Genomic DNA, 70,771 nt, shown 5'->3' on the forward strand with positions numbered 1-70,771 from the left:
ACATCAAGCACGGAGGGAATGGCTACAGAAGGCGAGCTTTTTTATTTGCAATGACAACCTTTTCTCTGTTCTCCAGCCGACGGTTCACGTCTCTCGCATAGAAGTGCATGCGTGTCACTATGACAAAATGCAGCACTTGGCACGTAAAATTGGCCATATGCTCTGCACATCCAAGCCGAGCAACGTTTTGCAATTCCAGCTCGTCTACACCTCTCAAAAAACGTCCCCAAAAACGGGACCTTCTTTCAAAGAAATCGAGATTGCCTTGTTTACAATGTTGGTAAACTCTAGCATCTTTTTGGTGGGATGCTTTAAGCACCCTTGCTTGAAGCTTTTGTATACTGTAAATAAGCGTCACTGCCAACAACTGGCACAGGCGAGCTGATATCTTCCGTGCTGATATCTGCTGGCTGCTCCAAATCAGGCGGCGGCGACGATGGCGTAGACGCGAAGGGCCACGCTGGTCGGGCAAACAGCGTGGCGAGCGCCACCGCGCGGCAGGAAACGGAAAGGCGACAATCCGCGCACCGCAGCTTTCAAACTGAAAGGGATCTAAAAACGTTGCGTTCATAAGCGGCGGACGTAAAACGTCCTTAGTTACCCCAGGTGTGACGTAGAACGTCATCGAACGGAGAGGGTGGAAGCTGCGTGAGAACCCTCTTATGCTTCCTATGGCGTCAAGGCTGCCAGAACCGAGGCCCTCGCTAAGCAATTAAGCAAAGAAGGGAAGGGGAATGAGGGGCTCGTTATAAATATGACAGAAGTCAACAGCCACAGAAACCAAGGGGCACAGGGGATTTTTAATTAATTTATTTATTTTGTGGTGTTGATGAATTTAGAATATTACTGAATATGTTATCGCTTAAAGGTAATTGATTAGAAAAGCAGAAGAAAAAACAATCACATGCCGCCGGTGGGATCCGAACCCACGACCTCCGAATTACGCGTCCGGTGCTCCACCTTTGAGCTACGGCGACGGCTGTCAAATCTTCCGCTTTCGGGGTTATTTATGTTTACAAGTAACCTAACCTTGACAGTGTTCATCAGCGCCACCCACGTTCATAAGCGGCGGACGTAGAACGTCCTTAGTTACCGCAGGTGTGACGTAGAACGTCATCGAGCGGAGAGGGTGGAAGCTGCGTGAGAACCCTCTTATGCTTCCTATGGCGTCAAGGCTGCCAGAACCGAGGCCCTCGCTAAGCAATTAAGCAAAGAAGGGAAGGGGTATTCACCGACACTTAATAGTTTATGCTTGAATTTCTTCTTGATCCTGTTTCGGTTTCACCAAGATAACAATGGCTGTGGCATATAGTGGAAATTAGGTCGCGTGAGGTGCTATAAACGGCAATATAACTGCTGATACGCGTTCGTTGTAATTAGAGGTCTTGAAGTCGGTTGATATAAGTGCTACAGTGAGTCAAAACAACGTTTCAGCGTTTGTATTGTAGTGTAGCAGCCGCGCTCCCTCACTGTGGTGAACTGTGGTAGTGAAAGAAGACGACGATCCTGAGGTGTGACGCTCGCTCGCAGCCCGAACGCTTGGCCTGCACCTTGGCTGAACGTCGCAAAGCGACCTAGGTTCTACTCGGCCACAACCCCCTCCTACATTTGGTGGAGGCTGCTGTAAGTTCCCCCTCTCGTCCTCATCCTGGAGCTCCGTAGCCGCACCTTACCGTTGCCGCCCGTTATGCCTGAAGTCACCAGCCAGACAGCCCCCATCCAGTCGGCTACCATCCTCTGTTCTGGCGGGCTCCGGCAGCGAGATCCCAGCGTCTTCAGCGGTGCCGACGATCACGATGTCGACGACTGGTTGTCGTCGTACGAGCGCGTCAGCGCCTACAAGTGGGACGATGCCACCCAGCTCGGTAACGTGCTTTTCTACCTCAGCGATGTTGCAAAATTGTGGTTTCGCAATCATGAGGCCGACCTGCCTACCTGGTCGTCCTTGTAAGACGAGTTTCTCGGAGGTGTTCGGCCGCCCAGCTGTGCGCAAACTGCGCGCCGAACAACGCCTCCGCGCTCGCTCTCAGCACGCCACCGAAACCTTCACCAGTTATATCGAAGATGTTCTAGACCTATGCAAGCGCATCAATCCATCCATGCCGGAGGCCGATAAAGTTAATAACATCCTGAAGGGCATCTCCGACGACGCGTTCCAAATGTTGCTCGCCAGGAATCCGCAAACAGTGGTCGATGTCATACAGCTTTGCCAGAGCTACGACGTCCTCAGGAAGCAGAGGAATTCTACTCGCCGTTCCGGAGTCCTCGACGAGTCCCTTCCTGCGCCGCCGGTCTGCAGTCTGGTCTCTGACCCGGCCTCACTGCTTCCCGAGATCAAGGCCTTTATACGGGAAGAGGTGGCCCGCCAACTTTCCCTCCTGCCTGTCTCTGGCGACCCTGCGCCACCCCTAGATCCCACACTTCGACGCACCATTCAAGAGCAGGTCGCCGACGCTTTGCCCTCTGGCCCTCGGCCTCCGCCTGTGACGGCTCCTCTCACATACGCTGAGGTTGCCGCCAGACCCCGAAGCCCCGACGCCTACGTTAACCACCCGTCTGTCGCGCCGCTACCACCTCCACCGACACCTATCCGTCGTCGTCTGCCGCCTCGCCGCGCCGTCATGAACCCATGGCGCACCTACGACAACCGCCCCATATGTTACGCCTGTGGCTTGCCGGGCCACGTCGCTCGGCTTTGTCGCCAACACCTGCCAAGTTTCCGGGACGTGGCAGGCTCCTTCCACTACGACCCTGCGCCTCCCTCGCAACCAGTTTCCTCCGGCACCCCTGCGGACTCCTTCCACCTTGACCGCTCTTCATATTCTTCACGCCGGTCGCCTTCTCCCCGTCGCCGATCTATTTCTCCCATGCGCCGGCGCTCACCTTCCCGTCCGGAGGAAAACTAACGGCCGCAGTTCCGGAGGCAAGAACTGCGATTCTATCGAACTGTCAAAGTCCTTCGTCTTCACCTGCAAATGTCGTAGAAGTGTTTGTTGATGGCGTCGCCGTATTAGCCCCTGTAGACACAGGCGCTGCTGTATCCGATATTAGCGCAGCCCTTTGCCGTAGACTCCGTAAAGTGACGACGCCTGTTTCGAACTTTTGCCTCCGCACTGCAAGCTCGCACCGCATTCAACCTCTAGCGTCCTGCACAGCTCGCCTTGTTATCCGGGATGTTGTATATTTCGCCGAGTTTTTCGTGCTGTCCCGCTGTTCTCACGATGTCATTCTGGGCTGCGACTTTCTAACCCTTCATCATGCGATCATCGACTGTGCCCGTGCCAGCATTGAACTGTCTCCGCTCTGTGCCACCCAGCCGTGCGATGCCTCTCCCCGACGCGGTAAAATGCTGGTCGCTGAGGATACCGAAATCCCTGCCTTCTCTGCAGCCCTGGTTCCCTTCTCTTGCGCCTGCGATCCTGATTCGACTGTTCTCTTCACTCCGACTGATGCTGCTGTCCGTCGCCACTGTTTCCTCCTTCCGTTCGCTCTTCTAACTATATGCGATGGCCACAGTGCAATCTACGTAACGAACCCTTTTTCGTGTCCATCAACGCTTATCCGCGGCGAGTGCCTGGGACATGTCGAATCAGTTGATCACGCTCTTCCATACTCCGTCTCTGAAGAACTTGCCCCTCTCCAGATAGATGCCATTAGTTCCCCTCCTGCTGCGCCAAACCAAGACACCGTTTCTGTTTTCTCCCGATCTATCGATGCCAGCCTTTCGCCACACCAACGTGCTCAGCTCGTCGCATTACTTCAACGTTTCCGTCCATCCTTCGACTTCCCGCACAGCTCTCTTGGCCGCACATCCGTCGTCACACACAGCATTGACACCGGAACGCATGCCCCTTTGCGCCAGTGTCCTTATCGCGTGTCGGCCGCTGAACGCACCGTCATTACCAAAGAAGTGGACGACATGCTTCAGCGCGGCGTCATCCGGCCTTCTCAAAGCCCCTGGGACTCTCCCGTTGTTCTCGTGCGGAAGAAGGACGGATCCAACCGCTTTTGCGTTGATTACCGTCGCCTCAACAATATTACGCCAAAGGATGTGTATCCACTTCCACGTATTGACGATGCCCTCGACTGCCTACAAGGCGCAGAATTCTTTTCATCATTGGACCTCCGCTCCGGTTACTGGCAGGTGCCCATGACTGCTGCTGATCGGTCCAAGACGGCCTTTGTTACGCCCGACGGCCTCTACGAATTTAACGTCATGCCGTTCGGCTTGTGCAATGCGCCGGCCACATTCGAGCGCATGATGGACACAGTTCTCAGCGGACTCAAGTGGCACACGTGTCTCTGCTACCTCGACGATATCGTCGTCTTTTCTCGAGACTTTTCGTCCCACCTGGCCCGCCTTGAGCGTGTCCTGCAATGTTTGACCGACGCCGGCTTGCAACTGAATTTAAAGAAGTGCTGCTTCGCAGCCCGGCGGCTTACCATCTTGGGCCACGTCGTCTCCAAGGAAGGCGTCCTTCCCGATCCTGCAAAACTGCGCGCAGTCGCCGAGTTCTCGCGACCCACCTCCCTGAAAGAGCTGCGTAGCTTCATCGGGCTGTGCTCTTATTTTCGCCGCTTCGTACGCAATTTCGCTTCCATCCTGTCTCCCCTGGCTGATCTGCTTGCCGGCGACAACAGCCTGTCGTCTTGGACACCAGACTGTGACGCGGCATTCACAACGCTACGGCGCCTGCTTGTGTCCCCGCCGATCCTCCGCCATTTCGACCCCAGCCTGCACACTGAAATTCACACTGACGCCAGCAGCGTGGGCCTCGGCGCCGTGCTGGCTCAGCGCAAGCCCGGCAGCGCCGACCATGTTGTTGCGTATGCCAGCCGCACTTTGACAAAGGCCGAGCGCAATTATTCCGTGACAGAGAAGGAGTGCTTGGCAATAATTTGGGCTATTGGAAAGTTCCGACCTTACCTATATGGTCGCCCGTTCTCTGTCGTTACCGACCACCATGCCCTCTGCTGGCTGTCGTCCCTAAAGACCCCTCAGGCCGTCTTGCTCGTTGGGCGTTGCGTTTACAAGAATACGACATTGAAGTAATCTATCGATCTGGCCGTAAGCATTCTGATGCCGACGCACTAACGCGGTCCCCGCTACCTTGTGACATAGACTCCACATCTTCCGCCACCGCTGATGCCTCCTCCCTTGATGTTGTCGACACGCCATTTGAACAACACCGGGACCCCTGGATCGCTTCCCTCCTCGCTCTCCTGTCTACACCATCTCAGTGACCTGCGACCCGCACTCTCCGTCGTCAAGCCCGCCACTTCGCAATACGGGAGGGCCTCCCTTCCCGCCGCAACTACCTTCCCGACGGTCGCAAATGGCTCCTTGTCATTCCTCGCCACCTGCGTTCCGACATATGCGCCTCTTTTCACGCCGACCCCCAGTGTGCACACGCCGGTGTGGTGAAGACCTACACGCGCCTTCGACTCCGCTTCTACTGGCGGGGAATGATCCGACAGTACGTTCGCTCCTGCCCGGAATGCCAATGTCACAAAACCCCTTCTCGCCGTTCCATTGCACCGATGCAGCCCTTGCCTTGCCCCATGCGCCCATTCGACCGCGTTGGCATCGATCTCTACGGACCCCTTCCCATGACTCCGGCTGGACACCGCTGGGTCATAGTGGCAGTCGACCACCTTACCCGCTACGTCGAAACGTCATCCTTGCCATCCGCGTCTGCGCCCGCCGTTGCATCTTTCATCCTGCATCATCTCGTTCTACGCCATGGTTCTCCTAAGGAGCTTCTGAGTGACCGCGGCCGTGTCTTCCTCTCAGACACCGTCGAAGCCCTACTTCGCCAATGCCGCATTGTTCACCGCTCTACTACGGCCTACCACCCTCAAACTAACGGAATTACTGAACGTTTCAATCGCACATTGACCGACATGATCGCCAAGTATGTTGCCTCGGACCACTCAAACTGGGACCGCATTCTCCCATTTGTGACATATGCGTACAACACTGCCACACAGAGCACAACTGGCTTCTCTCAGTTCTTTCTTCTTTACGGCCGCGAGCCTTCCTGTACCATGGATACCGTGCTTCCGTATCGCCCTGATATCTCCGAGTCTCTTACCCTTTCTCAAGCAGTCACCTATGCTGAAGAATGCCGCCAGCTTGCCCGCTCTTTTACAACGCAAGATCAGAATCGCCAGAAGCACCTTCGCGCCCCTACCAGTCCGCTTCCGTCCTATACCCCAGACTCGCTCGTGTGGCTTTGGGTTCCCTCAACCAGTCCCGGTCTCTCCACAAAACTCATTTCAAAGTACCACGGTCCGTACCGTGTCATCTGCCACACCTCTCCAGTCAACTACATTACTGAACCGCTTTCGCCACCGCAAGATGCGCGCCGTCGTGGCCGTGAAACAGTGCACGTCGACCGTCTCAAGCCGTACTACGATCCGCCTACCATCTGTGCGCCCTAAGTCGGCAGGATGCCTCCTTTTTCGCCGGGGGGTAATTGTAGTGTAGCAGCCACGCTCGCTCACTGTGGTGAACTATGGTAGTGAAAGAAGACGACGATCCTGAGGTGTGACGCTCGCTAGCAGCCCGAACGCTTGGCCTGCACCTTGGCTGAACGTCGCAAAGCGACCTAGGTTCTACTCGGCCACAACCCCCTCCTACAGTATTAGTTATCACGTGCCTCACGTGACCTAATGTTGAACTCACGTCAAAGCCATCATTCAGTTGATGAAACCGACACAGCATGGGAGAAAAAATTATTTTCTAAATTATTTAGTGGCAGTAGGCGAATACCACACGGTGATCCATGTATTCTAATATCTATGGCGTCATTTGAAAGGAGACTTCCAGGTAAAGTATGCGAAGTCCTTTAGGCCTAGCATTTGAAACGGTGACGTAATCACCAATTAAAATTGCGACGGTTCTTTTTCCTTGCACCAGAGACGGTTTATCTAACTTGAAGACTGAAGTTTGATCTCTGCACCAGGGGTGCCCCGTCAGAGACGGTCTTGTGAGGAGTTCAGACGCAGGGATAAAGGGTGTTGTGTTTATTGGCGCATAAGCAGCTAAGGCTATCATGCGCCAAGAACAAGGTATGGAAAAAATATGCTTGAGCAGGGTTTGAAAACAAAGTGGATAAAAACGGTGGTGTAAAGGGCCTAAAAGTTATATTGACTAACTAGCTGATGAAAGACAAGAATTTTAAAAATGTCTGATAGCAGAAACTTTTAAAGGTTGGGTTACCTCCGCAGACATCCTTGGCTCGGCAAGGATTTCGAGGCTCCCAACAACTCAGAAAAAGACCTCAGCCTCCTTCTCGTGATTGAGAAAGTGGCTGAGGTGTATAATTGTATGTAGTGAAGCACAGGGTGAGTAGATTAGAGTTGATGAAGAATACTGGCTTCCCTTAAAAAGCTAATAACACAGGGTATACTGACAAGTGCATCTTCGCCTAAAATCAATGCTGGATGAAAAGGAGTGTGTTCTTTGTAAAAGGTAGTAAAATGTTTTTTTCTTAGTGATTCAAGTTCTGTATATGAGAATAATATGTGGTTTACTGTTAGTTCATCTCCGCACTTTCCGCAAACAGGTTTGTCTACTTTTGTACGTAGGAAGTTGTGTGTGAGATGTGTGTGTCCAATGCGGAGACGGCATAAAATAACTTCGATGAAACGTTCCTGGTGGGAGCATGACTTCCATTCTTCTATAACTGGTTTTACTAAGTGGAGCTTATTATTACCTTCAATATTCCATTCAGACTGCCATTTATATCTGAGCTTATACTGCACTAACTTCATGCCATCTTTGTAGGGAATATTAACTTTATTTATTTGTTTGTTCCGAGCTTTCGCAACACATTCATCCGCTTTCTCATTGCCAGTGATTCCAATGTGGCTGCGAACCCAGCAAAATTTTATGTCTTGTCCCTGTATTGTGGCGCTTGTTATGTTGTGTATGATATTACCAATTAGTGGTGTCACTGCATTTCTATGGTGAAGTGAGGTTAGTATGCTCAGAGAATCAGTGTAAATGATACTGTTCTGAATGTTCTCATTTATTATTTTTTCTACAGCCAGTAAGACTGCGTAACACTCGGCGGTAAAAATGGATGCACACTCAGGTAGCCGTACTATTTTTTCCCAATTATTCTGAACTAAAGCACTTTCCACGTAGTGCGCCGATTTTGATCCATCGGTATAAAATGCTTCGTATTCTCCGTATTTTTCGTTGAGTGCTAAATATTCTTGTAATATCTGTTTATGTGGTGTATGTTTTTTCCGAAATTGTGTTAATGTGAAGTCGCACACAGATGTTAGGCAGTACCAAGGCGGGAGTGGATCAGGTTTGCGGGCAATATTAGGTGATATGTTCATTATGTCTATTTCTTGGCATTTCTCTTCAAAGCGGAGAAGGATTGGTCTGATTGCTAGAGGTTTGTTGGTAAATAGTGTTCGAGATGGACACTTTGTAATGAGTGGGTAACAGATGTGTTTAGGCTGGGAACGGATCTTTAAAATGTATGAGCATGTGAGCATTGTTCGTCTGTCTGCAAGTGGTGGTTCAATGGTTTCTAAGGAAAGGCTTTTTATGGGTGATGTCCTGTAAGCACCAGTTGAAAGACGCAAACCCATATTGTGCACAGGGTCCAGTCGCTTCAAGTACGACGGCCTTGCTGATACATACACTATGTAGCCATAATCTAAAACGGAACGTACTACAGAGCGATAAATCTGTAGAAGGCATACCCGATCAGAACCCTAGTGTTTGCGTGAAAGGACTTTAAGTATGTTCAGTGATAGCGACGCTTTCTTCTTTAGTGCGTTTATGTGAGGCAGGAAAGTAAGCTTTTTATCGAAGGTGATGCCTAGAAATTTGTGTTCGTTTCTGAAAGGCAGCTCAGTTTGGTTGAGGTGTAATGTGGGATCTGTGTGCAAGCCTCGTTTGAGTGAAAAAAGTAAGGCTACTGTTTTCTGTGGTGAGAACTGGAAACCTTTCTTTTCTGCCCATGTTGCCAGTTTGTTGATTGTAAGTTGTACTTGTCTTTCACATGTAGATATATTGGAAGATGTGCACGCTATCTGAAGATCGTCAACATAGACTGAATATGCTATGGACCTTGGTATTATTTTGTTAAGAGAATTCATTTTTACAATAAAAAATGTTGTGCTTAAAATACACCCTTGAGGCACTCCATTTTCCTGAATAAAATCCCTCGAAAGGGTTGAGCCTAGACGGACCTTAAATGAACGGTTAGATAAAAAGTCTTTAATGGAGTTCAGTATTCTGCCACGGATGCCAAGCTCAGCTAAGTCCTGGAGAATCCCGAACCTCCAGGTAGTATCATATGCCTTTTCTAAATCAAAAAAGACGCTAAGACAGTGTTGCTTGTGTATAAAAGCTTCTCTGACAGTATTTTCAAGGCGGACTAGGTGGTCTGTAGTGCAGCATCCCTTCTTAAATCCACACTGATGGATATCAAGAAGTTCACAAGATTGAAGAACAAAGGTTAGTCTTATATTTAGGACACTTTCGAAGGATTTGGCAAGGCAACTGGTCAGGGCTATGGGTCTATAACTGCTAGGAGAAGTTGGGGGTTTACTAGGCTTAAGAAGCGGTACAATAATAGCTTTCTTCCAGGCTTCCGGTATTTTCCCAGATATGAAAATTGTGTTAAAGAATCTTAAAAGTGCGTCCACGGCTGGCTCGGAAAGATATGCAAGCATTTCATAATGTATTTCGTCGGGCCCTGGAGCAGTTTTTTTTCCGGCAGACAGTACTCTGTTGATTTCTTGGAGGGTAATTAGACTATTGTATTTTTTATTTGCGCCTCCACTTGTTGGGAGCCTCTGTTTTTCAACTGTTTTTGTATTTTAAAAAAGACTGTGTATAGTGAGATGAACTTGAAACTGCAGCGAAATGTTCCCCTAATATGTCTGCCTGTTCCTCCATGCTTGTTTGTGTGCCGGGTGTTGTTAAAAAAGGAATTGTGAATGGTGAAAAGGTGCCATTTAATTTTCGAACCTGCTCCCACATTTTTTTAGATGGGATCTGACTAGAGATGTAAAATTTCAAGAAATTTTAAAAGTCATAAAAAAACCATTTCTTTCAGGGTTTTTTTCATGAAAAATTGGAAATTTTGCGAAACGTGACAAAAGCAGATTTATTTGCAACAGCACAACGATCAGTGATAATGCTCCGAAGTTCAGTCGAATATGCAGTTATAGATGTCATACTGTGAAACGAACTTCTTGTTCTATTGCACCGAGAAGATAATGATTTGCACTTCAGGCGAATATGGAGAAATAAATCTCATATTTGTAGAACGAACTTCTTGTCCTATTGCACCGAGAAAGGGAACATGAAAACTGATCTATAAGTCACTCGATATCGGACTTAGAGTCACTGTCGCTGGATGCGGCACTACGCGCAGCAGCATGGATTGAAGCTGTGTCCACAGCTAGGTTTGACAAACGTTGGGTTTGACTGCACATACACAAGCTTTCGCATGTGTTTCGTTCAAAGCCTGTTGCGAATCCTTGTATGGACGTTTCCGAAACGTGACCAGTTTCTTCGCAGCTGGCGGATGATGGTGGTATCTGCAGCAGTCGGCAAGCCAGACGAGTTAGCGGCTGGTTGGTGCAAAGGCCTTGCCACCAGGTAGATGGGGTCACGTGCTTCGCTGAAGACCCCTGTCCTAGACCAAATTTCTGCGGATGTCCTGTACTGTGCTACGTTGGAACCGCTTACATGCACAGCAGCCTATGTTATTTATGCCGTGTGTGTAGCGCTGTAGAATTTGCTGCCATTTTGTTCTACTTCAGCCGTGAGTTCAAGTATTAGTGTGTTTAAATGTCAAGCCTGGATCTTATATGTGACCTGGCCTTCAACCCGCGTACTCTTAGCAAAAACGTTTTAAAAGCACTACCTGGCACCGGCGATGACGAATGCTCTCCAAACGTTCATCGATGCACGCTGTAATGTTTATTTAAGCAAAAACAAAAGCTTAAACTAAAAGCAAGCAATTATAAAACCTTGAAATCGCATTGTGAAATTTTCGATGTTTCCATTTTTTGTCGTCTGAAAAAAACGAAAAGAACCGGTTTTTTTCTAAAATTGCTGTGTTTTTTTCAGGCCTTCACATCTTTAGATCTGACTGTTGATAGACGAAACATAATTCTGCCATGAAGCTTTCTCGGCACTGCGACGGACGTACCGAGCTTTAGCTTTTGCCTTTTTAAAATTCAAGATTCTCATAGGTCGGATACCTACGGAATTTACCCCAAGCTCTATTTTGTTGTTTTTTAGCCTCCTTACAGTCTTTTGTGCACCATACTTTATGGTTTTGTCGCGCTACTCCTGATGACTGAGGAATAGCTGTAAGTGCGGCAGTTATGATAAAATTAGTGAACTTTTCATTTATTTGGTCGATGGTGAGATTTTCTAAAAGTATATTTTCCAAATTTGCTTTTGCTCTAAAAAGTGACCAGTCGGCGAGGTGAAGCTTCCAGCGCCGTGGCCTTGTGGGGATTATTTCCGGTGGGGATGTTAAAGTGATTAGTATAGGGAGGTGATCGCTGCCATATGGGTTGTCAATGACGTCCCAGTTAAAATCGTTAAAAACAGAAGGTGAACTAAAAGACAAATCTAAACAGGTCATTTTCCCTGAGGCAGGGGAGCAGTATGTGGCTTTTTCTGTATTCAAAAGGCATACACTATTTGTGAGGATAAAATCTTCGATTATTTGACCCCTAGAGTCACAGCGCTCACTTCCCCAAAAAGGGGAGTGAGCGTTAAAATCCCCGACTACTAGATATGGTTCTGGAAGTTCATCAATGAGGCCTTGTAGATCGTGGACTGTTAGTGTGAGATGTGGAGGAATATATACAGAGCAGATTGTAATTGTTTTGTAGCTGACGATGCTGAATGCAACTGCCTCAAGTTTTGTTTTCAGTCTGATCTCTTGAGCAGGGACGCCGCTTTGTATGACAATCGCGACGCCTCCCGAGAGTCTATTTGCCTGCTCACGATCGCGTCTAAAAGTTTTATAATGCTTCAGGATGTTCATATGTTGTGGACCTAGATTGGTTTCCAGGAGACATAAGGCTACGGGTGACATTGACCCTAAAATATTTTTTATGTCATCGTAATTTCTCAATATTCCTCGGCAGTTCCACTGAACTAGAAAAGCCATGTTTATGTTTGGGGGTTTACTTATGTTCTGGGGCCGTTATGGTGGCCCTGCCTTTTTTCCGCTCAAGAGAGCTGTTCCGCCGCTGCAAAGCGGGCGGATCGGGAGTTACCTCCATCACCTCACTGGAGGTGCTGGAAGACCGCGGGGAAGCCGCGGATGTGTTGGTGTCAGGCCTCCCCCGACGGGGGGAAGTCCTGCGGGATGCTGACCCATGGGCCGGCACTCCCTGGCTTGGAGTTGGCAGAGCAGCTTTCGCTGTCCCTGCCTGGGGCGTGGGTGGCCCTGCTACAGGCGCAGTAGAACTGGCCGCGGCAGGTGCCGGAGTGCTGTGTGGTGCTACGCCCCTGCGCACCACATCAGCGAAGTTTGGTTTCGATGTGAAGGAGAATGTGTTGTTAAGTGCAAAACGCCTTCTGGCTTCTTTGAATGAAATGTTTTCTTTGGTCTTAATGGCGATGATTTCTTTCTCCTTTTTCCAGGACGGACACGCCCTGGAGTACGCAGCGTGGTCGCTTTCGCAGTTTGCGCAGCGTAGTGCTGCGTCGCATTCCTCAGACTGGTGGTCCTTTGATGCGCATTTCGCGCAGGTTTTGCGGCCGCGGCAGCTCTGTGAGCCATGGCCAAACTTCTGGCAATTAAAACAGCGACGGGCATTGGGTATGTAGTGCCTTACGTTGACTTTCAGGTATCCTACTTCGATTGTTTCGGGCAAGCTGCTGGTGTTAAATGTGAGGACCATGTGTTTGGTGTCTATTTCCTTGTTATCCTTGCGGATTTTGATCCTGTGGACGTCAATTACATTTTGTTCGGATAGTCCTTGAAGCATTTCAGTTTCTGTTAGGTGGATAAAGTCAGCCTCTGAGATAACGCCTTTCACTGAGTTGAGGGATCGGTGGGGAGTCACGGAGACAGAGATGTCCCCTATGGAATCGATGTTTGCAAGTTTCGAGCACTGGATGCTCTCGCGTAGTTCGAGGAGTAGGTCGCCGCTTGATATTTTGGATACCTTGTAGCCAGGCCCTCAGGTATCTGTTAGGCATTTGGTAACAAGAAATGGGGATATGATTCGGGCTTCCTTTTGTTCACAGTTACTGTGTATAACATGAAACTTAGTGAAAGTTGGTTTCTTTTTCATGAAAAAGTCTGATGCTTCGTTCCGCCCTCTTTTGAGAGAGCGATCGGGTTTGGAAAGGGGGGAGCCATAAAAAATTGATGTTTTTCGGTCATGGTGCCAGCCACCCACCATGAAGTCCAACAAGGGGACGCGACAGGAACTTGAAAGCAAGTCCTGCCCACGCCAGCTGTACGCCTTAATTATAACCTAATATGACTCAACTCAGGGTAGTTGGTCACACACGGTTAACCCTCGCCGCCAGGAAAAAGAGGAAAAAACGAAGAAGACAGGAGGATACAGGAAAGTTGTAAGAAAGGAAATAGGAAAGTGTAAGATAGAGGGGAGGGCAGGAAAAGGCGACTGCCGGTTTCCTCCGGTCGGGTCAGGCCGGAGGTGCCGTCTACAGGAAGCTGGGGCCAAAGTGGTGTGTTGCCTCCGCCGAGGGGCCTTAAGGGTCCAAACGCTCGGCATCGGCTCAACCACCAGGATCCCCTTTTCCCCGGACACGGCGATGCCACGCACGGCTAAGCGCGGATGCTCGGGTCCGTGGTGGCGCATTGCTCACCATCATCCCCCTGCGGCGATGTCCCTGCGGATGCTCGGGTTAACCCCGTGGTGTCGCCACTCACCAACGTCTGCAGGCTGCAGACGCCCCCCTGCGGAGATGAGCAAAATCTACCCGGACGTTCAGCCGGAGTGCAAATGGTGTCAGAAAATGGCAACCTATGACCCGAGACATGAGAGACAGGCGTCGTTTCCATTCAGTGACGTGACTCGGTCGCGGCATACGGCATACGCGAAGATCGCCTCGACCCTCCTGGTGAAGCTTTTTTCCTCAAAATCCGCTGATATCGTCGCCTCGCTTCGGGTGAGAAGAGAGAGAGAAACTTTATTTCAACAGGAATTCGGGGCACGCCCCAGGGTCCCCGCACGACACCACTGCACTTGTGTTTATGTTCCGAAGGTCCATAACACTGGCAGCACGGCCGGTGGCGATGGTCCGCACGGCCGGGTCCTCCGAGCGCAGCAGGGTCTCCCAGTCCTCCCAGGTCTCGAGGTTCTCTAGGTCCCGCGGGGGAGGGTCCGCCGGGCAGAGGGAAAGGATGTGGAGGGAAGAAGCAAAGGGTTCTGGGCATAAGGCGTAAGCAGGAGTGGGGAAGGAGGGATGATAGTGGGTTAGGGTAAGGGGTGAGGGGAGAGTGTTAGTTAGTTAGTTATATTGATTTTAATGGCGCAAAAGCAACTGAGGCTATGATGCGCCAAACACAAGGTTAGAGTTTTTGTTAAAGGTGAAGCTTTCTATACTTAGAGTTTGTTTAAAATGCTTGCTTCCTTGAGAAACCTAAAAATACATGAGATGTCAACCAGTGCTCGATCACCTAAAAGTAACATGGGGTGTAATGGGATGGTTTCCCTGTAAAATGTTGTAAAATATTTCTTTCTTAGCTCTTCTAGCTTTATACATGAAATTAAAATGTGGTTCACTGTGAGTTCAGCACCACACATGTCACAGAGAGGTTTGTTTTGTTTGGTTAGCAGAAAGTTGTGCGTGAGGTGGGTGTGTCCAATGCGGAGCCGACATAAAATAACTTCGGTAAAACGTTCTTGATGCCTACACGATTGCCATTCCCCTAAAATGGGCTTAACAGAATGTAATTTGTTGTTTGCGTGCTCTTCCCATTCTGCCTGCCACTTATTTCTGAGTTTACTGTAGATAAACTTTAAACAATCCCTGTGTGGTATGTTCACTTGCTTTATTTGGCCATTCCGGGCTTGTGCAGCACATACATCTGCTTTCTCATTACCTACAATTCCAACATGGCTAGGAACCCAGCAGAATTTAATGTTGTGCTTTTGTTTTGTGATTTTAACTATGTTATGTATGATGTTTCCTATTATGGGTTCAGTAGCATTCCTGGAGTGCAGTGCTTTGAGCATACTGAGGGAATCGGTGTAAATGATGCTATTTTTGATGTTCTCTCTTACTATTTTTTCTACAGCTATGAAGATGGCATAACACTCAGCAGTAAAAACTGATGCGCATTCTGGTAGTCGCATTATCTGTTTATTTTTTTCTTGGATTACTGCACTTCCAACATGACTTTCTGTTTTTGAGCCATCGATATAAAATTCAATGTAGGTGTCATACGTTTCTTGTAGTGCAAAGAATTCCTGTAATATGTACTCGTTTGGCGTTTGCTTTTTGTCTAAATGTGTCATTGTGAAGTCACATACTGAAGGCAGGCTGTACCATGGTGGCAAATATTCATTCCTTTGTGCAATATTCGGTAGGGCATCTAGTACTGTTAGCTCTTCACATTTATCTTCAAAGCGCAGTAGTAATGGCCTGATAGAATGTGGTTTGTTGATGAATAATCTTTTAGATGGGCACTTGGTGACAACTGGATGGCAGAGATGTTTCGGAAGAGAACGGATTTTTAAGACGTATGTGCATGTTAGTGCGATTCTTCGGTCCTCAAGAGCGGGCTCATTAGTTTCAACGTATAGGCTGGCTACTGGTGATGTTCTGTATGCTCCAGATGATAGGCGGAGACCAAGATTATGAATGGTCTTTTCAAGTAGGATGCTCTTGCCGAGCCATATACTATGCACCCGTAGTCCAGCTTGGAGCGCACCAGAGAGCGATATATTTGTAAAAGGCTTGCTCTATCGGACCCCCACCGCTTCCGTGAGAGCACCTTTAAGACATTGAGGGCTTGAGAAGCTTTCTTTTTAAGGTTGTTAATGTGTGGTAGAAATGTGAGTTTCTTGTCGAAAGTTAGGCCTAAAAATTTGTGTTCTTGTTTAATTGGTAGCGCAGTGTGATTCAGGTATAGACTGGGATCGACCTGTAGGCCTCGTCGCAATCAGAAAAGAACAGCTACTGTTTTTTGAGGGGAAAATTTAAATCCATTTTTGTCTGCCCAAGAACCTAGTTTATTTAGTGTGATTTGTATTTGTCTCTCACAGGTTGATATGCTGGAGGACGTGCATGCTATTTGTAGGTCATCTACATAAACTGAATACATTATGGACTTGGGTATTTCTTTAGCTAAGGAATTCATTTTTATTATGAAGAGTGTCGTGCTTAGAATGCACCCCTGGGGTACGCCGTTCTCTTGGGTGAAAGTCATGGAGAGAGTTGCTCCTAGGCGGACTCGGAATGTGCGGTTAGCCAGGAAGTCGTTCAAGCAGTTCAACATCCTGCCGCGGATACCTAGCTCTGCTAGGTCACGGAGGATGCCGAACTTCCACGTAGTATCGTAGGCCTTCTCCAGGTCGAAGAAGACCCCAATACAGTGCTGCTTGTGGATGAACGCCTCCCGGATGGTGTTTTCTAGGCGGACAAGGTGATCTGTGGTGGAGCATGTTTTCTTAAACCCACATTGGTGTTTATCTAGTAGTTGCCGAGATTCAAGTACGAAGGTCAGTCTAATGTTTATTACACTTTCGAAAGATTTAGCAATGCAGCTGGTGAGGGCTATTGGTCTGTAACTGCTAGGACTTGTTGGTGGTTTTCCGGGTTTGAGAAAGGGTATTATGACTGCTTTTTTCCACTCGTCAGGTATATTTCCAGTTATCCAGATTTTATTAAAGAATTTTAACAGTGCCTCTACAGCAGCCTCGGAGAGATGTGCAAGCATAGCGTAATGCACGTTGTCTGGTCCTGGTGCTGTCTTTTTTCCAGAAGATAATACCTTATTTATTTCTTGTAGTGTGAGAGGCTGGTTGTAAACCTCATGAACACCTGCTCCAGATGGAAATTTTTGTTTTTCAGCTATTGCTTTGTGTTTTTGAAATGTGCTTGTGTAGTTGGATGAGCTTGAGATCTCAGCAAAATGCTCGCCCAGTATGTTGGCCTGTTCTTCTAAAGATGTTTGTGTCCCGGGTGCTGTCAAGAGAGGAAGTGTGAAAGGGGTATGGTCACCAGTAAATTTACGCACTTTTTCCCACATTTTCTTTGATGTTGTTGAGCTGTTTATTGAGGAGACATATTTCTGCCAAGAGGTTTTTTCTGCATTTATTCGGACATACCGCGCTCTGGCTTTTGCCTTCTTAAAGGTAAGTAAGTTCTCTGCAGTGGGATATCGACGCAGAGCGCTCCAGGCTTTGTTTTGTTGTTTTTTTGCTAATGTGCATTCTTTTGTCCACCATACTTTGTGTTTCTTTTGTGCAAGTCCTGTTGTTTGTGGTATAGCGAGTGTTGCGGCCGATATTATGCATTCAGTAAACTTCTGATTAATTTCATCTGTGCTAAGGTCGTCACAAAATTCCTTTTCCAGAGTGGCACTTTTTGTAAAGAGTGACCAGTCGGCAAGCTGAATTTTCCAGCGCCGTGGCCTTGTGGGGATGATTGGAGTGGATGATGAGAGCCTGATGACGGTAGGTAAGTGATCGCTGCCCATGGGGTCATTTAAAACATCCCATTTAAAATCGTTAAAAAGTAATGGTGATGCGAAGGCTAAATCGAGAGAGCTCATTTTTTCTGAGCTTGGGCAGCAATATGTGGCTTTTCCCGTATTTAAAAGACAGACATTATTCGAAAGTATAAAATCTTCGATTGTTTGGCCTCTAGAGTCGCAGCGTTCGCTTCCCCAAAACGGAGAGTGAGCGTTAAAATCGCCAACTACCAGAAATGGCTCCGGCAGTTCATCGATCAGGCCTTCTAGATCTTGGCATGTTAATGTGATGTGTGGGGGAAGATATACAGAACATATTGTTATGGTTTTGTAGCTGATGACGCTAACCGCAACCGCCTCAAGTTTTGTTTTCAGTTTGATTTCTTGAGCCGGGACGCCGCTTTGGATGATGATTGCGACGCCTCCCGAGAGTCTACTTGCATGTTCGCGATCACGCCTAAAAGTTGTATAATGCTTTAAGATATTTGAATGTTGTGGACCAAGATTGGTCTCCTGGAGACATAGAGCTAGAGGCATCACGGACCCTAGAATATGTGTTATATCACTGTAGTTCCTTAACATTCCTCTACAGTTCCATTGAATCGCAAATATCATGTTTGTTTTTTTGGGTGTGAATGGAACTGAAGGAATTTACTGTTCTGGGCCCGTTACCGGGGTTTTATCTTTTCTTCGCTCGTGAGAGCCGGTCCGCCGCCGTAAAGCGGGCGGAGTGGTAGTTGTATCCATCACCTCACCAGAGGTGCTGGAGGACCGCGAAGCCGCGGATGTGTTGGTGTCAGGCCTCCCCCGACGGGGGGAAGTCCTGCGGGATGCTGGCCCATGGGCCGGCACTCCCTGGCTTGGAGTTGGCAGAGCAGCCTTGGCTGTCTCTGCCTGGGGCGTTGATGGCACTACCACAGGCGCGGTGGGAGTGGCCGCGGCAGATGCCGGAGTGCTGCGTGGTGCACCGCCCCTGCGCGCCACGTCAGCATAGTTTGGTTTGGCTGTGAAAGAGAATGTATTTGTCAGTGCAAAACGCCTTCTGGCTTCTTTGAATGAAATGTTTTCCTTGGTCTTAATGGTGATGATTTCCTTTTCCTTCTTCCAGGACGGACACGCCCTGGAGTACGCAGCATGTTCTCCTTCACAATTAGCGCAGCGTAGAGCTGCGTCGCATTCCTCAGAATGGTGTTCCTTCGACGCGCATTTCGCGCAAGTTTTGTGGCCGCGGCAACTCTGCGATCCGTGGCCAAACCGTTGACAATTAAAGCACCTTCGGGGGTTAGGGATGTAGTGTCTTACATTTACTTTGAGGTATCCAACGTCGATGGTTTCGGGCAATGTGCATGTGTTAAAAGTCAGGACTAGGTGTTTGGTATCTATTTCTTTGTTGTCCTTGCGGATCTTGATTCGATATACATCAATGACATTTTGCTCGGAAAGCCCTTCCAGCATTTCTTTCTCGGTAAGGTGTAGAAAATCATTTTCTGAGATGACGCCACGGACAGTGTTGAGGGATCGGTGTGCAGTGATGGAGACAGGTGTGTCCCCAATAGACACTATGTTACAGAGTTTGGTGGTTTGGACATTTTCTCGGAGTTCCAGCAATAAATCGCCACTGGTCATTTTGGATACTTTGTAGCCGGGGCCCAAAGCTTCTGTTAAGCACTTCGATACCATGAAGGGGGATAGAATTCTGGCCTGTTTATCTTGAACTTCACTGTGGATGACATGGAATTTGGCAAATGTTGGTTTCTTTTTGGAAAAAAAGTTCTCTGCTTCGTTCCGCACTCTTTTAAGAGAGCGATCAGGTTTGGAAAGGGGGGGAGCCATAAAAAATTGATGTTTTTCGGTCATGGTGCCAGCCACCCACCATGGAGTCCAACAAGGGGACGCGACAGGAACTTGAAAGAAAGTCCTGCCCACGCCAGCTGTACACCTTAACTATAACCTAATATGACTCAACACAGGGTAGTTGGTCACACACGGTTAACCCTCGCCGCCAGGAAAAAGAGGAAAAAACCAAGAAGGGAGGAGGATACAGGAGAGTTGTAAGAAAGGAGATAGGAAAGTGAAAGATGGAGAGGAGAACAGGAAAAGGCGACTGCCGATTTCCCCCGGTCGGGTCAGGCCGGAGGTGCCGTCTACAGGAAGCTGGGGCCAAAGTGGTGTGTTGCCTCCGCCGAGGGGCCTTAAGGGTCCAAACGCTCGGCATCAGCTCAACCACCAGGATCCCCTTTTCCCCGGACACGGCGATGCCACGCACGGCTAAGCGCGGATGCTCGGGTCCGTGGTGACGCATTGTTCACCATCATCCCCCTGCGGGGATGTCCCTGCGGATGCTCGGGTTAACCCCGTGGTGTCGCCACTCACCAACGTCTGCATGCTGCAGACGCCTCCCTGCGGGGGGAGGGGAGAGTGTGTGTCTGTAATCTGCGCCAGAGTGTTACGTGTTTGTTATCTACGGAGGGGTGGGGCGGGGGGTAGAGCTGGCGTGAGGCTCTGTATGCCTGGGTCAGCTCACTGAAGGAGTTCATGCGCTCCTTCGTGAATCCCCGATCCGAGGCCAGCTGAGCCCGGTTTAAACAACCTCGGGCTAAAAGGTTGGCGGCCTCGTTTCCGGGATTCCCGGAGTGCGCAGGCACCCATATCAGCTCCACTTGGCGGGGCGAGGGTGCATCGGGCGAGTCCAGTATGTCAAAAGCAGGGACATGAACTCGGCCTCGAGCAAAATTTAGAATCACAGTTTTAGAGTAACTTAAAATATACCGGGTTTCCGTGCGAGTGATAGCAAGTGCAATTGCGGCTTCCTCTGCAGCCTCTGGGGACGTGTCTGGAGGGAGAGGTAGTGTGAGGAGGGTGGATGAAGAGGAGTCCACCGCAGCTGCTGTCACTTCATCACCCGTGCAGGCAGCGTCCACCCATACGGCGTCCGGCTCGGGGCCGTGCGCTCGATGGAGTGCCTTCGCACGGGTTCTGCGGTGCTGCTCATGGAGGAACCGGTGCATATTCCTCGGGAGTGGCCTGATGAGAAGCTCCCGGTGAAGGGGTCGTGGGATGTCGAGGAGGGTTGGGTCGTTGGCTGGTATTCTGATTCCCAGGGTGTCCAGGATATACCGACCTGTGGAAGGGAAACTTAAAGATTTATATAAAGATATTTACAGCATATATAAGTTTAGGCACTAGAGACATCAAGCAGCAAAAAGATACAAAACAACAAAAAGGCGGAACTGGCTAACACTAGGGGAGGCCCCTACTCGGCATAGCCGAAGATGCATAGCATCTCACCTTAGCGCAGAACCCCAATTCCGGCTCCGGTGCCCGGTTTTAAAGTCCTAAAGGCCCGGCCCACATTTGGTAGCTTCCAATCATGTTACACTGCTCACATGATTGGTTTACCGAGAGCATGGCCAGCCCTCCAGCTTCCGTAGGGCAAAACGCCCTTTCCATTGCAAAATAAAAGTAAAAACAAACACAAATACACATTCGTGCCAGCACGTGCGCGAATCCGTACCGCGGGGCGGGGGGACACCCGTGCTTCCCGGCGCGTTGGCGAGCGGCCGCGTTCCAAGAAAGGAGACGCTTCGCTTTGAGCGCCCCCAGCCGCGTTCCGATGACCCCGCGTACACTACCGATCCCTTACACGCCCTTCCCAAGATTCTACAAAGGGCTCAAATGCCACTTTTAGAATTACAACAAAGAAGGGATCGATACGGGTCACAAAACCATCTTGTGGGTGACACACCGCGCTACACCAGCACTGGCACCAACAAAACTAAAAGCAAAATGCACACGGGAACCAACACAACATTACGCAAAATGCTTAAGGGCACCAAGAAAACATAAGCAAAATGCACTCACACAGTGGCATGCCTGCCGTGCGCCGTAACACGGCGTCCAAGTTGGTGGGTTGCACCCAGTTCACCACCTCCAAGTACACACCCTCGTCCTGCTCGCGAACGAGCGCACACATGCACACAGACACTTGCAACCGGAGCGTTCATTGGCACTCATATAGGGTCCGTAAGCGGCCACGTGAGCCTCCTTGGTCGCACTGAGCGTCCCCGCGTGCGTTCGAGCCACTACGTGTTAATCAACCCGATTAACGCCTGACGGTCACTGACTCATTAGGCTGGTGCCACAACCGGGCGATAACTAAAAAGTTGCCGCCCTCCAGGATCGAAAACGTTGTGGTACTCGATGGGTCCAAACCTCTGATCACGCGACGCCCTTGAGGGCACGCTCTCTTCGGCGCGCCAATACGAGACGCGTGCTGCGTAAGGAGCATAGCCCCTGTCCAGTCTAATCATATCAGTGCGGCCGCTTCTGTCACACGGGATTTGGTGTACTGCAGCACGGAACGTACTGCTCCACGCGCTGACTTTCAATTTGAAAGCCTCGCCCTTGCCTCCTGGTACTTTGCCTCGCTTCGAGCCATTTGCCTCGTTCCTGCAAGGGCAAACATTGAAATTGCCGCTCCCTGGTTTATAGGAGCTTGCCGGCTTCACGGCATCATCTGACTCTGAAGCTGTATGAGGTGACTCGTAGTCACTTGATCCGAATTTGCCTTGAGTCAAGTCGTCACGCATTTCCTTCTCCTCGAAGGACCTGGTCGGACGCCCATCCGGTGCGTTCGACAATTGCGCGGCGCTCCGCCCGGTCGGCGCAACAGGCCCACCTCCGTTCTCTGGCTCGAATGGAACGCTCCTGCCATCACTAACGCTACGAGGCATTTCCTGCCACCTGCCTGACACCGTCTGCCGTTGCGGCAACATTAGACTTCCTCCTGACACTAGCTCCGTGTCGGAGGTCACACTCTCATTCAAAGAGCCTGCAGGGATTATATCACTGCCCTGATTGCTATCGGACAGCTTGGTCACGAATGCCCCCGGAACATCGGAATTTTGTTGTTCCTTTCCGCTGCTAGCCACTCGCGGTGGCGGAGGAGCTGTGACATTTTCGCGCCCTTCAGGAATCTTATTTTCACTTCCTGCACTTTTCGCCGCCTTTCCTAGCGAAGAGGCGTTCTTGCATATCGGCTGCTTGTTAACAGCCACCTGGCTGCTGCTTCCTTCACCTGTGCTTGACGAGCACAAGCCTTTGCCTTCCAGCGCAGGCTGTCTGGACTCGGAGCAGTTCCTTCCCCCTGGCTAGTTCACTAGCCCTCCTAGACTCGTTGAGCTCAGCGAGCTCCAGCGCTAGCTGCTGGCGCTTTGCTTCTAATACCTCCAAGACGCACTTAACATCCTGAGGTTTTTCCTCGCACAGCGGCGCCTTTCCTCCATTCACTTTTGCAAGCTCAGCCTGAAAATAAGCTAAACGTGCCTTCGCCAATTCTACTCGGTACCTCACGTCGAGTGAGGGCCGGCATGGATAACCCTCCATACCGCCGTGTGCACCCCTAAACTGTTCTACCGGCTCGAACACATGAACAGGGACGTGAACAATGCGACCAAGGAAACTCACGGTTTCGATGCGCCGATCCGCATTGCCAGCTCCTTGGCGTCGCAGTCCACCGCCACTTTCACCGGACGCTGCGATGAGCTGTCGCACGCCGCTGGTCCTGTGCCCGTTGTCGTCACTTGCTGCGACCCGCGGGTGACCGTCGAGTTCTCGACGCGCTGCCTTCCTTGGCCGGATGCAGTCCCGCGTCACTGGACTAATGGCGTGGTCCTTGCGTCGTTGCCGCCGTCTCTCCGCAGGTCCTTTCTCGAACGCTGCTGTTGCCTGATCGTCGCCTTTCCCCTGCCTTCAGCCTTCTTCCTGCGCCGTCTTCCGATGGCCGCAGGATCCTGTCGACTGCCCAGTAAATTTCAGAGGTTCTTTTTCCTTGCACCAGAAGTGCCCCGCCAGAGACGGTTTATCTAACTTGAAGACTGAAGCTTGATCTCTGCACCAGGGGTGCCCTGTCAGAGAGGGTCTTGTGAGGAGTTGAGACGCAGGGATAAAGGGAAACTTAAAGATTTATATACAGATATTTACAGCATATATAAGTTTAGGCACTAGAGACATTAAGCCGCAAAAAGATACAAAACAACAAAAAGGCGGAACTGGCTAACACTAGGGGAGGCCCCTACTCGGCGTAGCCGAAGATGCATAGCATCTCATCTTAGCGCAGAACCCCAATTCCGGCTCCGGTGCCCGGTTTTAAAGTCCTAAAGGCCCGGCCCCCATTTGGTAGCTTCCAATCATGTTACACTGCTCACATGATTGGTTTACCAAGAGCATGGCCAGCCCTCCAGCTTCCGTAGGGCAAAACGCCCTTTCCATTGCAAAATAAAAGTAAATACAAACACAAATACACATTCGTGCCAGCACGTGGGCGAATACGTACCGCGGGGCGGGGGGACACCCGTACTTCCCGGCGCGTTCGCGAGCGGCCGCGTTCCAAGGAAGGAGACGCTTCGCTTTGAGCGCCCCCAGCCGCGTTCCGATGACCCCGCGTACACTACCGATCCCTTACAATTACTGAATATGTTATCGTTTAAAGGTAATTGATTGTTGGATGAGCTTGAGATCTCAGCAAAATGCTCGCCCAATATGTTGTCCTGTTCTTCTAAAGATGTTTGTGTCCCGGGTGCTGTCAAGAGAGTAAGTGTGAAAGGGGTATGGTCACCAGTAAATTTACGAACTTTTTCCCACATTTTCTTTGATGTTGTTGAGCTGTTTATAGAGGAGACATTTCTGCCAAGAAGTTTTCTCAGCATTTCTTCGCACGTACCGCGCTCTGGCTTTTGCCTTCTTAAAGGTAAGTTCTCTGCAGTGGGACACGAACGCAGAGCGCTCCAAGCTTTGTTTTGCTGTTTTTTGCTAATGTGCATTCTTGCGTCCACTACACTGTGTCTTTTGTGCAAATCCTGTTGTTTGTGGTATAGCGAGTGTTGCGGCTAATATGCATTCAGTAAACTTCTCATTAATTTCATCTGTGCTGAGGTGGTCACAAAATTCCTTTTCCAGAGTGGCACTTTTTGTAAAAAGTGACCAGTCGGCGAGCTGAATTTTCCAGCGCCGTGGCCTTGTGGGTATGATTGGAGTGGACGATGAGAGCCTGATGATGGTAGGTAATTGATCGCTGCCCATGGGGTCATTTAAAACATCCCATTTAAAATCGTTAAAAGTAATGGTGATGCGAAAGCTAAATCGAGAGAGCTCATTTTTGCTGAGCTTGGACAGGAATATGTGGCTTTTCCCGTATTTAAAAGACAGACATTATTCGAAAGTATAAAATCTTCGACTGTTGGCCTCTAGAGTCACAGCGTTCGCTTCCCCAAAACGGAGAGTGAGCGTTAAAATTGCCAACTACCAGAAATGGCTCCGGTAGTTCAGCGATCAGGCCTTCTAGATCTTGGCATGTTAATGTGATGTGTGGGGGAAGATATACAGAACATATTGTTATGGTTTTGTAGCTGATGACTAACCACAACCGCCTCAAGTTTTGTTTTCAGTTCATTTCTTGAGCCGGGACGCCGCTTTGAATGTTGATTGCGACGCCTCCCGAGAGTCTATTTGCATGCTCGCGGTCACGCCTAAAAGTTTTATAATGTTTTAAGATATTTGAATGTTGTGGACCAAGATTGGTATCTTGAAGACAAAGCTAGAGGCATCACTGACCCTAGAATATGTGTTATCACTGTAGTTCCTCAACATTCCTCTACAGTTCCATTGAACCACAAAATTCATGTTTGTGTTTTTGGGTGGAAATGGAACGTAAGGAATTTACTGTTTTCGGCCCGTTACCAGGGTTCTATCTTTTCTTCGCTCGAGAGAGCCGGTCCGCCGCTCTCTCGAGCGGGTGGAGTGGGAGTTGTATTGCAGAAGAAACTCTTACCTGTGAAAAGGCTCAAGCAAAGTTGTTTTTTGGTCAAGGCTTCCTTTGAAGCTCATCTGTGATGCTGACAAAGTCCTGGGCCTTTTCTCAGCAATCATCCTCACACTTTTGGACATTATTGTACCATGTAAGGCCATGAGTAACTACTCATTTAGTGCCTGCTGAAGGATTCCACTCAGTAAAGGCTGCTCTAAGCTTCTATTTTCCTCCTAATACGTTCAGTACCTTCACTGAGAAATGCTTGTAACACATCTGCTGTACTACACTTCCACAGCAACTTTCCAATTCACACTGAATGCATGCTTCACACTTTCTGTCCATGGCTGAAAGCTGTGACATTGAGATTGGAAGAGAGCACAGTGGGCCAGGCAACAAATGCAAGTTATTTATTTACAATACCAGCAGGGCCCGAAGGCATTACTGCAAGATGGAAAGAATACATATTGTTTGTGTAGGCCTACATAACGAAAGGAAGGCAAAAGTAAATGTAACAGCATAACTGAAAAAAACAAAAGTAGGAATTGAACAAGGAAACTAATGGGCAGCAACAACAACAGAAATGGCACTGCGCAAGCTGCTATATATCCGACAACAGAGCCCGAAGCAGCGAGTCACGCTAGGATTCAGTAATTTTCTGTGATAACAATATTAGAGTTACTGATGGTGAGAGCAAGACTGGATAGTCCATGATGACGTTGAGTAGTCTGGTCGTGGTCGGACCATGGCTGTCCAGGCATGGGCAAGATCATTCTTGTTTCCGTTGCTCTGGAATCCACAACGCATCCTGGACCACGAAAGGGAGACCTGTGGCAGCAGTGGAAGCGATGAAAACCTGTGAAAAAAGCAGCATTCGTATTGGCATTGTTGCAGCATTGCAGTCACTTTGCCCACTCTTGCTGCAGAGAACTTTATGTGCTATATACCGTATTTCCACTTGTAACGTTCACTTCTTTTTAAAAAATAAGCCCAGAAATTTGAGGGGTGTGTTCATTTTGGTATATGGTTGCTGTTCTAATATATGCAGGACTTCAACTATAAGTCACCAAAAACAGGCCAGCCAGCATCAAGTTGTGTGCTGGGGTCCAGCGGTGCATTTCGTCTCGTCACAGTGCTCTAGGACAGCGCAGTGCTCTAGCACAGCGCAGGAGCCAAGCAGTGCGTCCCAGGCCATTGGAGTGTCTGAGCCCTGTGAAGTGCTTGAGCTCAGCACTCATTGACAACGATGGACTTTCACAGTTCGAAGAATGGGTGCTAGATGATCCATGCTCACAGGAATCACCGGCTGATACATCTCCTGCTGCACATGAAGACTTGCCAGCAGCTCAGGCTCCACTGTCACAAACAGCGCTTGCACAGGCCAAACGGCATAAGAGAAAGGCCTACCGGGCCAATGAGGCAATAGTAGCAAACCTGGGCAAGCTTACTGAGGCCCTTAATGGAAGCGAAAATTTTGACTATTGTGAACATTTCGGATTATTATTAGGCAAAATGACGAAAACAGTACCAGAGGCCACTCGACCTGGGCTGCAGATAAAGCTGCTCCAAGCATTCCAGGAATACACTGCTAAATAAAGCTGTGGTGCCTTTGTTTTTCTTCCCAACACGGGTCATTTTTGTTGAATCATTTTCTTGGCTGTGCGCCTCACACACAGAATATGACACTCAAAACTACAGATAACTTCACCCCTGGGAAAAGTCAGTTATCTTTACTGCATGTAGCACAAAAAAACAGAGGCATCCTGAGTCCAGAACATTATGAATGAAGAGGCGTGAGCTTATTCGACGATCCCCGCATGGTCTTCCAGGCACTCCATGTTGACACAGAGCAGCTGGCCATATGAGCAATGTGATAAAGGTGCACACATAGATTCAAGGCCGTGAAGATCACTGCTGTCCTTAGCTGGTCGCCTAACCCATGCCTTTTTGCATACAACATTACCTCCTTTTCCATAACAGACTCTACATATGCACAAAGGTTACTTTCCGCAAGAGGAACCATGTTGGTTAGTAGTCACCTTCCCTATCTGTTTTGTATGGAGAATGTGTTTCTCCTCTTTAACCATGCAGACAATCAAACTTCAGCATTTTTGAGCTTTTCTACCCTCCTCACAAAGTTGGTGCAACGTTGATGTCTTCGTCCAGCTTTATTTCATGCCAGTTTAGTACAGTAGAGCCCACAAAATATTGCTACGACGAAGAGGAAGTGGAAGTCGAAGTGGCCTCCCGCGTGAAAGGGTCGCACGAAGAAGAAGAGGTTGTTGGTGCTTCCTGCTGGCGTTGGTGCTTCCTGATGCTCGCCGCTAGGAACTATTCACCTACTGCTTGTAAATAAATGTAAATAGTATTTCCCCGTAACATCTTGGTGGAGGTGCGGCAAGACGGAACTACGCAGCGGACGCTACCTTCCACCCCCGACGTACCTTTCACGCCGCCGCTACCTTCCACGGCTTACAATGACGGAAGCCGCTCCTCCAGATTCGGCAGCATCAGTGTCCTCGGTGGTCCTCACTCACCCTCGGGATCCTGGACCCTTCTCTGGGGACGACGACGCTGACGTTGAGACCTGGCTTCGCAAGTATGAACGGTGCAGCGCTAACAACCGGTGGGACCAGACTTTCATGCTTGCGAACGTGGTTTTTTACCTTAAGGGCACGGCGCTGAAGTGGTACGACAGTAACGAAGAGACATTAACCAGTTGGGATGACTGTAAGCAGAAACTTATTGACCTTTTCCGCAAACCACTCGGCCGGCAGCTTGCCGCTAAAAGAGATTTTGCCAGTCGCGCCCAGTCATCCACGGAGTCCTACGTGTCCTATATTCAGGATGTGTTGGCTTTGTGCTACACGGTCGATAAGGAGATGAGCGAGGCTGACAAAGTCGGACATGTGCTGAAGGGCATTGCAGACGAAGCCTTCAATCTGCTCGTTTATAAGAACTGCGACAAGATTGCAGACATCGTAAAAGAATGCCGCCGCTTCGAGGACGCCAAAAGCCGACGGATCACCCAGCATATCGCACGCCTGCCCAACACGGCTGCCTCTTCGTCCTGCCAAGATCTTTGCCCACGGAACCAGCCGACCTCACCAGAGAACGTGACCCGTATCGTACGCCGTGAGCTTGAAGCCATTGCTCCAGCCTCCTTAGCAACACCTGCAGCCAACCAGCCCCTGCCCCTTCCACTTATTCAAGCCGTCGTGCGCCAGGAAATTGCTAACTTGGGTTTGACCTCTGTCGCCGCTCTTCATACCTCCCAAGTGCCCGAAGTCCCTCCTCTATACCCTGTCCGGCCTGTTTACGCCGCTCCTCGACCGCGCAACCCCTCCGAGTGGCGTACGCCCGACGACAGGCCTATCTGTTTCAACTGTTCCCGTGTCGGCCACATCGCCCGTCATTGCCGTAGTCGATGGTACTCCTCCCAGCGGACCCATTACTCGACCCCACCTTATCGCGCCGACGCTGCAGACTCAAGCTCTTTCTCGCGACCCTTGGACACGTCAAGACCCACCACCGACGTCCCGCCGCCTCGCTTCAGCCGCTCACCATCACCACAGCGCCGCCAGTCCCGTTCGCCGCAACGACCGCGCGCTTCCTCTCCCGGCCCCTACGGACGATCACAGGCGGAAAACTAATTTCTGCAGCGTCCAGAGGTGATGCTGCAGATACGACCCGGCTCCAAAATCCTCGTTTAGTTCTTCGTGCCCCGCGCAATTTACTGACCATGCAAGTCGATGGCGTTGCCGTCTCTGCTCTGGTTGACACGGGCGCCCACATTTCTGTGATGAGTTCCGACCTACGACGCCGCCTCCGCAAAGTACTGACGCCTGCTCCTACGGCCGTTGTTCGAGTTGCCGATGGCACAACGTCCCCAGTCCTCGGCCTGTGTGCTGCTCGTGTGACGATTTCTGACCGCCAAACCACCGTGCTCTTTACCGTTCTGAATCAGTGCCCTCATGACATCATACTCGGCCTTGATTTCCTTAGTGAGCACGCAGCCCTTATTGACTGCGCTACAAGTGTTGTTGAGTTGGACCTACCGTACCTCTCAGAACCACCTGCCCCAGTTGTGCACCGTCTCTGTACTGCCGAGTTCACCCGCTTACCACCTGAAGCCGCTACCTACGTATTGTTTAAATCTGTTCCACCTCTTCCTAACGGCCAGTATATCATCACCCCTGTCCTTGATTTGCCCGTCACAAAGAATGTTGCCCTTGCCCATACGGTTGTCGCAGTTTCGGCGAACAGCGCGTGGTTACCTGTTCTCAACTTCAGTACGCACGTCCAGACGCTTCCTCAAGGCATGTCCCTCGCCACGCTGTCCCCTACCGATGAATACGTGATCTCTGCAGTCACAAATTGTGTATCGTCCTCTCCGGACGATCATGTCACAGCTCTTTCGAGACCTGACCACTTTGCCAATATGATCGCTTCAGATCTCTCTGCCGACCAAGCCGAGGCGCTTACCCATCTTCTGGCATCTTTTCAGGACATATTTGACTTCAATGACCGCCCTTTAGCTCGTACGACTATTGTGAAGCATCGTATCAACACTGGTGACGCCACTCCTCTGCACCGCCGGCCTTATAGGGTGTCCAGTTCCGAACGCCAAGTGATACAACAGGAAGTCGAAAAGATGCTCGCTAAGGACATAATCGAACCGTCGTCCAGTCCTTGGGCCTCTCCAGTCGTCCTTGTTAAAAAGAAAGACGGCAGTTGGCGTTTCTGCGTCGACTACCGCCACCTGAACCGCATCACAAGAAGAGACGTCTACCCACTCCCCAGGATCGATGACGCTCTCGACTGTCTCCACGGATCTCAATACTTTTCTTCCATTGACCTTCGTTCCGGTTATTGGCAAATCGCCGTTGACGAGCAAGACCGCGAAAAGACAGCTTTCGTCACACCTGACGGTTTATATCAGTTCAAAGTGATGCCGTTCGGACTTTGTAATGCACCAGCTACTTTCGAACGGATGATGGACTCACTCCTTCGCGGATTTAAGTGGACTACGTGTCTTTGCTACCTTGACGATGTTGTTGTCTTCTCGCCCACATTTGCCTCGCACCTTGAACGTCTAAGGAGTATCCTGACTGTCTTTCGTACGGCTGGGCTCCAGCTCAACTCGTCCAAATGCCAATTCGGCCGCCGGCAACTCACCATTCTGGGACATCTCGTCGATGCCTCCGGTGTACGTCCTGATCCAGCTAAAATTGCAGCGGTGCAACAGTTCCCTCGCCCAAATTCTCAGAAAGACGTGCGCAGTTTTCTTGGGCTGTGCTCCTACTTTCGCCGTTTTATTCAAGATTTTGCCCTTATCGCTCGTCCCCTCACTGACCTCCTGAAGACGGACACAGCCTTTACCTGGGGCTCTGATCAACAAAATGCGTTTTCCACGCTTGTCCGCCTGCTGACATCATCCCCGATTCTGGCACATTTTGATCCCGCGGCCCCTACTGAACTCCGCACCGACGCCTGTGGCTACGGGATCGGAGCCGTGCTGGCTCAACGCTCCCGGGGCCCACACCACGTGGTTGCGTATGCTAGCCGCCTGCTTTCACCTGCCGAGCGAAATTACTCCATTACGGAACGTGAGTGCCTCGCTCTGGTTTGGGCTGTCGCTAAATTCCGGCCATACTTGTTCGGGCGTGTTTTTTCTGTTGTCACGGACCACCACGCCCTATGCTGGCTGTCCTCGCTGAAAGACCCTTCTGGGCGTCTTGGCCGCTGGGCGCTACGCCTTCAGGAATATTCGTACACTGTCGTGTACAAGTCTGGACGTCTCCATCAAGACGCTGATTGCCTGTCTCGGTACCCTGTCGAGCCACCTGCTCTCAGTGACACTGACGATATCCCTTCCCTGTTTGGCATTTCTGATCTACACAACATCGCCGAGGAGCAGCGCAAAGACCCATATTTGCAAACCATCATCGAGGGCCTCAGCTCTGGAAGCTTGAAGCGCTCCCTGCAGCTCTTCGTTACTAAAAATGACATTCTCTATCGCCGCAACTTCCGTCCTGACGGGCCCTCACTCCTTCTAGTCATTCCCCAGCAGCTGCGGTCTTCTATAATTGCAGAACTCCATGACCTGCCTGCAGCTGGCCACCTTGGTGTGGCACGAACTTACGACCGCATACGGCGCCGTTTCTTTTGGCCTGGATTATACCGTACAGTCCGGCATTACGTCACCAATTGCGACCTTTGTCAGCGCAGAAAGAAGCCTTCGGCACCACCTCCTGGTCTTCTGCATCCTATAGACGTGCCTGTGGAGCCGTTCCACCGTGTAGGGCTCGATCTCCTCGGACCATTCCCGCCGCCGCTGTGGCTCAGTGGCTATGGTGCTCGGCTGCTGTCCCGAAAGACGCGGGTTCGATCCCGACCGCGGCGGTTGAATTTCTTTGGGTTGTGTTGTGTTGTGTTGGGTTTTATGGCGCATAAGCGACTGAGGCTATCATGCGCCAAGCTCAGGGTATCGAAAATTGTTTTATGTAGGATGTTATACAAGAGTCTAAATGAACGGCGGTGTAAAGGGCCTAAAAGTTAATTCATGCAACCTAGTAAAAATATAAGACAAAATTTTAAAACTGACTTATGGTAAAAGCTTTAAAGGGGTTCGGTAACCTCAGCAGCCATCCTTGGCTGAGCAAGGATCCCGAGGCCCCGAACCGATGGGATAGGGACCTCAGCCATCTTCTCAGGAGTGAGAAAGTGGCTGGGGTGTTTCAAAAACAAATAAGGCAATAGGTTAAAATTTATAGTTTATCGAGAAAACCAGCTTCTCTTAAAAAGCTAAAAACGAAACTTATATCTACAAATGCATTGTCACCCAAGATTAGCATTGGATGGAGAGGAATGTGTTCGTTATAAAATTGAGTGAAGTGCTTTTTTCTTAGTGTTTCGAGTTCTGAACATGATATTAAAATATGGATTAGTGTGAGTTCATCTCCACATGTTTCGCAAAGAGGCTTGTCTTGTTTTGTCATTAGGAAGTTATGTGTCAGGTGTGTGTGTCCTATGCGGAGCCGACATAAAATTACCTCCTTAAAACGCTCCTGGTGCGTACAGGTCTTCCATTCCCCTAGAACAGGTTTTACATAATGCAGCTTGTTGTTTATTTCATTGTCCCAAGTTGTCTGCCATTTAGCTTTCAAGTTAGAATGTATTAATTTCATGCAGTCTCTATACGGTGTACTGACTTTTCTGATTTCGTGACTGTGAGCTTCTGCAGCGTACGAGTCGGCTCTTTCATTTCCGACTATTCCAATATGGCTCGGCACCCAGCAGAATTCGATTGTGTGCCCCTGTGTTGTGATTTTTTCTATGTTGTGTATTATGCTCCCTATTAATGGTTCAACTGCATTTTGCGGATGTAAAGCGGTGAGCAGGCTGAGTGAATCTGTGTAGATGATGCTCTTTTCGATACTGTTACTTAATATTCTATCAACAGCTACAGAAACAGCATAACATTCGGCGGTAAAAATGGACGTACAGTTTGGCAGTCTTACAATTTTTTTCCAGTCCCCTTGTACTACCGCACTTCCTACATAATCCGTTGTTTTTGAGCCGTCTGTGTAAAATTCTGTGTGGTAAGCATATTTTTCTTGCAATGTCAAGTATTCCTGTAGTATGTGCTCGCGCGGCGTTTGTTTTTTCTGAAAACGCGTTAATGTAAGCTCACATACAGTGGGCAGGCTGTACCATGGGGGCAGTGGGTCGTGCATTGAGGTGATGTCAGGAAGGGTATCCAGTAATCCTAGACTCTGGCAACTATCCTCGAAGCGTAGTAGTAGAGGTCTGATTGACTGGGGTCTGTTGTTGAACAGTGTTCTGGAGGTGCACTTTGTAACTATGGAATAACAGAGGTGTTTCGGTAGGGAACGGATTTTCAGGACGTATGCGCAAGTGAGCATTGTTCTTCTATCTATAAGGGAGGGTTCATTGGTTTCTACATAGAGACTACCTATCGGGGATGTTCTATATGCACCTGTTGAGAGACGTAAACCAAGGTTATGTACTGGGTCCAGTCTCTTCAGATATGATGGCCTCGCAGAGCCATACACAACGCATCCATAATCTAGGGTGGAGCGTACTACAGACCGGTATATTTGCAAAAGACATTTTCTATCAGATCCCCACCGCTTTCGTGACAGTATTTTGAGTATATTCAGGGATTGGGAGGCTTTCTTTTTGATCATACTTATGTGTGGCAGAAATGAGAGTTTCTTGTCAAATGTTACGCCCAAAAATTTATGTTCATGTTTTACTGGAAGTACGGTGTCATTTAAATGCAAGGTGGGATCAGTCTGCAAACCTCTTTTGAGCGAGAAAAGGACAGCAACTGTTTTATGTGGGGAGAACTTAAACCCATTTTTGTCTGCCCAAACCGAAAGTCGGTTTAATGTCAGTTGTATCTGTCGTTCACAGGTTGGTAGGCTGGACTATGTACATGCTATTTGAAGGTCATCGACATATAAAGAATGCATAATGGACTTTGGAAATATCTTGGCTATGGAATTTATTTTCACGAGAAAGAGGGTAGTACTTAAAATACACCCCTGCGGAACTCCATTCTCCTGAACGAATTTTTTGGAAAGGGTGGAACCTAGGCGTACATGAAAGGAACGCTCAGAAAGGAAGTCTTTTAAGCAGTTCAGCATCCTTCCGCGGATACCCAGGTCCGCTAGGTCACGGAGTATGCCAAACCTCCAAGTGGTGTCATATGCTTTCTCCATATCAAAAAATATTGCTAGGCAGTGTTGTTTATGTATGAATGCTTCTCTAACTGTATTTTCCAGGTGGACGAGATGGTCAGTTGTTGAACAAGATTTTTTGAAACCGCATTGGTGGATGTCGAGAAGTTCACGGCTTCTAAGGACAAACATCAGCCTAATGTTAACGACGCTTTCGAACGATTTTGCGAGACAGCTTGTGAGGGCTATGGGCCTGTAACTGTTGGGGGAGGTTGGTGGTTTTCCGGGTTTCAAGAATGGTACAATAATGGCCTTTTTCCATGCTTCAGGTATTTTTCCTGACACCCATATTTTGTTGAAAAAACTCAAAAGTGCTTCTACAGACGGCTGAGAAAGATGTGCCAGCATTTGATAATGAATTTGATCAGGGCCAGGCGCGGTCTGTTTCCCAGCAGATAAAACTCTGTTTATTTCATGAATTGTAATGAGACTATTGTATGCTTCATTTGTGCAGGCGCTTTTAGGGAGTCTTTGTTTCTCAGATGTGTTTTTGTATTGTAGAAATTCTTGTGTGTAGTGTGAAGAGCTCGAAACGTTAGAGAAATGTTCGCCTAAGATGTCTGCTTGTTCTGCTATACTTGTTTGTGCACCAGGGTCTGTAAGAAAGGGAATTGTGAAAGGGGAGAAGCTGCCATTCAGTTTGCGAACTTGCTCCCACATTTTTTTTGATGTGACGGAACTGCTTATGGATGATATGTAGCTTTGCCATGAGTTTTTTTCCGCATTACGACGGATATGTCGTGCTTTTGCGCGGGCTTTTTTAAATCTTATGAGGTTCTCAGCTGTTGGATACCTGCGAAAAATTCCCCAGGCTTTGTTCTGCTTCTTTTTTGCATCTCTGCAGTCTTGGTTGTACCAAACCTTGTGGTTTTGGCGTACCGCTCCCGAAGACTGAGGAATGGCTACGCGCGCAGCAGTTATAATACAAGTTGTAATTATTTCGTTGAGATCGTCTACACTAAGATCATCCGAAAAAATTTTATCCAGTGCGGCCTTTTCCTGAAATAGTGCCCAGTCAGCTACGTGGAGCTTCCAACGACGTGGTTTGCTAGGAATGATTGATGGTGGTGATGACAAGCTAATTACTATAGGAAGGTGATCACTTCCGTACGGATTTTGGAGAACATCCCAATTAAAATCAGTAAAAACGGAGGGTGAACTAAAAGACAAGTCTATGCAACTCATTTTTCCTGAGGCAGGGTAACAATACGTAGGTTTACCTGTGTTCAGCAGGCAAACGTCGTTGCACAAAATAAAATCTTCTAAAACACGACCTCTAGTGTCAGTCTGTTCACTTCCCCAAAAAACAGAGTGGGCATTAAAATCCCCAACTACCAGATATGGCTCTGGCAGCTGTTCTAAAAGTGTTTCCAAGTCATTAAGTGTAACTGTTTGGTGTGGCCCGAGATATACAGAACATATTGTAATTGTTTTGAAATGTAGGACGGTGACTGCAACAGCTTCATAGTTAGTTTGAAGTTTGATTTCGCGAGTTGCAACCCCGCCTTGGATGACAATAGCAACACCTCCAGAGAGCCTGCTAGTTTGCTCTCTGTCAGAACGAAAGACTTTGTATTTCTTCAAAAAATTCTTGTGTTTAGGACCTAGGTTCGTTTCCTGTAGGCATAACGCCACAGGGGAGAAAGTGTCTAAAAGATCTTTTATGTCACTGTAGTTATGGAAAAGTCCACGGCAGTTCCACTGTATAAGGAACGCCATTTTCTGTGGATTTTTTAAGGAAAAGTGGGAACCTAGGTTTCTGGTTTAGGGGGACCCGTGATTCGGGTCCTTCCTTTATTTTGGCGGTCAAGTGAACTTTGACGCCCGTGCAGGGCGAGCGTGCCGGGTGATACATCCATCGCCTCGGCGGAGGCGCTGGAGGCCCGCGGGGATGCCGCGCGTGTACGAACTTCAGACCTCCTCCTAGAGGGGGTGGTCTGATCGTCTGCCGACTCAGGGGACGGCAAGACCTTTTTGGGGGGTGGCAAGGCAGCGTTTGCTGACCCTGCCGGGGGCGCAGATGGCCCTGCCTGAGGCTTTGCCTGGGCAGTGGCCGGAACGCGGTGCGGTGCAGCGCCCCCGCGCACCACATCAGCGAAGTTTGTTCTTGCTGTGAAGTTGAACGTGTTCTTTGCATGAAAAAGTTGTCGTGCTTCCTTGAAAGTTATGTTTTGCTTTGTCTTCATTGTTATTATTTCTTTTTCACTTTTCCATGACGGACATGATCTGGAATAGGAGGGATGATCACCATCACAGTTTGCGCACCGAAGTGCTGATGCTTCACAGTTTTCAGAAACGTGTTCGTTTGATGCGCATTTTGCACATGTTTTTCGGCCACGGCAGCTCTGTGAGCCATGCCCGTATCGCTGGCAGTTGAAACACCGTCGCGGGTTTGGAATATAGTGTCGGACATTTATTTTGAGGTAACCAACTTCTATTGATTCAGGTAGTATGCTTGAGCTGAACGTGAGGACAAGATGTTTTGTTGCTATTTCTTTGTTTTCCTTTCTAATCTTAATGCGGTGAACATTGATGACATTCTGGTCTTTCAGACCTTCGAGCATTTCTTCTTCTGTGAGTTCAAGGAAATCGATTTCGGAGATCACTCCCCGGACGGTGTTCAAAGATCGATGTGCAGTAATTGAGACAGGTATATCCCCAATGGACATCAAGTTGGACAGTTTAGAATATTGGTCATTGTCTTTCAGTTCTAGTAGGAGGTCACCGCTAGGCATTTTTTTTAGCTTGTAACCTGTGCCTAAGGCACTGGTTAGGGTTCTTGTTACTATGAATGGGGATATTGTTCGGGCAGTCTTTTCTGTTGCTTCACTGTGAACAACATGAAACTTTGGGAACGTTTCTTTCGATTTCTGAAAGTATTGAGTAGTCACTTCGGTCCGCACTCTTTTTTGAGGGCGATCATTTTGTGAAAGGGGAGGAGCCATAAAAATTGTCGTTTTTCGGCCATGGTGCCAGCCGCCCACCATGGAGCCCAACAAGGGGACAGGACAGGAACTTGCAAGCAAGCCCTGCCCACGCCAGCTGTACACCTTAACTATAACCTAATATGACTCAACTCAGGGTAGTTGGCCACACACGGTTAACCCTAGCAGCCTATGAAAAGTGAAAAAAAAACGAAGAAAAGAGGAGGAGACAGGAAAGTTGTAAGAAAGGGAATAGGAAAGTGAAAGATAGAGGGGAGGACAGAAAAAGGCGACTGCCGATTTCCTCCGGTTGGGTCAGGCCGGAGGTGCCGTCTGCAGGAAGCTGGGGCCAAAGTGGTGTGTTGCCTCCGCCGAGGGGCCTTAAGGGTCCAAACGCTCGGCATCGGCTCAACCACCAGGATCCCCTTTTCCCCGGACACGGCGATGCCACGCACGGCTAAGCGCGGATGCTCGGGTCCGTGGTGACGCATTGTTCACCATCATCCCCCTGAGGGGATGTCCCTGCGGATGCTCAGGTTAACCCCGTGGTGTCGCCACTCACCAACGTCTGCATGCTGCAGACGCCTCCCTGCGGGGAGAATTTCTTTGGAGGAGAAATTCGAGGCCCGTGTACTGTGCGATGTCAGTGCACGTTAAAGAACCCCAGGTGGTCGAAATTTCCGGAGCCCTCCACTACGGCGTCTCTCATAGCCTTAGTCGCTTTGGGACGTTAAACCCGATAAACCAACCAACCATTCCCGACCTCGGATTCCGGAAATAGGTGGATCGCAGTAGCCACAGACTATGCCACTCGGTATGCGATCACCCGCGCGCTGCCTACGAGCTGCGCGACCGATGTCGCTGACTTTCTTTTGCACAGTCTTATTCTACAACATGGTGCCCCCCGTCAATTACTCACAGACCGCGGACGCTATTTCCTGTCCAGAGTTGTCGACGACATCCTGCGTTCGTGTTCTACCAAGCATAAGATTGCCACAGCATACCACCCACAGACAAACGGGCTAACCGAGCGTTTGAATCGAACATTAACAGACATGTTGTCTATGTACGTCTCCCCCGACCACAAAGACTGGGATCTCGCCTTACCGTATGTGACGTTCGCTTACAACACCTCTAGGCATGACACAACTGGTTACTCTCCGTTCTATCTCTTATACGGCAGACACGCCGTCCTGCCATTGGACACACTCGTGCCATCCGCTGACCGTCCCGTCACCGCCTTCACCCGGGACGCCATTGCTCAAGCTGAAGACGCTCGCCAAATCGCCCGAACTCGGCTCCAAGCGTCCCAACAAGCGCAGAAGTCATTGTACGATAATCGCCATCGTCATGTCACCTACGAACAGGGGTCGCTCGTTCTTGTGGTCCCCTTCCCGTCGCGTCGGTCTCTCTGAAAAACTTTTGTCTCCCTACCATGGTCCTTATCGTGTTGTGCGTCAGGTCACCGATGTCACGTATGAAGTTGCTCCTCATACACCTGCATCCTCTTCATGTACACCACCCACCGACATTGTTCACGTTATGCGCCTCAAGCCCTACCACGCCGCTCCTCTATCACCGGCCTAACGCCGGGACGGCGCTCATGCCGCCGGGGGTCATGCTACGACGAAGAGGAAGTGGAAGTCGAAGTGGCCTCCCGCGTGAACAGAGTCGCACGAAGAAGAGGTTGTTGGTGCTTCCTGCTGGCGTTGGTGCTTCCTGATGCTCGCCGCTAGGAACTATTCACCTACTGCTTGTAAATAAATGTAAATAGTATTTCCCCGTAACAATATTACAGTGCCAACGAAATGTCGCTGCTATAACCAGTAATTGTTATAAATGGATTTTCAGAAAAAAAGACAAAATGAAGATTCAAACATTTCAATCTCCCAGGAAGTTGTTCCCTAGTTCTGGGAAAAGCCACATGCTGGCAGCTTTGCTTGCTACACATTGTAGGGTCTGCTCGCGGGCAAGTCAAATCTCGCGCCGCTCACCGCGGGTAGCCTCGGACCCCTTCTTCCCCTTCTTCCATGGATGTGAAAAGCTTGCAGAGGTTTTTGGGGATGGTTGCGTTCTACAGGCAATTCATCCCGCGCTGTTCGGAGCTTGCAAGGCCGCTGAACCTGCTGTTGCGTAAAGGCTCGAAGTGGGTCTGGGGCAAGGAACAGAGTGACGCATTTGTTGCCTTGGCTCGCGCGATAGCGAATACCGCTAGTCTGCGCCTCCCCGACCTGAACAAGCAGTTTGTCTTGCAGACAGACGCTAGTGACTACGGTGTTGGAGCTGTTTTGTTACAGGAACACGAGGGCAAACTGCGCCCTGTCGCGTTCGCTAGTCGCACGCTCACATCGGCGGAGCGGAATTACTCCGTGACCGAAAAAGAATGCCTGGCGATCATGTTCGCATTGTCGAAGTTCGACATGTACCTAGACGGAGCGGTCTTCACCGTGCAGACAGATCATCAGGCATTGTCTTGGTTAAAGAGGCTCAAGAACCCCGCAGGCAGACTCGCGAGATGGGCGCTGACGTTGCAACGTTACGCGTACGCCATCGAGTACCGCCGGGGCAGCTTGAACAAGGTGGCCGATGCTTTATCGCGCGCACCATGGAATGCTGGCGGAAGCGCTTCAGAGGCGCAGCCCAGCTTTGTAAAAAGCGGCGTCACCGCTGTTGGAGAGGAAGAGAGGGCAGACGGGAGTGTCGCGCCCGGTTTGGAGAGAGAGGAGACGGACAAAGGTCCCGCACGGTGCTGTGACGGAAGGGAAACACAGCAGCTCGTGGCGGCGACCGCTCGCCTGCCTAGGAGCGAGGCAGAAAGAAATCTGTCTTGGGGAGTAGCGGTCAGTAGAGAAGAGCTGATCGAGGCCCAGAAAGCAGACGGTCTTTGCCAGCGGGTGCTGAAGGAGCTTGCGAGCAGCGCAGCTTGCACCGGGAACGCTGAGGGCAAGTACGACGCGTATCTGCTGGGCGATGATGGCTTGCTGCTCCGCTACATCCCCCAACTTGACGAGGAAGAGGCGATAGCATCCCCTTTCCGAGTCGTGGTCCCGAGAAGGTTGCGGAAACGGTTCCTGCAGTACTTCCATGACTCAGCGCTGGCAGGCCATGGCAGCGGCAGTAAGACTTACGACAAGTTATGCCGTGTCGCGACCTGGCCAGGCATGAGAAAGGATGTGCTGGGATACGCCCGTACCTGCCCGGTATGCCAGGTAGCCAAGCCTCGGGCGGGCAAGCCCGCTGGCATGATGAAGGCGGTAGTTAGCAACTACCCGTGGCAAGTGGTCGCGTGCGATATCATGGGACCCCTCCCTCGGTCCGCGCGCGGAAACCAATTCATCCTGGTAATAACGGACCACTATTCCAAGTGGGTTGAGGTTTTCCCCCTTAGGAAGCTTGTGTCGGAACGAATTTGGGAAAAACTGTTGGAGACTTTCAACAGGAAAATGGCGCAAAAGACGTGGACAAAAGAAACAAACACGACAGGACCAGCGCCAGGACCAGTGTTTGTCTCTTTTGTCCACGTCTTTTGCGCCATTTTCCTGTTGAATCATGAACCAACTAGCCCAAACTAGAGTTCTTGAGACTTTCACTCGTTTCGGTTTCCCTTCCGACCTGATTACAGACAATGCTTCGTATTTCACAAGCAAAGTCTTTGTAGACTCCTGTCGGGCGCTTCAAATCCGCCACAGGAGAACGAGTCCCTACCACGCTCAGAGCAACATAACCGAGCGGGTGAATCGAAATCTGAAGAGCATGCTGGTCGCGACGACCGAGCAGCACAGAGATTGGGACGCGCGGCTGTCCGAACTGGCGTTCTCTACAAGGACAACCGTGAACAGGTCAGTGGGTATTACACCCGCTTACTTGAATTTTGGGAGAGAGATCGCTTTTCCGCTAGAGAATGCCCTACTCGACGCGGCGGGGCCTGCGCCCCCTCCGCTTTCGCAGTACGCGGCAAGGCTCCGGGAGCGCCTGGAGGCAGCGCAGCGAGCAGCCCGCGAAAACCTCGATGTGGCGCGCATGGAGCAGGCGGATCAGTACAACAAAGGTCGCCGTCACGTCGTTTTCAACACGGGCGACTTAGTACTCAAGAGAACGCACCCACTTAGTAACGCAGCGCGCGGTTTCGCCGCGTCGCTAGCGCACAAGTGGGCTGGGCCGTACGAAGTTACAGCACGGACTACGCCGCTCACCTACCAGTTGCGGTTGTTGACAAACGGCGAAACCGCCGGTCCGGTGCATGTCGCTGATTTGAAGGCTTTCCACCTTCGCAAGGACGATGGCTGCGAAGCGGTGGAAAATCAGCGCGATGCGGCGATCTCACCCCCGGGAGGACGAGCAGGTAGCGGTGCGGTTCGCAACCGACGCTACAACCTGAGGACCAGGTAGCACCCGTGTCTCTCGATCAATTATCACTCGCAATGCTCTCGCCCTCTCAATATGCCTTCTAGGAAGCTCCAGCGGTCCGACACCCGGGGCTCGGACTCCGGAAGGGATGGCAGACCACCGTCGAACGGTGGCCGCCATCAAGGCGCGCCACCCGGCCGGCGGCAGGGTCCACGCGAGTGGCGCCGGTTCCACGGCCGCGGTGGCCCCCACCGCCAGTCTAACCGCGCGCCTGCCCACTGGAGAGAACCTCCCAGTGGTGCAGGACAACGCAAGAGGGCCAGTGACGACCAGGCGCAGGGCCCCCCTCAGCACCCAGCCGGCGCTTCGGCCGCCGAGCAGCCGCAACCCAAGCGGCCCAGGGTCCTGCGGCACGTGGCCACCTGGACCACGGTCGCCAACGGAGCGGCCATCTCTTACTGCGCGCGGTCCAGGTGGCGGGACCAGGCGCAGCCCCTTCGCGGCGGTGACCTCCAGGAAGTGCCGCTGCCTTTCCGCGGCCTGACCCTGGAGGAGAGGGACCAGGAGCCCCCGGCCGTGTTTAGTGACGAGGAGCGGGCCGGCCTGTGTTCCCTCTGCGGCACACTTGTTGTGCACCGGCCCCGCCACGAGGCCGGTGCGCTGCATAGAGCGCGCAGGGAGGCGGCGGAAAAGCTGTTGGCGGCTGCAGCGCCTTCCCCCGCTGCGCCACTGCAGAGGGGCAGCCCGGAGGAGGCGGCCCTCCGCATCCTCCAGTCCAGCCGCCCAGACCTGCTGTCCCCGGCGGCCGAGGAGCTTTGGAGGGCGCTGCCGGCAGGGCACCCAGCGGAGCCAGGCGCCTCGCCCCCCCAGGCGGCTCGTGAGGAGCCCGTCCAGCCAGCGGTGAGCGGCCCCCCGGCGAGCACCCCTCCCCCCTGCGACGACTCTATGGACCCGGACCCGGAGGTCATCGAACGCCTGCTGGCGGACCCCGGGACGGACGTTTGAGGGGGGGGAGATGTAGGGTCTGCTCGCGGGCAAGTCAAATCTCGCGCCGCTCACCGCGGGTAGCCTCGGACCCCTTCTTCCCGAGTGGGGGGGCGGGGGGAGCGAGGCTGGGAGAAAGCCTTTATAAGGCGAGACCGGAGAGGCTCGCGGCCTCTCGCTCTTGGACCAGCCCTGCGAAAGGACCACCTGACCCAGCTGCCACGACGACGACCGGCCCCCCCTGATGTGAGAATAAACCCTTTGTACAAAGTCCTGCCTCGAGTGACTGCCTGTGCGTCCCCGCGCAGAGGAATTGCCCACAACATAAAGCGGACAGACATCTGTTTCAAAAGTATCTTGCTGCTCTGTGTTTAAGTAGAAAGGTCGGGGGAATCTGAGGGCTCTTGTTTTCTCTTTGTATCATTATGTGCAGCCAATAGACCTTTCCAAAAATTGCAGCGCCGCGGCATCCCCTAGCGGATCCGCGCAAAGCATGATGGGAGAAAGGAGCGGTCGCCGCTCTCGTCGTCTGCTGTCAAGCGTGTTGCTGTGTTGTCCCGCCGTGTTCAGGCGTTGTGCGTCTTCTCACGCGCGTTGTAAATGTTGCAGCGCACTGCTGTGGTGGTTATCTCTTAGTCTTTCTGCAATTATGTGGGGATTTTTTTAGACATTCGACATGTCTGCAGATTAGAATCGCGGTGGCGGTCAAAGGTGCTGCGTGCCCGGCTGTAGTAACAACACGAGAAAGGACATCAACATTTCATACCACGTATTCCCCAAGGGCAAGAAGCTGAAGCTAGAATGGATGCGCAGGATAAATCGGCAAGGTTCGCAAGGGCGATTTACCTTGTGGAAGCCTTCGAAACACCACAAAATATGTGGTACGCATTTCAACACTAGCGGGCGCAAGGGATACATGGATCGTCTCTCCACGATCTTTCCACACCGAGTGTATGCGGAACGGACGCCTGCTGTGATTACGCAGAGCAATGGGCACATGCGAATCTCCAACTTCGGCTGGTGACCGGGGCAGAGGGCGTCGCGACTAGGTACGGCCAGGACGCCACAACCGGCAGCCTGAAGGCCGCCCGTAATGGTGCTGCAGAATTTTCGTTTTTTTTTTGGGGGGGGGGGGGAGGGGGCTTTAATGAATAAAGTTATTCGCCACCACCATGGGCACATGAGCGGCGAGGGCTCTGTGTATACATGCATTGGGATAACGCCGGTCTTAGCGTCTGCTGGTGCTCGGCTGGTGATCCGTGGCCGCGGAACGCAACATCCGACTGTGTGACGCTTACTGTGTCAACCGACTGTGTTATGATTAGCAAATAGCTCGTGTTCTGTCTAAGGGAGTGCTTGAAGATTATATATTACAGCAGTGAACATTTACCGCGTCAGCATGAAATTTACCCAGGAGTGCGCCGATGAGGACAACTGCACTCATACTGTTGTTTACATGGCTGCGTACGAACAGTTAGTACTCGTTCTCATGACATAAAACGCAATCGGCGCTTTAGTTCTATTAATCAACCTGTTTTCTTTTTTACCGGCTGTAGCGGTGCTTGTTTACGCAGTGCGATAATGTGTGGGAAGCGATGATGCGATCGCACGCCTGAGAAACACTTAACAACCGCGGGCTGTTGACATCGCGCAGGACCGGCGCTTCTCGTTTTTTGTCCCGGCTTCCTCCGACCTGACCAGTACTTTATTTTAAACTACTATATCCAGAAGTATGTTTGGCGACCGTTCGCTTTAATTGAAACGGCCTAACTTGTAATCCACAAGCTAGCGACGGCGACGACTGCTGCTGGCCGTAAAGCACGGCTCGGCAGTCTCGGTCACACCGGCGTTTCACGTTCATCATATGCGTGCCCAGCGATGTAAGCAATAATTAATTTCAGGTCACTATTGCCAAAGCTACACTCGGTGACCATTTTCATTCACTAAAGCTAGTGATTCGCTCATCACGACCGCCGCAATCACAGATCATATCCTACGGACTCGCTAGGCCTAGTCGTCGCGGAAGGGAAGGGAGTCATCGTCGACTGAAATTAATTTGGCGAGCGTTTATCGCTGGTGACTGTTCAGGTTTGCACATGTGAAATATGGCCGTTCGTTTCGCTCATTTAGAAGCGCGAACATATTTGCACCGCCGCCTCATCACCGTGCTTTCGCTCAGCTGCCGACAAGGCTGACCGTCCGCCGATCGGATTCGTCGGTGTCGTTGGCCTGAAAAGCGTGTCCCATCCCACTGCAATCATATTATAGTAAACTAGATATTTCACTACAATCACATGCTGCTGTTGACCGTGATAGTGTCGTTGTCGGAGCAGTGTGACCACCGCCGTCGTCATCGTTGTACACTGAAAACGAACTGAGGCTTTCGAATGCGCTTGGAAGGCTTCGTCCGCGCGCGTCCGTCGAGTCCGAATGTCATTCCAGTTCTCGAATGTCATTCGACTCAGATGTCATTCGAACGTTCCCATGTAGCACAGGTATAAGAAACAGCGATGGCGACGAGATGGCAGAGGAAGGCTCTCCGGTGAGCAGGCGCAGTCGGAGAGACGGACGAAAAGACGCGAGCGCGGCGCCGCGGCGCTCCGTTTTCCCAGAGTGCTTCGCGCGGCCGCTTGGTGGCGCGGCGGAATTTGTGGACAGGTCTATTCAATTCAAAGGGTGGAGTGGCCCCACACGGAGTGAAATGCCCCAATGTGCGGTCTGTCCCGGATATTCGTGGTTTTGTCAGAATCTAGCACTTTTTATCGTGGCTCACAGTAGACATACTGTTAAAACCATTAGCATGGCATGAAAACTTTGTAGTAAACGGATGCCAACCCTTTCCTCAGTTCAGCATTCCAGTAGTTAGTTATCAATGCTAGCGCAACTAGCAGATTTAACATAATTTTGAGAAAAATTACCTCCCAAGAATTGAACCAGTTTTCGTACTTTAAATAGTTAGGTAAGCTGAATAAAACACGCCTAATTAGAAAAATGATTATAGCCCTAGCTGCTGATTAAAAAAGTTTTTGCAGTGTGGCTGAGACAGCTTGCGTTGGCTGTTGCACAAGGTACAAATTGAAAGTAAGAATAGTAATGAAATAACGACGCGAATCCTGACCAAAGTGACTGGCATTTTAAACCAACTGCATACAGTTGAGTCAGAAACCTGATGGGTGTGCATTCAGATTTGTCCTTACTACTTCCAATATTTTTTTCTTCTTTTTAGGTAGGATAATGTTACTGTGGAGTGAACACGAAAACACACACAAAAACACAGGCAGCGCTGGCCATTCCTCCAATTTGTAGTCAAAAAGCAATTTCCAACTTTAAATGCAGTAAGGCAACACGAAATATCCAATGACTGAAAAATGTGGAATTCTTAAATTATATCTCGCTTACATTCCCAGGACGTGTAATATCTCCTAGGTGTCTAGGTTAAGGCAGATATAATATCGTGGGCACATCTTCAGCTTTTCCACAAAGAAAGGTTGGTGAATAAGACGTTTCAGAGGTTATGCCTCGGTATGTAAACTTTTAGGCTTAATCCGGACATCTCCAAGAGGTTTGTGGTTTGCTGAGTCGTAACAGTTACATATTTAATGAACATCGAGCGTCCGCCAAATCCCTTCATTAACATGGCTGACGCGTATATGCGAGCATGAAGCTTCCCGGGGTTTAAGGCGCTCATCTATCCAGCCAGAGTACCCGGGTTCGAACCAGACCGCAGCGGCCGTGTTTCGATGGAGGCAGAACGCAAAAGGTGCCTGTGTGCTGTGCGATGTTAGTTCACGTTAAAAATCCCCAGGTGGTCAAAATTAGAGACCTCCACTATGGCACCTCTTCCTCTTCTGAGGGAACAGCCCACGCATCTGGTGCTCAAACACAATACCTATTGTTTCATGCGAGCTCCCAACGCTGGGCAGCGGGGGCCTTTCCGCATGATGTCGTCTTTCAGCTAAAGTTCGCATCTCCAGCCGCCGGTGCAGCATTGCCTCTTTTCTCGCCATTGTTGGTACCAAAGGCCGTGTGGATCGCAGCCTATACCACACCTCTACTTTCCAATGTCCATTCCTTTAAACCAGCCTGTTTAAGGTGAAAGCCTTTAATGGCTCATACTCGCGGCCAAGGTCACGTCCGGTGTAACGCTGTCTTCCACGAATAACGCGGCAACTAATCAGGTAACCCCGACGCAAAGTTTGATGACTGTAGATTGTGTTGTGTTACGTTTAATGGCACATAAGCGGCTAAGACTATCATGCGCCAAGCTCAGGGTAGAAAAAATTTTTATATAGGAAGTTGTACAAAAGTGTAAATCAACGGTGGTGTAATGGGCCTAAAAAGTTATTTCATTCAACCTAGTAAAAATATAAGAAAAAATTTTACAAGTGACTTATGGTAAAATCTTCAAAGAAGGTCAGGTAACCTCTGCAATCATCCTTGGCTGCGCAAGGATGTCGAGGCTCCCAATCAATCAAATAAAACACCTGCTATGTTTAAAAACTTAAAAACCTCTGAAATGTCAACAAGTGCATGTCCGCCTAAAAGCACAGTTGGATGGAATGGTATCTGTTCGCTATAAAAAACTGTAAAATGCTCTTTCCTCAGTCTTTCTAGATTTCTGCATGAAAATAAAACATGGTTTATTTTGAACTCATCTTCGCATAATTCACATTGTGGCTTGTCTTCTTTTGTTAGTAGGAAATTATGTTACATGCATGTCCCCTATACGAAGACGACAGATAACCACTTCTTTGAAACGTTCCTGGTGGGTGCAGGACTGCCACTCACCTAAAACTGGCTTTACTAAGTGTAGTTTATTTACCTAATTGTTCCAAGATGACTGCCATTTTTCTTTTAATTTACAGTGTATTAAGTTCCCGCAATCTATAAAAGGCCTATTTACTTTTTCTATTTCATAGCCCCGAGCTTGAGCAGCGCAGAAATCTGCCCTCATTTCCTTTTATTCCGACATGACTCGGGACCCAGTAGAGTATAATTTTCTGTCCTTGACCTGTGGCTATTACTATGTTATGTATGATGCTACCAAGTAGTGGAGTGATTGAATTCCTAGAGTGAAGCGCAGTAAGTAAACTTAGTGAGTCTGTGTAAATAATACTGTTCGTGAGCTTCTTGTTTACTATTTGCTGAGTGGCTACACAGACGGTGTAACATTCGGAAGTGAAGATTGATGCACATTGCAGAAGCCTTACTATTTGATTCCAATTCTCCTGTACCACTGCGCTGCCAATGTAAACATCTGTATAAAAAGGTGTAAAAGTACTGTATTTTTTCTCGAGTGCGAAAAATTCTTGTATTATATGCTGCTGTGGGGTTTCTTTTTTATGGAACTTTGTAAGAGTGAAATCGCAGATGGAAGGAAAAAGGTACCATGGTGGTAATGGATCTAGTCTTAGAGCAATGCCAGGTAATGTGCCTAGTATGCCAAAGTTTTCGCACATCTCTTCGAAACGCAAGGGCAGTGGCCTAGTAGTCTGCAGTTTGTTATTAAACAGTGTTCTGATGGGCACTTTGCGACTATTTGGTAACAGATGTGTTTAGGTACTGAACAGATTTTTAAAATATATGAACACGTAACCATCGTTCTTCTGTCTGTAAGTGATGGTTCATTAGCTTCCACATAAAGACTATTTATGGGCGAAGTCCTGTATGCACCAATGGAAAGACGCAAACCTAAATTATATACCGAGTCCAGTCGTTTCAAGTATGATGGTCTCGCTGACCCATATACTACACATCCGTAATCCAGGAAGGAGCGCACTACAGAGCGATAAATTTGCAAAAGACATGACCTATCGGAACCCCAGTGCTTTCGGGAGAGTACTTTAAGTATATTAGGGGATCGGGAGGCTTCCTTTTTTAATGTGTTTATGTGAGGCAAGAAAGTGAGTTTTCTGTCGAATGTTACGCCTAGAAATTTATGCTCGTTTTTTACGGGTAACTATATTTCATTCAGGTGTAGGGTGGAATCTGCGTGTAAACCTCGTTTGAGCGAGAAAAAAATGGCCACTGTTTTCTGTGGAGAAAACCGGAAACTATTTCTGTCTGTCCATGTTGCCAGTTTATTGTTAACTGTATTTGTCTTTTACATGTTAATATGTTGGAGGATGTGCAGGCTATCTGGAGGTCATCTACATACATCATCATCATCAGCCTGACTACGCCCACTGCAAGGCAAAGGCCTCTCTGTCACCCACACTTCACGCACTCTTACGTGGGAAGCTCCCAGACACCCTTAGAGCGTGTGGGGGTAGCGGTCTCGGACTCAAAGGAGATGCCCTCGACTAAGCGTGGCAGCTCAGCGGAGACCAGCTACCAAGTGACAAGAGTTTTTTGGGCGTTTGGTGCCCAGCTTTCGCCGGTCGCAAGCCAGAGAATGGGTCGGAGCCAAAGGTTCACAAACAAAACAAAGTTTATACAGCAAAGAGACGATACAGAGGATTTCACAATCACTAGCACAAAAACATACAAAGTGATTAACAAAACAATGCAACTCGTGCAAATTCAAACTCGAGAAAGAGAATACAAACACAAAGGCAATATTACACCTAAAGTGCGCTAACACAAGAGAGAGAGGTAAACAAACAAAACACAATTTGTTCACCGGGCACTGTGGCAGTCCGACGACCAGAGTTCCACGACGATGCCGTCCCGCAGACTGGCGACCGTTGCCTCGTTGGTCCGATGCTGGCCGAGTGGTGTTTTCCCGGGAGTCGAACGAGCGCGCTTCGATGAAGCTTAAATGGCGGTCCGGACTGACTTGACAGCGGTCAACGTCCTTCTTTTACAGGCTCGCTCTCACGTCTGTTTGTTCTACGCACCAAAGTAGGCGCGCACATACACGCAGCATCTCCCGTGTAGTTTCCCTTCCTTTCTCTCGCTGGCCGCGCGTCGTCATTGGTTAAAGTCTCCTTTCGCGAAGGTTCTGGCTAGTTCTGGCGTGGCGCCGCCGCCGACGGGGACGTTCTCAGTGCACGCAAGGCTACGCCCTTTCCTCCCCGTCAGCTGTAGAAGCGACTCGGATGTTCCAGAGAAATCTTCGGCATGGATGACTCATTCCCTTGGCGCACACCGTGTCGGTGAGCGGTGGAGGGGAGAGAGAGCCACGCGCTCAGAGAGGGTTTTCCTTCTCCCCCGTTCGGCTCGCGCCGGCGAGACGCCGTGCGCGCGGCGGTGTTTTTCTTTGTTTCAAAAATGCGCCGAATTTTGTGACACTGCCCCTTCCTTTAAGAATATTGTGTAACAATATTCACAAATCACAAAATTCGCGCAGACATGCATGCGCTCTCAAACTCGATGGCGAATGCCAAAATAGATACATCAATGCAATACTTTTCCAAATACATAACAAAATGCAATGTTCACAATGCACTTCAAAACACGCCGCAGTTCGGCGGTAAAATTCGCGCGCACATGCATGCGCTCACAAACTAGATGGCGAATGCGAAAATACATACATCAATACAATGATGTTTCCACATACGAAACTCAATGCAATGTTCGCAATGCACATAAAAACACACCGCGATTGGGCAGTACATTAACACAATATTGCAAACATGGAGCTAACAAGTAGAAGGCACACTTTCGCCTATACTCCGAATTTCGTCTTACTGAGTTCACGCCGAACAGACTGGCCCTGTTCCAGAATTTGGGAGCACTCCTGGCTCTCTTTCCAACGCGACTCTTTCGCTCTGTCAATGTTTGCCTCAAGCCTTTCCGCCCTGGGAAATTCTTTCAAATCCCACACATACAAAAAGGTCTCGGGGCGGCATGCACCTGCGAACAAGACAATCAACAGGTTCCAAGGCACTTGCACCAGAACGCAGAGGCTCACGATAAGAACGGGTGTGAACACACTCTTGGTCACCTTCCCGAATTCGACAATGCGGCAGGAAAGCAGCCGAAGCAATGTGCCGATCAGCACAAGGATCGTTTCTAAAGTCTGCCTTACGCTGAATTTAGCAGAAATTCTAGACACGTTGTTTCCGCGTGTCCTTCTTTGGCTTTTCGTTCCTTCCTTCGGCGTTCGTGCTCCGCTGCGGCCACTTACTGGCTTATCCTCCAGCTTCTCACAGCTGTTTCCTCTGTTCCCGCATGTTTCTTCACCCCTGTGGTACCCCATTCTCCTGGACGAAGTTCTTTGAAAGGGTTGCACCTAGGCGTACATGGAATGAACGTTTACATAAGAAGTCTTTTAGGCAGTTTAACATTCTGCCTCAGATGCCAAGCTCTGCAAGGTCTTGAAGAATCCCGAACCTCCACGCTGTGTCATATGCCTTTTCTAAATCGAAAAATACAGCCAGACAGTGTTGTTTATGTACAGAAGCTTCTCGATAGTATCTTCAAGACGTACTAGGTGGTCTGCAGTGGAGCATCCCTTTTTAAAACCACACTGATGGCTGTCAAGAAGTTCACGGGATTGAAGGACAAAAGTTAATCGTAATTAAGGACACTTTCAAAAGATTTCACGAGGCAACTGGTCAGGGCTATGGGTCTATAACTGCTAGGAGAGGTTGGAGGTTTCCCAAGTTTAAGAAATGGTACAATATTGGCTTTTCTCCAGGCCTCGTGTATTTTCCCCGATACCCAAACCTTGTTAAAGGGTCCCAGAAAGGGGTATCTGAGGTTGGCAAAAATATACTTGCATTATGTAGAGCGTAGGCCACTGACCTTCATGCCGCGTACAATACATCAAAAGCGAGTGGATAATTTATAATACATTTTCAAAAGCTACCGCTCCCGAGCCTCGTGCCGACCAGCAGCGGGGAACTTCCGCCCGAATCCGTACTCATTACGTCAGTTTTGTACTTTTTACGTCACAAGCGCTGGGCTATGATTGGTTCGTGGTGCCAATGTGAAATCACGCATTTAACAAACTAGAAGCTCTAGACACTTCACACTCTTACTCTTTTCGGAAACATTTCGCATTTCAGCAAGGAGAGTTGTCGTTTATATGCATGTTTACGCGGTTATTGTGCGTTCGGTGTCAGAAATTAGTACTGCACTTCCGGTTTACATTGTTGTTGTCTGCTCGTACCGCTTGTGTCACTCCGCCGGTGTAGCCGTCGAATCGAATCGAGGTGTGATTCAGTCAGCGCGCTACTGATTTCTTTCGTGACCTCCGCCACATGCGCAATCGAAATGAATCGGCCGTGCTGTGTCATTGATTGCAAAGCCAGGGACCGGCAAGATATTGCCCTTCGGCACTACCTGCCGAAAGATGGAAGCGAGCGAGCTGTCTGGCTCCAGCGCATCGGATTGCTGCAGTCCGACAAACGCAAGAACCTCCGTGTCTGTGGCCGGCATTTCACGCCTTACGACTATAACTACAACCCCGAGTTCATGCGGTGGCGAGGTGTGGGATTGATGAAGCTGAGGCTGAAGCCGACAGCCCGGATGACTACACTAATTGTGTTGACATTTAACTGCATTACGAAAACTACTAGCAGGGCTTGAATATATATAATTACGGTTTGCAGGCATTTTTGAGCTTGGCCACATCCTTACACTTTTTTGCTTTGTTGTTGTGCAACATGTATCCAGTGCAAAAGTCACCATGAGTTCTTGTATTCTGACGATATTCATTTTGCACTGCTGTGAAAACCTCAGGAATAGAGCGAGGCAATAATAGAGCCACCTTTTCATTTTGCAAGTCAATAATTTGAGATGAGTGAACAAGAACAGGAGTGTAATCAAATGCTCTTTATTTCAGTGACCATGCAGAAATGCCTCTTGAAAACGAACGAAAGCTCATTGTTTTTGAGAGGTGCCTTCGGGAGCTGGTGGGCACCTGCTGCCAACCGTATCGCAGTGAATTCACTGTCGTGGGCACTCTGCTCAGGGTGCGCATGGCATGTGCACAGAGGCATGAGTACACGTGGAACAGCCAGCCATCTGTGGGTGACAATGCGGCTGGCAACCTCCTCATCGCTGCAGCTCTTCTCATTTCGGGCTGCCCAGTGGCTGCAGCATTGCGCTGCTTCGAGTCGATAAGCATCCAGACCATCAGCGAGCGCACCTTTTATAATTACCAGCGTGGCTACTTGCTGCCTGCCGTAAATGAGGTACGGCTGCATGCTTTCGTATGAGCATGCCCTGAACAGCTTCATAAACACTGCAGCTGCAAACAATTTCATCAGGGAAAGGCAACACAGGAAAAATGGTGGATCACTCTGCAATACTGTAGGCGTTTCTTCAGAAAATCTTACATGAGTTTGTTGCCATGCAGGAATTAGCATGGTGCAATCTTACTTTTCAAAATTGTGTGCGTTACTACATTGAAGCAGTTAATACTAAGAGTCTGTAAACGCAGGGCTCCATTAGGTACAGCAGCAAGTGAGCCATCACATATCCAGGTTCCACTATGCATTTAAACTCAGTAAGGCGGACCATTGTCTGCATCAGAAAATGTAACACTGTGAACATAAGCTTGCACTTGTACGGTTCTAACATTGCAGTGTTTTTTGCATTCCTACAATGCCACTGTCATTGTTATGACGATCCAAAAGCTTGTTCTATTGAAGGAATTTAGAGATTAATATGTTGGTATTTATTTAAACAGACAAATATTTGCTCCAGTCCTTGCAGCTACCATTTGTAGCCATGACTGTTAAGCACTAAAATATGAACTTCTTAAGACAGAAAACATAGCTGCCATACATTTCTAACAAGTAATCTGCCTAATAATTGAAGGATAAGGAACGATTGTTGTCTTGCCTGCAGCTTTTTCAGGAGCAGCAGGCCATGCTGGCAATTGAACTGAAATGGGCGCAGCTTGACCTGGCCGGTGATGGTCGCTGCGACTCGCCCTGGGTACAGCACCAAGTACCCGACCTACAGCCTGTTGGCTGTGCAAGTCGGCAAAATTGTCCGCTCCGAGCAGGTTGTGGTGAAAGAGGTGTGTTCTTATTACCTACAAATACAATGCATAATGCAATAATTGTGCAGCATTGCCATAAGAATAGAGCGTCTGCCTTGCATGCAGGAATCTTGTGGTGTAAATAATGTGTTGTGTTTTTGTTGTGTTTTATGGCACATAGGCAACTGAGGCCATCATGCGCCAAACACAAGGTATTGTAAAAGTTTATTGTTGAATGTTAGAGACACAAAAAGCGTCATAATGTAATTATTTGTTTCCTTTGCAGTCTGAAGCAGTGCCGAACAGCGTGGCTATGGAAAAAGAGGGGCTGAGGAAGTGCCTGGAGAGGCTTGAAAATGCAGGCGTCGCCATCTGTTCACTGACAACAGGTAACACACTAGGCTGCTATACACTGACATGACATGAAAAGCCATTTGGAGCTTGGGTGAAACATGCATTGTGAAAGCATAGAGCAATAGAGCATTCTGTCCCACTGTACTTGTCACATCTCAATGAACAGCATTGGGACTATGCTGAGATATCTGCTACTAAGCTGTTGTTGTAAGCTGATTTCAGTACTAAGCTTCTGGCATGGCGGCCGTTTATTTTTACCATTTTAGTTTTGTTAGCCATCTCATTGCAGTTGTGGTATAATCAGAGCATAATGCCAGAATCAGAAACATAGCACTACTTAAAAACATCTTCAAACTCAGGACACCCTCAACTTGCTACAGTGGCTCAGTATTTGGCTACTAATGCCAGTGTTCTGGGTTTGATCCTGGCTGTGGTGGTCATTATCTGATGCAGGCAAAACACACAAACATCTGTTTGTTGTGCAGTATCAACACACATTAAAGAAGCCCAAGTGGTCTAAGTTAAAATCGGGAGCACTTCCTTGCGACATCCCCATAGCCTATGCATCGCTTCGCAACGTTCACTCCACAATTTACAGTTTATACAAAGACAACCTCTTCTGTTTTGTTGCTGTGATGTTGTGGGAATCCTGGCTTCCCGCCGTCGCCTTTGCGCGGCTCTGCCGGCCTCCTGCGTTGTTTCTCCTCTTTCCCTTGCTCCCGCCTCAGGCGGTGGAGAGGCGGCTGGGTGACTAATCACTGTCATTTAGCCACAGCTCCGCCCCGGCTCCCCAAGGGCCTTTGCCATTGGCGCCTTTTGGCGGGAATACGGGACCCGCTTTGGGGCGGCCGCGCCGCGACCGTCCGAGCGGGGCCCAGAGAGGGATCCCTCCGAGACAGCGTAAGGTGCGTACGTTACTGTTTGTCCGTGCCGGCCTTTGCCGTTCGGACCAGTGCTTACTCGAGCTCGCCCGCACGTGTCCTCTGACCTGCAGCGGCTCGAGCCTGTCCAGCGGGGTCCAGCGACCTCTGACCGGCATACCTTGCGTTGAATGCCCACTCTCTCTCGCAACCGGCCCAACGGTCGACACGAGAGAGAGAGATCACAGCATTGCCGCGGGGACATTCTCCTGCAGCGGCGTGCTAGCGGTGCGCATTACTCGAGTCGCTTCGTGCGCGCAGCAGAGCCTTGCTCCTTGCGCGCCCCCGGGACGGGGTGACTATTGAGTGTGTGTGTATCAGCTGGAGGACGATGTGAATAAACGTCTCCTTTGTGAACTTGGAGGCCTATTTCTATGCGGCGAATCGCTCTCCTCCCAGCGGAGGTTGAGTGCACTGCAACGGTGTCCCAGTGTGTGTGTGGTGACGGCTGATCGGGGCCCTTGGCTCGCGCGAAGCTCGAACCCGCGGTGGGTGGTGGCCTGTGTCCACTTAGAAACCCACAATGTTCAGCTGGTCCCGTCAGAGAATTCCTTTCTGAGCAATCACACTGCCTTGCCTGTTCTTGCTATCCATCTTCAGACCGGCATCCTGGTGTCAGGCGTTTCTGCAGAATGGAAAAGCCAGGAATAAAACACTGGTTTGATGTATGGCATGTTGCCAAAGGTAAGTAATTGACACCCTGCTATTGCATTACTGTTAGAGGGCTTTGTGAGGCTTTGGAAACCTGACATTACTCCACTTGTTTTAGGCCTCATGAAAAAGCTGTGGGCCTGCAGCCGAAAGCACAGAACAATCGAAGGGTGGATTGATGGCATCATCAACCACCTGTACTGGGTGGCCGCTATGGGCATGGGGAACGGGGACTTGGTGGTCAGCATGTGGATGAGCCTGCTCAACCACATCTGCAACCACCGTGCTGGCCACGAGGGGCTGTACAAAGAATGCGTCCATGGTCCACTAGAAAACCGAGAGTGGATGAGACCAAGTAAGAGCTACTGTTGAATGCTGTTTCTTGAATGCTTAGTCAATGTTGCATTCTAGGCTGCAGTAATGAAATGCTGATTTGGCTTGTCCATTCCTTCCAGATTCAAAGGAATTCCAGGCAGTGAAAAAAACTGTCGCCTCCCCGTCGCTGCTGCGTGACATTCGTCAGCTGTCCCCGGATGTCCAGACGGTTTCTTTGGGGTCATTCCACAGCCTGCTGAACCAGTTTGCTCCCAAGGCTAATGCTTTCTCGGAAGAAGGGATGCAAGCAAGGTACACCAGCTTTGACATGCGGAATAGAATGGCAGGCAGGGCAAGTTAGTAGGCTTCCATAACATAAGCTATACAGGCCTGTGTATAGATGTAAGGCTCAAGTAACATTTGAACTGTTCAAAAAAGAAATCGACAAACCTAGTTGAACACTGTTTTTGGTTGACACAAAAGTGTCGTTTACTCAATGATCACTGCATTTCACATAATAAGCGAAGGTAGTAGGTGTATTAGGTTGCCATTTATAGCCTTTTACGCTGCTCAATAGTAGATAGCAATTCACGAGAGCGATCCATGTGTGCCTCAAGTGTTTTCAGCATTGACAAGCGTCTCTAGGATGACAATGCGCAGGTGCGCAAGCTTGAGTATTGTACGAAAATTGATGCTTGCTTTCCTAGAAAAAATTTAGTGCTGTCTCTGTCCACTTCTATGTCCCGCGTCGTCTGTTGTGCTGCTTAAAAAAAAAAGAATGCAGCATGCGAGCATATGTCTTGATCACTTCTCTTGACTCAGGACTCAGCTGGCTGTGATGCCCTTCGACGAGAACACCATGAGGGGGCAAGTGGAGACGGCGGACGGTGAGCAGCGCTGGAAGGTGAAAACCTCAAAAGCGAGAAGGGGCCACTTCACTGTCACTCCGCTAAAAGAGGAGCCAACACATGGTAAGCAAACAATGCATGACTCAACCCACCAGTAACATCATTGCTGGGTCATTCCATGTGAAATGTCCTAGATGCCAAATATGGCCACCAATAATGTAATGTGGACATTAACCGTCGATGTAGCATGACATTAGTGCAGTTCACTCTGAAAAAGATATGTGATGATTGGCGCAGAGTTCCAATGAGTCATGTTCTTGCGTACCTCAAAATTTCTTGATCTGCTATACTTACAGAACGACAACTCAGCATAGTGCACAATGTCTTGCCTCTGAAACCTCTCTAGTCAATACAACGGTCTCAAGGCAGTCATGGTTAACTTTCATCACACAAATGTATTGTCGTAAAATGTGGTTGCAGCAGCACCAACATAAAGACATGAGATTGGAATATTTAATGCCATTCACTGCATAGAAAACAACATTCCAGAAAAATGGTTGCAACTGCATGTTCTGCAGCGAAGAAGGCAGTTTAGCAATATGTACTGAGGAGACTCGTGGATTTCAAAAAATTTTTTTTCTCCCCTGAGACAGAATTTACTTAAATAAAATTTTGTACATTACACGCAACCAAGTATGTGTGTATTTGAGCAGTATCACGTATTTTTATTTGGAGGGCCTTAATTCTTAATTTAGGTATGAATTTCAGTAACTAAATAAACAGACAAGGGAAGGGGAATTGGAAAGTAACTAAATAAGACACTTTTGCAAGCTTCGGGAGCAATTTTCATTAAAACCATTGTTTAACAAGTTTAACTTATTTACACCGAATACTACAGCAACAGGAAAAGCAAAAACAAAATGATTGTGACTGAGGCAGTAACATTGTTTATGTAAAAAACTGAAAGAACGCCACCATTTTTGCCTTTTTTACTGAACCAAGTGTAGAAAATTCTTGCATGGCTTCATTAATGAAGTCAGATGACAGAACACCACAATTGAGATATTCTAAAATTAAGATTTAGCATTACACCTTGTTTTGAATTTTATTTTGAAATTTTTACTCCGACCAACTTTTGCTTCTTTTTGGAAACTGTAAAGAATGCTGAAGTGTGCAAAAAATTTTTTCAATAAAAATATTTTGTTGATATAGCATGTGCACCATCACCAACAAGTCCAATTTTTAAAAACATAATCGGAGGTGGTCGCTTTCGGGATCTGGAACATTTTGCATGGAATGACTGTTATAAAAGCTTTTATTTAAAATTTATTCCCTTATAACATAGCCTTACAGGTTTGCAACAATATCAGAGGACTCACTAGCATTTGGGTTAATGCGAATGCATGTTTTATTTATCTAGCAACTTGATGACGATTAGGCCAACTTGCATAAACATATCTAATACTGCTGTTGTGTACTTGAATGGTTCCCACTTTGTTGCTTTTACCTGCAGACTACGTGAGCACCCTACTGAAGGATGTGGTAGAACGGTGCGAGCATTCAACGTACAAAGAAAGCTTCATCAAGAATGCACCACAAAACCTGCACCACATGACCAGCCACCATGAACGGCCAACAAAGCAACAGCTCATTTCTGCCTGACACTCCCGGTAGAACCTGTTGCAATTCGTTTAGGGAAGAACAGTAAGGGTATCACATCAACCTTTCACTACGTTCCTATACTGAAAACCCTTGATGTGATGCTCGAAAGTCTAACTGTAATTTCACAGCTTAGCAGCCCATTACCTCCAACAGTGTTGAAAGATTTCACTGACGGTGAGGCTTCCAAATCTATTCCACTCAATTTGAGCATCCCAATGCATTGAAAATAATACTTTTTCAGGATGCATTTGAGGTTGTTAACGCTCTTGGGTCTGCAAAGAGGAAACATAATTGTTGGAGGTGTACTTCATGCTCGGAAATGTTGATCCCTGGAAAAGGAGCTCTGCTGAGTAGTGATGCAAGACTATCGATAGTACTATCGATACTATCGATAGTTGAGCCACTATCGAACTATCAATAGTAAAAAAGACTATCGATAGTAGTAGTAGCACTATTGATAGTACTATCGATAGTTCTATTGATAGCACTATCGATAGCCGTATCGATACTACTTGTTATATATAGCCGTATCGATACTACTTGTTATATATAGTACTATCGATACAATAAAATCAACTGCGCGTACCCACTGCATCCTAAAGTTGGTTTCCCGAATGTGTGGTACGGAGGTGATGGTATGAGTAACTGACAGGACTCGCCCGTTTTCGCGGTTTAAGCATCACCGAGCTCTGCAGATGTTCTCTACGTAAAGTTGCTGGATAAAATGCTAGCGTTCGAATGTTCTAGTTGCGAAGCATGTATGCGAAAAGCATTTCTGCAGCAGTTACGTCACCAAGCCAGCACAACTTGGGCTGTTTGTTCTTTCATCGGATGCAGCTCCAGGTACTTTTCCGAACTGTCCCAGTGCACGTTAAAAAACCACAGCTGGTCGGAATTTACCCAGAAACCTCTACTACGGCATCCCTCATAGCTTGAGTCTCTTTGGGACATTAAGCCACATGAGACCGTCAAACCAATAAGGTATCACAAATGTTTGGTTATATCACTGGCCAACACTTGTTACTATCAATAGTCTTACCATCGACAGTTCCACTATCGCTAGTCTTGCTATCGATAGCGGTACTATTGCTAGTAGTACTATCGATAGCAACACTATCGATAGTAATACTATCGATAGTAATGCTATCGATAGTACACTATCGATAGTAGACTATCGATAGTAGACTATTGATAGTAGACTATCGATAGTAGACTATCGATAGTAGACTATCGATAATAATTTCGATAGTCTATCGATAGTTTTTTTTACACTATCGATAGTTTCCAAAAAACTATCGATAGTCAATTTTCCGATAGTTTTGCATCACTACTGCTGAGTCCATCAAACTTTGCTTGCTTTGCAAAGAGAGTGATTTAACATTCTTAGGACAGAAAAAGGTGCTGGTGCCTTTGCTTGATGACCTAAAGAAGCTAGACATTGGATGCTGCAGCAGTTCAGAAGGAACTAGTCTCACTGGCACAGTAACTGCCGTCCTTGGTGATAACCTGGGAAGCCATGGCATTGGTTAGTTATATTGTTAGTTATATTGATTTTAATGGCGCAAAAGCAACTGAGGCTATGATGCGCCAAACACAAGGTTGGAGGTTTTGTTAAAGGTGAAGCTTTCTATACTTAGAGTTTGTTTAAAATGCTGGCTTCCTCGAGAAACCTAAAAATACATGAGATGTCAACCAGTGCACGATCGCCTAAAAGTAGCATGGGGTGTAATGGAAGTCTTTCCCTATAAAATGTTGTAAAATATTTCTTTCTTAGTTCTTCTAGTTTGACACATGAAATTAAAATGTGGTTCACTGTGAGTTCAGCACCACACATTTCACAGAGAGGTGTGTTTTGTTTGGTTAGCAGAAAGTTGTGCGTGAGGTGGGTGTGTCCAATGCGGAGCCGACATAAAATAACTTCGGTAAAACGTTCTTGATGCCTACATGATTGCCATTCCCCTAAAATGGGCTTAACAGAATGTAATTTGTTGTTTGCGTGCTCTTCCCATGCTGCCTGCCACTTTTTTTTTAGTTTACTGTATATAAATTTTAAACAATCCCTGTGCGGTATGTTCACTTGCTTTATTTGGCTATTCCGGGCTTGTGCAGCGCATACATCTGCTTTCTCATTACCTAAAATTCCAACATGGCTAGGAACCCAGCAGAATTTAATGTTATGTTTTTGTTTTGTGATTTTAACTATGCTATGTATGATGTTTCCTATTATAGGTTCAGCTGCATTTCTGGAGTGCAGTGCTTTAAGCATACTCAGGGAATCGGTGTAAATGATGCTATTTTTGATATTCTCTCACTATTTTTCTACAGCTACAAAGATGGCATAACACTCAGCAGTAAAAACCGATGCGCATTCTGGTAGTCGCATTATCTGTTTATTTTTTCCCTGGATTACTGCACTTCCAACGTGACTTTCTGTTTTTGAGCCATCGGTATAAAATTCAATGCAGGTGTCATACTTTTCTTGTAGTGCAAAGAATTCCTGTAATATGTACTCATGTGGCGTTTGCTTTTTACCTAAATGTGTCATTGTGAAGTCACATACTGAAGGTAGGCTGTACCATGGTGGCAAACATTCATTCCTTTGTGCAATATTTGGTAGGGCATCTAGCACTGTTAGCTCTTCGCATTTATCTTCAAAGCGCAGTAGTAATGGTCTGATAGAGTGTGGTTTGTTGATGAATAATCTTTTAGATGGGCACTTGGTGACAATTGGATGGCAGAGATGTTTCGGAAGAGAACGGATTTTTAAGACGTATGTGCATGTTAGTGCTATTCTTCGGTCCTCAAGAGCGGGCTCATTAGTTTCAACGTATAGGCTGGCTACTGGTGATGTTCTGTATGCTCCAGATGATAGGCGCAGACCAAGATTATGAATGGGGTCTAATCTTTTTAAGTAGGATGCTCTTGCCGAACCATATACTATGCACCCGTAGTCCAGCTTGGAGCGCACCAGAGAGCGATATATTTGTAAAAGTTAGTTAGTTAGTTATATTGATTTTTATGGCGCAAAAGCAACTGAGGCTATGATGCGCCAAACACAAGGTTAGAGTTTTTGTTAATGGTGAAGCTTTCTAAAAATACTTAGAGTTTGTTTAAAACGTTGGCTTCCTTGAGAAACCTAAAAATACATGAAATATCAACCAGTGCTCGATCACCTAAGAGTAGCATGGGGTGTAATGGGATGCTTTCCGTGTAAAATGTTGTGAAATATTTCTTTCTTAGTTCTTCTAGTTTTATGCATGAAATTAAAATGTGGTTCACTGCGAGTTCAGCGCCACACATTTCACAGAGAGGTTTGTTTTGTTTGGCTAGCAGAAAGTTGTGCGTGAGGTGGGTGTGTCCAATGCGGAGCCGACATAAAATAACTTCGGTAAAACGTTCTTGATGCCTACATGATTGCCATTCCCCTAAAATTGGTTTCACAGAATTTAATTTGTTGTTTACGTGATCTTGCCATGCGGCCTGCCACTTATTTCTGAGTTTACTGTTGATAAACTTTAAGCAATCCCTGTGCGGTATGCTCACTTGTTTTATTTGGCCATTCCGGGCTTGTGCAGCGCATACATCTGCTTTTGCATTACCTACGATTCCAACATGGCTAGGAACCCAGCAGAATTTAATGTTATGTTTTTGTTTTGTGATTTTAACAATGCTATGTATGATGTTACCTATTATGGGTTCAGCAGCATTTCTGGAGTGCAGTGCTTTGAGCATACTCAGGGAATCGGTGTAAATGATGCTATTTTTGATATTCTCTCTTGCTATTTTTTCCACAGCTACAAAGATGGCATAACACTCAGCAGTAAAAACCGATGCGAATTCTGGTAGTCGCATTATCTGTTTGTTTTTTCCTTGGATTACTGCACTTCCAACGTGACTTTCTGTTTTTGAGCCGTCGGTATAAAATTCAATGTAAGTGCCATACTTTTCTTGTAGTGCAAAGAATTCCTGTAATATGTACTCATTTGGCGTTTGCTTTTTATCTAAATGTGTCATTGTGAGGTCACATACTGAAGGCAGGCTGTACCATGGTGGTAAATATTCATTCCTTTGTGCAATATTCGGTAGGGCATCTAGTACTGTTAGCTCTTCACATTTATCTTCAAAGCGCAGCAGTAATGGTCTGATAGAATGTGGTTTGTTGATGAATAATCTTTTAGATGGGCACTTGGTTACAACTGGATGGCAGAGATGTTTCGGAAGAGAACGGATCTTTAAGACATATGAGCATGTAAGGGCGATTCTTCGATCCTCAAGAGCGGCTTCATTAGTTTCAACGTAAAGGCTAACTACTGGTGATGTTCTGTATGCTGCGGATGATAGGCGCAGACCAAGATTATGAATGGGGTCTAATCTTTTTAAGTAGGATGCTCTTGCCGAACCATATACTATGCACCCGTAGTCCAGCTTGGAGCGCACCAGAGAGCGATATATTTGTAAAAGGCTTGCTCTATCGGACCCCCACCGCTTCCGTGAGAGAACTTTTAATATATTGAGGGCTTGAGAAGCTTTCTTTTTAAGGTTGTTAATATGTGGTAGAAATGTGAGTTTCTTGTCGAAAGTTACGCCTAAAAATTTGTGTTCTAGTTTAATTGGTAGCGCAGTGTGATTCAAGTATAGATTGGGATCGACCTGTAGGCCTCGTCGCAATGAAAAAAGAACAGCTACTGTTTTTTGAGGAGAAAATTTAAACCCATTTATGTCTGCCCAAGCACCTAGTTTATTTAGTGTGATTTGTATTTGTCTCTCACAGGTTGATATGCTGGAGGACGTGCATGCTATTTGTAGGTCATCTACATAGACTGAATACATTATGGACTTGGGTATTACTTTAGCTAAGGAATTCATTTTTACTATGAAGAGTGTCGTGCTTAGAATGCACCCCTGGGGTACGCCGTTCTCTTGGGTGAAAGTCATGGAGAGAGTTGCTCCTAGGCGGACTCGGAATGTGCGGTTAGCCAGGAAGTCGTTCAAGCAGTTCAACATCCTGCCGCGGATACCTAGCTCTGCTAGGTCACGGAGGATGCCGAACTTCCACGTAGTATCGTAGGCCTTCTCCAAGTCGAAGAAGACCCCAATACAGTGCTGCTTGTGGATGAACGCCTCCCGGATGGTGTTTTCTAGACGGACAAGGTGATCTGTGGTCGAGCATGCTTTTTTGAACCCACATTGGTGTGTATCTAATAGTTGCCGAGATTCAAGTATGAAGGTCAATCTAATGTTTATTACACTTTCGAAAGATTTAGCAATGCAGCTGGTGAGGGCTATTGGTCTGTAACTGCTAGGACTTGTTGGTGGTTTTCCGGGTTTGAGAAAAGGTATTATGACTGCTTTTTTCCACTCGTCAGGTATATTGCCAGTTATCCAGATTTTATTAAAAAATTTTAACAGTGCCTCTACAGCAGCCTCGGAGAGATGTGCAAGCATAGCGTAATGCACCTTGTCTGGTCCTGGTGCTGTCTTTTTTCCAGAAGATAAAACTTTATTTAATTCTTGTAGTGTGAGAGGCTGGTTATAATCCTCATGTACACCTGCTCCAGATGGAAATTTTTGATTTTCAGCTATTGATTTGTGTTTCTGAAATGTGTTTGTGTAGTTGGATGAGCTTGAGATCTCAGCAAAATGCTCGCCCAGTATGTTGGCCTGTTCTTCTAAAGATGTTTGTGTCCCGGGTGCTGTCAAGAGAGGAAGTGTGAAAGGGGTATGGTCACCAGTAAATTTACGCACTTTTTCCCACATTTTCTTTGATGTTATTGAACTATTTATTGAGGAGACATATTTCTGCCAAGAGGTTTTCTCTGCATTTCTTCGCACATACCGCGCTCTGGCTTTTGCCTTCTTAAAGGTGAGTAGGTTCTCTGCAGTGGGATATCGACGCAGAGCGCTCCAGGCTTTCTTTTGTTGTTTTTTTGCTAATGTGCATTCTTTTGTCCACCACACTTTGTGTTTCTTTTGTGCAAGTCCTGTTGTTTGTGGTATAGCGAGTGTTGCGGCCGATATTATGCATTCAGTAAACTTCTCATTAATTTCATCTGTGCTAAGGTCGTCACAAAATTCCTTTTCCAGAGTGGCACTTTTTGTAAAGAGTGACCAGTCGGCGAGCTGAATTTTCCAGCGCCGTGGCCTTGTGGGGATGATTGGAGTGGACGATGAGAGCCTGATGATGGTAGGTAAGTGATCGCTGCCCATGGGGTCATTTAAAACATCCCATTTAAAATCGTTAAAAAGTAATGGTGATGCGAAAGCTAAATCGAGAGAGCTCATTTTTGCTGAGCTTGGACAGCAATATGTGGCTTTTCCCGTATTTAAAAGACAGACATTATTAGAAAGTATAAAATCTTCGATTGTTTGTCCTCTAGAGTCACAGTGTTCGCTTCCCCAAAACGGAGAGTGAGCGTTAAAATCGCCAACTACCAGAAATGGCTCCGGCAGTTCATCGATCAGGCCTTCTAGATCTTGGCATGTTAATGTGATGTGTGGGGGAAGATATACGGAACATATTGTTATGGTTTTGTAGCTGATGACGCTAACCGCAACCGCCTCAAGTTTCGTTTTCAGTTTGATTTCTTGAGCCGGGACGCCGCTTTGGGTGATGATTGCGACGCCTCCCGACAGTCTATTTGCATGTTCGCGATCACGTCTAAAAGTTTTATAATGTTTTAAGATATTTGAATGTTGTGGACCAAGATTGGTCTCCTGGAGACATAGAGCTAGAGGCATCACTGACCCTAGAATATGTGTTATATCACTGTAGTTCCTCAACATTCCTCTACAGTTCCATTGTATTATGAAAGCCATCTTAGTTTTGTGTTTGTACTGATTGAAAAAACTAGATCAAGTTGTTTATGGCCCCGTGACTCGGGGCCTGTCTCTTTTTGACCGATCCAGGGAGCTCCGCCGACCATCCGACGTGGACGGCGAGGGGCTGCCCGGGGTCGTGTCCATCGCCTCTGCGGAGGCACTGGACGACCGTGCAGGAGGCACATTGATTTTCGAATTTGACCTCGACCTGTGGGAAGAGGTCTTTGGGCCCGCCGACCCGGGGGTCTGCGTCCCCTCCTTTGGGGTAGGCGGAGTAGCGTGAGCTACTCCACCAGACGGCGCGGATGGCCCCACCACAGGCTCACTACGTGTGGCCTGGACAGACAGGTGCCGAAGCCTGGTGTGGTGCGCCGCGCCCACGCACCACATCGGCGAAGTTTGTTTTTGCAGTGAAGGTGAATTTGTTTGTTTGAGAGTATTGCCTTCTTGCTTCTTTGAAAGAAATGTTTTGCGTAGTCTTGAGAGTAATGATTTCTTTCTCTTTTTTCCAGGACGGACAAGCCCTGGAGTAGGCAGCATGGTCGCCATCACAGTTTGCACACCGTAGGTTAGCAACACATTCTTCGGATTGGTGGTCCTTCGAAGAGCATTTTGCGCAAGTTTTGCGGCCGCGACAACTCTGGGAGCCGTGGCCAAATCTCTGGCAGTTGAAACATCTGCGTGGGTTGGGAATATACGGTCTTACATTTATTTTCAGGTAGCCTACTTCAATGGATTCGGGTAATGTGCTCATGTTGAATGTCAAGATCAGGTGTTTGGTGTCCACTTCTTTGCCATCCTTCCGGATCTTGATCCGGTGGACATCTATAACTTCTTGGTCAGTAAGTCCTTCGAGCATTTCCTTTTCAGAAAGGTGGACAAAATCTATTTCAGAGATGACGCCTCGTACAGTATTCAGAGACCGATGTGGGGTCACAGAGACAGGGATGTCCCCAATGGATACAATTGTTGCAACTTTTGAGTGTTGTATGCTGTCGCGCAGTTCAAGAAGTAAGTCACCACTGGCCATTTTTGACACCTTGTAGCCAAGGCCTAAGGCATCCGTCAAGCGTTTTGAGACTTGGAATGGGGATATTATCCTTGCTTGTGTTTCTTCTGCTTTACTGTGAATGACATGAAATTTTGGAAAGGATACTTTTATTTTCTGGAAAAAGTCATCTGCTTCGGTCCGCCCTCTCTTGAGAGAGCGATCAAGTTTTGAAAGGGGGGGAGCCATAAAAAAATGTAGTTTTTCGGTCATGGTGCCAGCCACCCACCATGGAGTCCAACAAGGGGACGCGACAGGTACTTGAAAGAAAGTCCTGCCCACGCCAGCTGTACACCTTAACTATAACCTAATATGACTCAACTCAGGGTAGTTGGTCACACACGGTTAACCCTCGCCGCCAGGAAAAAGGAAAAAACAAAGAAGAGAGGAGGATACAGGAAAGTTGTAAGAAAGGAAATAGGAAAGTGAAAGGTAGAGGGGAGGACAGGAAAAGGCGACTGCCGATTTCCCCCGGTCGGGTCAGGCCGGAGGTGCCGTCTACAGGAAGCTGGGGCCAAAGTGGTGTGTTGCCTCCGCCGAGGGGCCTTAAGGGTCCAAACGCTCGGCATCGGCTCAACCACCAGGATCCCCTTTTCCCCGGACACGGCGATGCCACGCACGGCTAAGCGCGGATGCTCGGGTCCGTGGGGATGCATTGTTCACCATCATCCCCCTGAGGGGATGTCCCTGCGGATGCTCGGGTTAACCCCGTGGTGTCGCCACTCACCAACGTCTGCATGCTGCAGACGCCTCCCTGCGGGGATGTGTCCAAAGCGCTGGCACTTGAAAGCCATGGCATTGGAGGATTTGTTGAGTTTCAGTGGTCCAAATCATATATGTAGGTATTGTCTGGCTAGAAAAGACATCCTTTTTTGTAGCACTGCGATCTCAGGAGTTTGTGATCTGAGAAAACCAGTAAATTACGACAGGGCAGTGTCAGTGCTGCTCATTGAGAATATAGAAGGAGGTGAAGTTTAATACCCCTGTCAGATGAGCAATGTTTAGTGTCTTTTCAACGAGTGACACTCGCCTTTAGTGTCATTCGCATCGTGTCACACGAACTTTAATGACACTCGCCGCTGAACGCACTCGGCACAAAGTGAGTTTGGCAAACTCACTTCACTTCTCCCGAGGGGCGAAGTGTATAGCCTTGGCAGCAGCGTTTCAAAACTAGAATACAACGTCACTGATAAAAACGCCGTTTTATTGAACGCAGCTAATTTTTTTTACCCCCTTGTTCATGTAAACTGAATTTGCGCTGCCATTAAATATATATTGAGTTGAGTTTAATGGCACATAAGTGACTCATTAAATATGTATGCTGCACAAATTCTGACATTCTTGTTTTCAGTTGCAATAATTTTTGAGGCAGCCGCAGCGGTATGGCTATGGCGGCTAGCATGGCGACCGAAGCAACCATCTGCAACCGCTTCGCTGTGATGGTGCAGCAGTGTTTGTCACTGTGTGTGTGCGTGCAACATGGAATTCTGCACAGCGGCTGAAGCAAGAAGGGAGTGGGCGTCTTGGTCCGAATCTGAAACATATGCCTTGATAAGGCTATGGGAAGATAGCCTGGGTGACCTTCGGCGCACGAAGCGTAACGCGAAAGTTTACGCAGCCGGCATTAGCAAAAGCACCACAGAAGTGAAAAAAAATCGAAAACATGGGCAACAAATATAGGCGGGTTATATGTCTGAGCCCTCTCGTAAATTGGAATGATTTGCATCGATGCTTTGAGTGGTTTTCAGCCAGCTTGTCCGCGTGCTCAATGATGCCATACAATATGATGTATGATGCCATACAAAGCTCCTTGATAATCGTAAAAAAAATTGCTTGCATAGCTTGCAATCTAAATAAAACTGTACATTAAAGCGCTGAAGCGCGAAAAGTAATATTTTTTGTGCCTTACTTGAAAAGCCATCGCCACCAGCATAAATTCCGAATGACACTTTATTTGGCCATGAAGCAGCGCCCCGAAAGTGTCACTCGTTCTAGAGAAGTGCACTTCGTGCAAGTGTCACTAAACTTGCCCGTGTGACAGGGGTATTACTCTTTGATTAATGAAGTGAAGTATTCTCATGTGTGTGCTTCTGCACTTCCATTATGCTTGGCACACGACCTCTTTGAAGGCGTCGTTTCATTCGACCTTTCTTTAAAAAAATGGCAGATGTATAAAGTATGCAAGCGGATTTCATTTGAAAACCTCAACCGCCTTATTTTTCTTTTCCCCTTTAAGCACAACGATCTGGGCGACCATCCGCCCAAATTTCACCTCAAAGCAAAACTCGAAGGTCATGCGGTGCAAAACTGGAATATGTTATGCCTTTTCCCCTTGTTTCTCCTTTGAAATGTGCAGTGTAGAGACAACGAGGTGTGGCAGCAGATTCTGCTGCTTTCTGAAATCGTTCAGCTGGTCACACAGTGCCAGCACTTACCTATGCAATGATAATGAGGCTTCAAGACCTCATTGAGGATTGCATTACTGGAACGGCAACACTTTTCCAAGATGGCCCTATGAAACCAAAGCACAACTATCTATTACATTACCCGTTTTTGACGCTCTAGTTAGGACCTCTCAAAAAACTGTAGATGATGCATTGCGAGAGAGAGCACGGCTATTTTTGGAAGTGTGCAAGAAACTCAAAATTTTAAGAACTTGACGTTTGCTTTGTCTCAGCGAAATCAGCTCTTTGAAGCATACAAAGGCACTGGCTAAACACTGATGCCTTGGATGATGCCCAGACATTTCTGATTGAGCTGTATACTCCAGAACTTCAAAGTGTTGTGAAAAACGCCATCCAAGTCAGGAAACTATCTTGCAAGCAAGCCATGCAGTCACTCGTGGCCTGTTGTATAAGAAAAAAATGCTTGGAGTAATGTCGCGGAACGATGGCAATCTTGAGTTTGAAGAAATTATGTTCATCCTTTCCCAACGGCAAGATTTTTTTTCTTTTGAAAGCTGTCGAGTCTTTATATGAACCTGCAATGCAATATTTTAACATCTTGAGCAATGACGGCCCCATGAAATGCATGAATTTCTACAGTTTGCTCAGCCATGTGCCACCTGTTCAGTACAACCCTGCATGCAACAACTTTCCTGTTATGGTACTTAAACATGCAGTATTGAATACAGGGAAATAACTAGAAGAATAAGAATGGGGTGGAGCGCATATGGCAGGTTCTCTCAGATCATGAATGGTAGCTTACCAATATCCCTGAAGAGAAAAGTATACAACAGCTGTATCCTACCGGTACTCACCTATGGGGCACAAACGTGGAGGCTAACAAAGAGGGTTCAGCTTAAGTTAAGAACAACGCAGCGAGCTATGGAAAGGAAAATGATAGGTGTAACGTTAAGAGATCAGAAGCGGGCGGAGTGGGTGAGGGAACAAACGCGGGTTAATGACATCTTAGTTGAAATCAAGAGGAAGAAATGGGCTTGGGCAGGGCATGTAATGCGAAGGCAAGATAACCGCTGGTCCTTAAGGGTAACGGAGTGGATTCCAAGAGAAAGCAAACGTAGCAGGGGACGGCAGAAAGTTAGGTGGGCGGATGAGATTAAGAAGTTTGCGGGGATACAGTGGCGGCAACTGACAAAGGACAGGGTTAATTGGAGAGACATGGGAGAGGCCTTTGCCCTGCAGTGGGTGTAGTCAGGCTGATGATGATGATGATGATTGAATATAGCTTGATTTTTCGTCTGCACATTGGCACTATGGACTTGGAGTTGCTTATAGGGGAGTGGCTGCCGACATTAAGCTCAGGATCTGTCCAACAAACTGCCAACAGACTTCGAGAATGTGGTGTAGAGTCCCTTGAGCACCTTCAACACATTGTGGAAGATGACCTCGTATTTCTAAATGCCGTTAGTAGAAGAATGCTCAATAGTTTCGGGGGTCGTTTCATTCAACCTTTCTTTATACATCTGCCATTTTGTTAAAGCACGCAAATGGATTTCACACAAAGTACGCCGGAATCTGAGCACTGCTCGGGCCCAGCGCAAAGCGCAGTATGACCGCTCTCACCAGGAAATTCACAACAAACCGGGTGACCTGGTGTTGAGGCGCAGCCATGTACTGAGTGATGACAGTAAGCAGTTATCTGCTTCTCTGGGAAAGAAATGGACGAGACCCTATCAAGTTCGAGAGGAAATTTCCTCTCATCTACAGGCTGGCGGACTTGACGCTAAGAACGACCGGCGCATGTCTGTGATCTCAAACCCTACTTTGACAGAGGGAACGAGTGGCCGGTAGAGAACGCTCTCCCCCGGCAGCAGGCAGCCGCACCGAGAGGCAAGGCTCGAGAACAGAGCCCAGCACCTCGTTACAACTTGCGCCCATGGCAGAACTAACTCTACTCAACAGGCAGGGAGTAACTTCTCCTGTTTAATATGAACGGAACAGCTCTCTCATATTTCGCACCTTGGCTTTCAGAGCAAGCACACGCTTTCCCTTCAGAAAAGGCCAAGCGGGGTAAGATTAGCTTAAACAAAAAAAAAGTAAATTGGGAAAGTAGATGGAAAGAAGACAGCCTTGCAGCCGCAGGCCAGGTTGCGGAGCGAGCCTGCGGAGGAGAGCTGACGGACGCTGAGACTAGACGACCGTTGCTGCTTCGAACATCCAAAGCCAGGCCATTTAGAGTGCGGCAGCATTCCGGAGCACAGATCTTGCTGTCACCACCAAGCTGCACAGAAGAACAGCTTCCGGTCGGCCACGGCACGAGCGAGCGAGAATTCGGGGAAACCGGGGCCTGTGTCTACCA

The 70,771-nt window shown here is 48.4% G+C and overlaps 3 protein-coding genes across 3 annotated transcripts; 1 reads left to right on the forward strand and 2 right to left on the reverse strand.

The window, feature by feature from the left end:
- Positions 1-2,949: 2,949 nt before the first annotated feature.
- LOC149333804 (uncharacterized) lies at positions 2,950-21,690 on the reverse strand. The gene is made up of 3 exons (XM_089557805.1): positions 21,549-21,690; positions 20,278-20,808; positions 2,950-2,969 (listed from the first exon to the last, which is right to left on the reverse strand). Exons 1-3 carry the CDS (start codon positions 21,658-21,660, stop codon positions 2,950-2,952), a joined length of 663 nt encoding a protein of 220 aa, XP_089413931.1. The 5' UTR covers positions 21,661-21,690.
- A 14,320-nt stretch (positions 21,691-36,010) lies between these two features.
- LOC149333805 (uncharacterized) lies at positions 36,011-37,690 on the reverse strand. The gene has a single exon (XM_089557806.1). The coding sequence runs from the start codon at positions 37,244-37,246 to the stop codon at positions 36,011-36,013; it is 1,236 nt and encodes a 411-aa protein (XP_089413932.1). The 5' UTR covers positions 37,247-37,690.
- A 13,986-nt stretch (positions 37,691-51,676) lies between these two features.
- Positions 51,677-56,639, forward strand: LOC149333806 (uncharacterized). Its single transcript, XM_089557807.1, is given in 9 exon segments — positions 51,677-51,879; positions 52,377-52,599; positions 53,258-53,390; positions 53,680-53,705; positions 53,707-53,782; positions 55,268-55,351; positions 55,437-55,673; positions 55,774-55,945; positions 56,456-56,639. Coding segments are annotated over 9 exon segments (1,338 nt in total).
- Positions 56,640-70,771: the final 14,132 nt, after the last annotated feature.

The sequence above is a fragment of the Amblyomma mixtum genome, chromosome 8 (genome assembly GCF_055824585.1).
Source record: "Amblyomma mixtum isolate Tamu chromosome 8, ASM5582458v1, whole genome shotgun sequence".
Classification (NCBI taxonomy): domain Eukaryota; kingdom Metazoa; phylum Arthropoda; class Arachnida; order Ixodida; family Ixodidae; genus Amblyomma; species Amblyomma mixtum.

Coding starts and splice junctions, on each gene's coding strand:
- LOC149333805 (XM_089557806.1), bottom strand. CDS start 37,246: ATGGTGGGCGGCTGGCACCATGGCCGAAAAACGACAATTTTTATGGCT.
- LOC149333804 (XM_089557805.1), bottom strand. CDS start 21,660: ATGTGTGCGCTCGTTCGCGAGCAGGACGAGGGTGTGTACTTGGAGGTG. Junction 20,809..21,548: donor CACGGCAGGCATGCCACTGT/GTGAGTGCATTT, acceptor TCCCTTCCACAG/GTCGGTATATCCTGGACACC. Junction 2,970..20,277: donor CGCCAACCTTTTAGCCCGAG/GTTGTTTAAACC, acceptor CGACATTTGCAG/GTGAAGACGAAGGACTTTGA.